We start from the raw sequence: 72,089 nt of genomic DNA on the forward strand, positions 1-72,089 counted from the left end.
CCCGTGATCGGGTCAAAATGTTACCTTAATATTTTGTCATACCTTTCTGTGGTGTATTCAATAAACGTTTTCACTTGCATTCAAGAAAAACACTATTTTGAGTGTGGCTGTTTTCCTTATCTACATATTGGACTATTGTCATTGCCAAGTAAGGCCTTTACCTGAGCTCTGTAGCACTGCCTGTCACCTGAGTAATACACTCCACAGACCTCATCACTCTCTGGGACATACTGTATCCTGTAATTACTTCATTGTTGCTCAACACCATGCAAAATATACATTCTGCCTGGTTGGGAAGTTTCCAGAAGAAGTGCTTGGTCTTGTGCAGATTTGTCAATGGCGCTCCTGGCTCTTCCCCTTGAGGAGGCTGCTTCCATGTAACATGAGGCTTGTCCATGTTCCTGACATGGGTCTCAGGCCTGACAGACTGAGCACAATACCGGCCCTCACTTGTTACACTGGATTCAGAATTTAATTCTAATGCTTTTGTTGTCTGGTAGAATTCAATTTCCTGACATTGATCATACAGCTCCCCCAACTCCTGTATTATATTCACCTTACAGCGGCTTCACCCACTATGACAGCGGCTCCACTGGGATACGGGAGCCAAAATGTGCTGTGGAGCTCACAAAATGCTCTGAAAATTGTCTGTGAGGGCCACATAATGACATGGCGGGGGACATGGTGGTGGCGGGCAAAGCCCAAAATGCAAACTGGCTTGTTTGATCTGGCATTCTAAAGTGATGGGGAATATGTATTCCGCTATCTGGTAAGTATTTGTCATGAGGGAGGGTCCTCCCAAATGTAGGAGTGAGAACTCTCCCAAACGTATGATACAGGTCCACCTGAGGGCCCTTACCAAACTCAGGTTCCATGGCATCGACAGGCGGTCTGCTAATTGTCAGCGAGGGCCACATAATGACATGGCGGTGGACATGATGGTTGTGGTTTGGGCATGTTTTATCTGGCATTGTAAAGTGATGATGAATATTTTTTCCACTTTATTGATAGCTATTTGGCATAAGGGAGGGTCCTCCCAAATATAGCATTGAGCGCCCTCACAAATGTTAAAGTAAAAAATAAAGTCAAAATGCTCCTTGTGAACATGTGTGAAAGGAGATATATATATATATATATATATTTATATTTATATATATATATTATATATATTATTTTGCCCTATAAATATATAATTATGACTGAAATAATGTTTCTTAGCATTTTTCCCTTTAAAAAAGATTTTTGGTTTGGTTTGGTAGGTCTTTTTTAAAATCTATAAAACCGGCGCAATAGTCTGACAACATTATTCCCAGATCCCATATGCAAGCCAGAAAGTCATGCCGGCATCATCTCCATGCTGGTCTTATTTAGTTTTCACTCTTTTCCATCCATTCCAGCTTTTTTCTCAGCCCCCAGACCTGTTTGTTGCCTTTTTGCTAAAAAATATTGCGACTTATGAAGGTGTTTTTCCATCACATTAATAAGTCGCCCCCAAAATGTTTCTTGTGTTTTGCAGATCAGTTATGGAGCCACCGATCGCTCATTATCTGACAGACGCCTCTATCCACATGTTTTTCGAACAGTCCAAAATCACCACATCCACAACATGGTAATCACCAAACTGCTGAAGCATTTTGGCTGGACCTGGGTTGGGATTTTAGTATCAGATGATGATAATGGAGAGAATGAACTGCAGATACTAACAAAACTCATGAGAGAACATGGGATCTGTGTGGCCTTCACCATAAAACTTAAAACGGCTATAGATTTGTATAATATTTTACCGATTTTTAAGCATCGAGAAGTCAGTATCATTATCATTTGTGGGACCTTCTCTTATGAGTTTGATATAATAGGGCGCTTAACTTTTCTGTTTATTGACAAAACTTTCATCTTTCCACCATTCTGGGTCTCCAGTTACTTCATTAGAGATGAAGACTTCCCATTATTGAACGGAAGTCTAGCAGTGGACATTTCATCACAAACTTTTCCTGGTGTGGAAGACATTGTGAAAAACTACACGAAAATTCACACTATAACCAAAAATAAAGAATTTTGGAAAATATTAGATTCTCTATTAGATAATGGAGATAAAGATTCCTTTGTTTCAGTTAAATGGACAGTGGACGATGATATTGATTCGATTGAGTTTATTGTGCCAAGTATAAGGAATTACCTCTCATCAGGGTTTTCTCCGAGATTATATTACGCAGTAGAAGTTCTGGCTAAAGCTCTACATGAAATGTTCTTATTTGTAAAAGACAAATATCAAGAAAATTCCACACCCGGATTTGTACAATACACACGGAAGTTACAGCGCTTCATCCAAATGACGAAGAATTCACCGGATACAGCGAAGCCTACATATTACTTTAATGAACACGGGGAAGCTGTACATTCATATAAGATAACAAACTGGAGATTTACTCATAATACTGGTCATAAGGTTGTACAAAATATTGAAGTAGGACATTTTACACCATGGGCGGTCAGTGGCCAAGAGCTTTACATGAGCACCCAGTCTATAACATGGAAACACGCAGAGGTGAGAAGCGTTATATTACAGATGTGATCATACACGGCCTCTGTCATTCCCCTAACCATCAATATGAATTCTGCATAATATATTTTACATACTGAATTCATCTACATAATTTTCTTACTTTGTAATTCATTACCTGTATTCCTGTTTTAGTCTGACAGAACAAATCCAAAATGAAAATCATAAACCCCAAATAAAACTGAAGATAAAGATAAAAGCAAGATGGAGACTGTAGGAGCCCAAGTGATGGGAATAGGGATAGAGAGTGGAGATGAGTGAATATGATCGGGTCCCTGCTTATTCTCAAGCTATGGCGCTATTAATGTACCTATTAAAATGTGGAAACAATAAGTGCCACCTATTAATGTGCAAAAAGGTGGGGTTTTATCCACAGCAGATTATGGTCAATGAGACAACAACTGCGGGAAAAACCCCGACCCAGGATGAAAAGGATTCAACCTGCAGTAGCCGGGATCAGAATCTATATGAATACAAGAAATACTGTCATGAGGGAAAAACCTGTGCTCCGATAGATTGCACCTAGTCACCAAATACCGGCAGTGTAATCGTGTCTGCATGTAATCTGAGGAGTATAACATATGTGGCACCATGATGTCACTGCCAGTAATGGTCACATACAGAGAAATCAATCAGATGACCGTATGAAGGGGGAGTAGTAAATATTGTGTCGCAGATTGATCCTCAGTCAATTTGTGGAATAGAAAATACCCTGTCGGTCCCTATGGGGCTAACAATGGCCTATTCCCCAGACTCTGCCCTGACAAGGGCAGTCCACAACTACCCCTGTGCTAAACATACCCTGCACTCTCCCTCAGGTGGTGTCCCAACGCGTTTCATTCATAATCATCAGGAGACTCGCTTGTAATAGGAGATAAAGTGCTAAGTGCTATAGAGACATGCGGTCCCTCCACTCTCTATGCCAGTCTGCAGAGAGTGAAAGGAAGGACAGGGCTGAATTAAAAAGGAGATAGTGCTCAGAAAAAACTCACCACTTTCTGTTAAGAAAGCCCTCGACATAACATGGTATAGTATAATCTCCTCTATGATGCAGGCAGGCACTTCAGGCTGATATAAGGCGCTTCCGGTCCATGGAACGCACACTGCGGTGGTTACCGGGCTTCTAACCCACATGAAAAAAACTCCTTCATGCTATGTGCCCAAGTAGCGTTTTAAACCGGACACTCAAAACCGGACTCCTTCCCAGAAACCGCGCCTTTTTTTTCCAGCGCGATTTTACCGCGATTATGTTCGCGTTTTTGCCACGATTTTCGCGTGCGAAATTCAAGCACTTTCCAAGTGATTTGAAGCATCGCTTGGAAAGTGATTGACAGGTTGGTCACACTCATCAAACATAGTGTTTGACAAGTGTGACCAGGTTTTTACTATTGAGGCCGGCTATGAGGCATCAATAGTAAAAGATAGAATGTTAAAAATGATAAAAAAAAAATCGGGGTATATTTACCTTCCGACGTCCCGCGCAGTCTCAGCGACGCTCCCGTTCCCAGTGATGCCTTGCATGACCTGTGATGACGTTGGTCTCGCGGTGCTGTAGTGATCTCACGAGACCGCTAGAGTAGCGCGAGACTACGTCATCATAGGTCCTTGCCGCAAGGCATTACTGGGAACACTGAGGCCCGGGGAGGCTGCGCGTGACGCCGGAAGGTAAATATACCCCGATTTTTTATTTTTTATTCTTTTTTTTACAGAGTTATTGTACCCAGGGCCTGGAGGACAGTCTCCTCTCCTCCACACCGTGGGTCCCATCCACACATGAGACGCTTAACTTTGCGCATGGTGGGCATAGCCACATGCGGGAAGTAACCGGTTCTCATGCATTCCTATGGGCGCAGAATCGCGGCAATTCTTTGTGATTCCGCAAAAAGAACGAGCATGCTGCAACTTTTTCCATGATGCGATTCCGCCACGGAAAAAGCACAGCATTAGCACCGCATGTGCGGGATGTCATAGGAATGCATGGGGTGCGTTCTGCACGAGTTTTTAAAACGTTTTCGCAACGTTTTTGCACTGAAAATCGAGGCAAAAACGCTTCAAAATCGCATCGTAGGCATACAGCCTCAATTTGTTCGATGCGCCCAGTGCTTGTGCATTGTGCTTCCGGTTCCTGGAGCTCACATCACATGATTTTCCAGGCCATTTAGTCCGAATTGTTATCACCCCTTCAATATGTAAAAGGCGCCACAGCGTTTGCATCATAGTCACGTGACCCGAACTTTCGGTCACTGGAACACAAACAGGGTGTATGCAAGTCAAATGGGGTGTTTAATAGTGTTGAGCGATCCCTTCCGATATTGGGAAATATTCGATCGGATTGGATCGGACCGATACCCAAAAAGTATCGGATATCGCCGATTCCGATACCGGAAACCAATGCAAGTCAATGGGACAGAAATATCGGAATTAAAATAAACCCTTACTTTCCTTGTAGGTTCATTCTACATGAAGGAAAACAACTAAGAATAATGTAGAATGTATTGGGGGAGGTGGAGGAGACATTAAAGGCATAGAGGTTTAGCCCAATCAAATGGAATAGCAGGAATTAATTTTTTTTAAGTCGTTCGGAGTTACAAAGATATTGACTATGTTAAAGGGGTTGTGTAGCAATAGAGGGAGACGTTCAGAAAAGGCATATGTTGGCGGAGTGTTGGAACGGAGTGCTTCATCTAGCTTGGAGGTTGACTGAGCCCCTGACCTGGAGGACACGGCACGGATGCAGGCACCTGTATGCACAACAGACTGTGAGTAAAGCTTTGGAACTACATGCCCTGGTGTCCTCCAGTTATTCCTGCGCCAACACACTCAGCACTGCTACATCTCTGTGCCTGGCACGGCACCATCTACGTCTCTTCACTACCTCTCCATCTACACTGCCCTGGGACTACAGCCCTACCTGTGGAGGGCCACAACATCATTGCTGCACCACACCATCTGTCCCAGATGATCTGTCTGCAGCGTCGGCTTAACATCTTCATTGCCAAACACCACCGGTGGTGTCACGAATCATTCAGTAATAAACTTTAATCATCATCCACACGTTCAACATTTCCCTTTTACAATGGATGCCGAGGGTCACGGACCGGGTCACAGCTACCGTGACATCTCCCATTGAAACCAATGGGCCCGGTACCGAGTACCCCACCAGCCCTGGCGGGCGATCCAAGTTGGCAGAAATACATAACAGAACAGGCTGTCCAGGCTTTTCACATAATCTCAGTGCATATCTGGGCTGCAGAATGCTGACAAAAAGTAATTTACCTTCTGTGGCTAGTCTGCACGGTTTCCAAGATATCATCTCTTGCTTCTAAGATAAACGTCCAGGGGGGTGTTCTGGCATTGAAATGAGAACTTGTCATTTCCTCCTCCCTCAATAGTTTCAATTTCCATAGATCACTGTTCAGCGTATGTTTGGGGGAGGAGCGGCTGGGTGATCTGCTCGCAGCCAGTCACAGCCATGCCAGTAGTTAACATGCCTAACATGCATAACAGGATGTGCCCACACTTCTTAGGATTCCTGATTGGCTGAATCAAATCAAACTGGCTCATAGCATTATGGGAACTTCCGATTCCGGTATTTGATATGCAAAAACTATCGGAACCCAGTATTGGAATTCTGATACCATGAATATCGGCCGATACCCGATATTTGCAGTATCGGAATGCTCAACACTAGTCTAATATATAAAGCTCAATTTGTGTGTGTATGTATGTGTGTGTATGTATGTGTGTATGTATGTGTGTGTATGTATGTGTGTGTGTATGTGTGTATGTATGTGTGTATGTCCGGGATAGACATCCGCACCGTCGCAGCTACAGCCACAAAATTTGGCACAGTCACACATCTGGACCCTGAGAGTGTCCTTAGCTATGTTGTGAGGCGAAATTTTAACCCCGCGTGTTCCAATTCACCAAACAATTTTGCCCCTATCTACATAATGGGGAAAAAGTGTGTGCGCATCAAGCCCCGCCCTTCATTATGATGTCACAATGGTTGTCATGGCGACACTGATTCATCATAGGTTGCAATGGGGTTGTTTATGTCATAACGGTTGCCATGATGATGATGATGTCATAATGGGTATATGGGCACGGGACTATGGGATGGAGGATGTGTGATGAGTATATGGGCATTGGACTAAGGGATGGAGGGTATGTATGATGGGTATTTGGGCACGGGACTATGGGATGGCGGATATGTATGATGGGTATATGGGCACGGGACTATGGGATGGAGGATATGTATGATGGGTATATGGGCACGGGACTATGGGATGGAGGATATGTATGATGGGTATATGGGCATGGGACTATGGGATGGAGGATATGTATTATGGGTATATGGGCACGGGACTATGGGATGGAGGATATGTATGATGGGTATATGGGCACGGGACTATGGGATGGAGGATATGTATGATGGGTATATGGGCACGGGACTATGGGATGGAGGATATGTATGATGGGTATATGGGCACGGGACTATGGGATGGAGGATATGTATTATGGGTATATGGGCATGGGACTATGGGATGGAGGATATGTATTATGGGTATATGGGCACGGGACTATGGGATGGAGGATATGTATGATGGGTATATGGGCATGGGACTATGGGATGGAGGATATGTATGATGGGTATATGGGCATGGGACTATGGGATGGAGGATATGTATTATGGGTATATGGGCACGGGACTATGGGATGGAGGATATGTATGATGGGTATATGGGCACGGGACTATGGGATGGAGGATATGTATGATGGGTATATGGGCATGGGACTATGGGATGGAGGATATGTATGATGGGTATATGGGCATGGGACTATGGGATGGAGGATATGTATGATGGGTATATGGGCACGGGACTATGGGATGGAGGATATGTATGATGGGTGTATGGGCACGGGACTATGGGATGGAGGATATGTATGATGGGTATATGGGCACGGGACTATGGGATGGAGGATATGTATGATGGGTATATGGGCACGGGACTATGGGATGGAGGATATGTATGATGGGTATATGGGCATGGGACTATGGGATGGAGGATATGTATGATGGGTATATGGGCATGGGACTATGGGATGGAGGATATGTATTATGGGTATATGGGCACGGGACTATGGGATGGAGGATATGTATGATGGGTATATGGGCATGGGACTATGGGATGGAGGATATGTATGATGGGTATATGGGCACGGGACTATGGGATGGAGGATATGTATGATGGGTATATGGGCATGGGACTATGGGATGGAGGATATGTATGATGGGTATATGGGCATGGGACTATGCGATGGAGGATATGTATTATGGGTATATGGGCACTGGACTATGGGATGGAGGATATGTATGATGGGTATATGGGCACGGGACTATGGGATGGAGGATAATTATAATTTGTTATAACTAACCACTGTTAGTTACAAAGCCCGGGCAGCGCCGGGCTCTTCAGCTAGTGTTTAATAAAAACATATCCTATTTAACCCCTTTACCCCCATGGTGGTTTGCACAATCATGACCAGGCCAATTTTTACATTTCTGACCACTGTCCCTTTATGAGGTAATAACTGTGGAACGCTTCCATGGATCCCGGTGATTATGACATTATTTTCTTGTGACATTTCTGTACTTCATGCTAGTGGCAAAATTTAATTCATATAATTTGCGTTTATTTGTGAAAAAATGGAAATTTGGCGAAAATTTTGCAATTTTCCAATTTTGAATTTTTATGCCCTTAAATCACAGAGATACGGCACACAAAAAACTTAATAAGTAACATTTCCCACATGTTTACTTTACATCAGCACAATTTGGGAACCACATTTTATTTTTGTTAGGAAGTTATAAAGGTTAAAAGTTGACCAGCGATTTCTCAGTTTTACAACACCATTTTATTTTTAGGGATCACATCACATTTGAAGTCACTGAGGGGTCTATATGATAAAAAATACCCAAAAGTGACACAATTCTAAAAACTGCACCCCTCAAGGTGCTCAAAGCCATATTCAAGAAGTTTATGAACCCTTCAGGTGCTTCACGGGAATTTTTTGAATGTTTAAAAAAAACGAACATTTAACTTTTTTCACAAAACAATTACTTCAGGTCCAATTTTTTTATTTTATCAAGGATAACAGGAGAAATTGGACCCCAAAAGTTATTGTGAAATTTGTCCTGAGTACGCTGATACCCCATATGTGGGAGAAAACTACTGTATGGGCACACGTCAGGGTTTGGAAGCGAAGTAATGATGTTTTGGAATGCAGATTGATGGAATGGTCTGTGGGTGTCATGTTGCCTTTGGAGAGCCCCTGATGTGCCTAAACTCTGGAAACCCCCCAAAAGTGACCCCTTTTTGGAAACTAGACTGCCCATGGAACTTATCTAGAAGTGTGGTGAGCACTTTGAACCCCCAAGTGCTTCACAGAAGTTTTTAACGCCCGGGCATGAAAATAGAAAAATCATATTTTTTCCACAAACATGATCTTTTAGTCCCCATTTTTTTTATTTTCCCAAAGGTAACAGGAGAAATTGGACACTAAAACTTGCTGTCCAATTTGTCCTGAGTATGCTGATACCCCATATGTGGGAGAAAACTACTGTATGGGCACACATCGATGCATGGAAGGGAAGTAGTGATGTTTTGGCATGCAGACTTTGATGGAATGGTCTGCGGTGTCATGTTGCATTTGGAGAGCCTCTGATGTGCCTAAACTGTTGAACCCCCCACAAGTGACCCATTTTGGAAACTAGACCCTCATCAGGCACTGAGTAAGCCGCCTCCCTGCAGGCCGGCCCCCGAAAGCCCCCACGGCCATCTTGGATCCAGGGGTCTGCAGGGATGGAGACTCTTGAAGCAGCGCAGCACATTGCACTGCTCCAGCGGTCTCAGGGAAGCACACAGGGAGCCCCCTCCCTGCCGATGTGTAAGGGGCTGACATTGCTATGGACAGCAGAGACACGCTGCCCCTTTAAGAGACAGCACCCCCTTGGCTGATGCGATGGTACATTCTATTCTACCCTTCAAAAGACTGCTTTGTTTTGCTCTTCCAGCTATGGAGAGGGGAGGGGCTGTTTTGCCAGTGAGTGTTTGGAGCTGGGAGTCTGCAGGAGACTGACGTGAGGAGAAAAACGTGCAGCTTGTAACTGACTGAACTTGTGGATTGTGTATACCCTTCTGGGGATAACGAAGATGGTTTTCTTGTGATACTGTGAGGAGCCATGAAGATCTACAAGGAAGGAATTCAGAAGATGGAGTTCACCATTTCTAGGAACAGGCTTGGAATCTTCACACAAGGACAGGACCACACTGCACAGAGCTGCCAGGGAGGACATCGCATCATCTTGCAGAGAACTGTAGGGGGCCCCCAGGAAGGAACTGAGACACCAACTTTACCGTGAGTGTTAACCCCATGTGAGCACATGTTTAGGGCTTAGGATAGACTGAAATAGTCAGAGCACGGTAGCCATGTGGCCGAAATAGCAGCGGCGAGTCAGGCTATAGTTAGAGTAGCAGAATACTGTACTTTATTGTATTGTTTTGCCTTTTGAAAGAATACACTGATCTGTCATAGTTGGTGCACTGTGTCATTTGTACAGTCCAGCTAGAGAATATCACTATTGTAAATTGTTTTATGTCATTGCATACCCCTGTTTACACTTTCCTAACACTACATTCCTTGCCTGTAAATAAATTAACCCATTGTTCTTTGCACCTCATCTTGTGTACCGTAGTCTCCCTGCATTGTGGTGGTCCCCCGGCCATCACTTCAGATGTTTTCCTAATCCCCAGTACACTGCGATCATGTAGCCGGGGGGTAAAAACAATGGTCTCTCTCAAGGCTATTAAAATCTGTTCTCACTCACCTGATTTACCTCTCTGGTTGTGATTTTGCCGCAGGAGCCCACGCATTTTTTCCCAACGAATTAACCCTTTAATTTAACACCTAGACGTCCCAAATTTTACACACAAACCCTAATTTAATTATTAGTCAGGGACATTTAATAAAATGCATGAAATGAAATGGTTTACTGTATGTAACCATGTGTCATTTCATGTCGGGTTGGGGAATGATTTTATAGAAGCCGGCAATTGATTTTGCGGCTATTATGCTATGTAGAACTCTATGAAATATACTCTATGAAATATAAATAACCTCTATGAAACTATATAAATAATCTCTATATAATCTATATAAATAAAATCTATGAAACTCTATGTAAATAAACCCTATGTAATATAAATATATATAAATATATATATATGTGTCTCAAGGACATGTGTATGTATATATATATATATATATATATATATGTGTGTGTGTGTTTTCTATGTTTATATATCTATTGTTTCGGTTCTTTATTAAACCTGTCAGTATGATTTCACTGTATCGCGCACTGAATTGCCGGCTTTTCTAAAGGACACCGGGTGCGTATTTCTCGCAATTCACACATCTGGTCCGTGTGCAATGCGTTGTTTTTGCGCACCCATAGACTTGCATTGGCGTACTATGGGCGTAGTACGCTGACAATCGCAGCATGCTGCGATTGGCACGGACCGTAAAGTACGGACAAGAAATATACGGCTGATGGGAGCTGCCCCATAGAGAATAATTTCCATGTGCAATGTGTGGTTTTACGCCTCTCACTCATCCATATTTCTCTCTAGTGTGACCCCGGCCTTAAAGGTAACATCCCGCTGTGATGGAGACGAGTGATGTGCTGTATATTCCATTTTGTCCTCTGGTTCCTCATCACTTATATGATTGCCAGAGGCAAAGGAGAAAAGGAGGACAATTGTCACCTGCGTTTGGAAGTCCTACTGCCCAGATGGCTGGTGCCAGTCGCGGTGGTGGCGCTTCTGCTGCAGCTCCCATATTCTTAGCCATGATATGAGATCTACTTCTACACTGCCCCGTCCAGTGCCATTGTCATGGTTTCTTTTATCATAGATTTTGTACAACATGATATTACATTTTCATAATCTTTTCACTCTCTATTATATGACCTTTGCCTACAACAGACGTAACAAGTTCTGCTAGTTAGGTAAAAAGACAATGTGGAGGCCGCCAAGGTGACTAGTAAAAATGTGTGAATAAATTGACGCGTGCAGTTAAATGTCTACATGTTTTTAGTTTTCAGCATTTTTTCTACTTTTTTAACTAAAATTCAATTAAATTTCCAAAAATATCTAAATAATAAAAATCCATCTCCTGCAACATTGCACAGTATTCATGCTGTGACACGCTCAGAAGTGAAATTCTAGAAAGCGCGCCTGCTCTGACTGACACATATTACAGATTTTATTGTTATGACTTGCATCCGCTTTCTAGTACAATAAGAATGAACAAAAACCCTGTGTAATAGTGAGTAAATGTAGCAGGACAGATACCAGCTCTCCCATCTTATTGATCGCTCACACTGAGTATGACACTGCTTCTGCTGGCTCCTCTCCTATCTCTCCCACCTATCATTTGAATTTCTGTTTTCTTTACAGAATACTACTCTCATTGCCTGCAGAGCTCCATACAACATGTTACTGTCTGGAGTTTTAGTCCAATAGTTTAGAGCTTTCTCTTCTGATATCTGTTGCTGAGCTCTGAGTGTTGCTGTTCTCTCACTACTCTAAATAATTGTAAAATGCCTGCTGCATTCCCTGCCTCAACTTTTATACTGCCTGTGATAGTCTGTCCTGATTGCCTGAGTTATACCATGTGATGAGGTAACTGCATGTTTGCACCTCAAGTCTTTTGACCCTTCTGTGATTAATGTAATCTTGTGCAATGTGTAAAATGGAGGCAGCATTTTTTTCGGGGGGTTTGAATGAATAAAATCACAAATCATTTGCACTGTCTGGGATCTGCGGATTTCTTAACATTCATCACAAATTTGATTTCTCAGGATCAATTCATTTGTCTCTACTCATGACAAATTAAAGAGGGATTATTGGCCGTGTTAAATGTAACCATCAATTCTTACCTGTATAACTAATATCCATGAAATAAACCCATGACTGCCTGCGCCTTGGGTAAAATGGCCGCAGCAGCCTTTTATTAAACATTGCCACAAACTTGGGGCGCTCACAGCCTTGGCACCCCGAACATTATATAACATAACCCAGCTGATAGGTCTGGTGCAGAGGCAGAACCCACAATCTTCCTAATCTTCATCGGTCGCACCGCACCGGCTCAGAGAATGAGGTATTAATGACACTAAATTAGTTCCCCTAACTTCACAGGACTTACGCCCCCAAATGGCCTTGGACTGTCATAGAAGCCACAATACCCTACTAGTGCCTTCCCACCAAATGCCATAACCACTGGACCAGCCTCTAACCTGGACCTATCCCCCGCCGATGTGACAGGAAGAAGGGTGGGTGGGCAGCAGGATCCAGGGTGCAAGAGAAGGCAGGAACCTTCCCCATCCCTTATATATCTCCCCATAACCCCGCCTCCAAAACTCCCTCCCACCAATCAGACTCCAGAACACCACCACAAATCCCTCCCCTCCTGATTGTCACACAAGTTAACCCCTTCACTCCCACCCTCTAAATTGTCCTGCGGCCTGTCCACCCTGCGACTCCTTCACTTGTCTCATTTATCAGCATTCAGTCCTTGTCCCTCCGGTAACGTTCTCATCTGTTTCTCAGGTCCCAGTATCCCGCTGCTCAGATCCCTGCTCACCTGGAAGCTGGAAAAAGGGGAAACCGACAATTCACACCTGCTGCTATGACTGCGTCCTGTGTCCAGAAGGCGAGATCTCCAATATAACCGGTATGTACAGTCTGAGGGGTGTAACCGGCATCCGGCACCTTCTTATAGAAGATGGACTCCGCATCGTCCTCATTCACACAGTGCAGAGCAGGACGTCACTCAGGGATCGGTGTGAGGGAATTCAGCCTCTGCACTGTCTGCACCGGTCACCGCCCAGTACTGTCTGCAGCGGTCACCACCCAGCACTGTCTGCAGCGGTCACCACCCAGCACTGTCTGCAGCGGTCACCACACAGCACTGTCTGCAGCGGTCACCACACAGCACTGTCTGCAGAGGTCACCACACAGCACTGTCTGCAGCGGCCACCACCCAGCACTGTCTGCAGCGGTCAACACCCAGCACTGTCTGCAGCGGTCACCGCCCAGCACTGTCTGCAGTGGTCACCGCCCAGCACTGTCTGCACCGGTCATCTCCCAGCACTGCATGCAGCAGTCACTGCCCAGCACTGTCTGCACCGGTCACCGCCCAGTACTGTCTGCAGCGGTCACCGCCCAGCACTGTCTGCAGCGGTCACCACACAGCACTGTCTGCACCGGTCATCTCCCAGCAGTGTCTGCAGCGGTCACCATCCAGCAGTGTCTGCAGCGGTCACTATTCACTGCCACCATCACTATCCAGCACTGTCTGCAGCGGTCACAGCCAAGCACTTTCTGCAGTGGTCACCGCCCAGCACTGTCTGCACCGGTCATCTCCCAGCACTGCATGCAGCAGTCACTGCCCAGCACTGTCTGCACCGGTCACCGCCCAGTACTGTCTGCAGCGGTCACCGCCCAGCACTGTCTGCAGCGGTCACCACACAGCACTGTCTGCACCGGTCATCTCCCAGCAGTGTCTGCAGCGGTCACCATCCAGCAGTGTCTGCAGCGGTCACTATTCACTGCCACCATCACTATCCAGCACTGTCTGCAGCGGTCACCGCCCAGCACTGTCTGCATCGGTCACCGCCCAGCACTGTCTGCATCGGTCACCGCCCAGCACTGTCTGCAGTGGTCACCGCCGCTGTTGTAGAAATCGCAGGAATATGGGATGTCGTCACAAACAGGAGGCAGATCAAGAGTTGACAAGTTTATTAACAAGACCACTATATGAGGTGCACATCACCAATACATTATAAAAGGGAAAAAGCTTTATTGACAACATGAATAAAAACATTTAAAAACAATCAAGCAACCCGCACAAACCCTGCTTCTACACCTTGTGCAGGTAATCATATATATATAGATATAAACCATATGTTATTAGATCAATATACAATATGGTCACATGTAAATAATTATATCTAGCCTCAATTAATCCTAAACAGTACTCAGAGAGGGGAGAACTACAAATCTGGCACACTCTGTGACAGAAGAAGTCCTCAAATGTATGTATAGAGTGTGAAATCCACAGGATAAATTAAATATGCGCATATTTAATGAGTGGGTACCACGTGACCGCTGAACCGGGAAGAGAGCAGCGCCGACAAACATGGAACAAGCAGGGGAGCTGCAGAAGAGACAAGCGCCAGGACCCGGTGAGTATGAACGGGGGGTTGGGAGGCATATTCACCAGTCCCTGCGCTCTGCTGTCTTGCGTCCTCTGCAGTGACATTCAGGTCAGAGAGCGCTATCGCTCTCTGCCTGCACAGTCACTGCAGAGCGCAACGCTGATGAGCAGGGGGCAGCGACGGAGGTGAGCATACAGGTTTTTTGTTTTTTTTGTAAGGGAGTCAGGGGCAGCAGCAACATGATGGGGCCACTTACTGTGCAGCATAACAGGGGCCACTCACTGTGCAGCATAACTGGGGCCACACACTGTGCAGTATAACTGGGGCCACAAACTGTGCAGTATACCAGGGGCCACTCACTGTGCAGTATAACAGGGGCCACTCACTGTGCACTATAACAGGGGCCACACACTGTGCAGCATAACTGGGGCCACTCACTGTGCAGTATAACAGGGGCCACTCACTGTGCAGTATAACAGGGGCCACTCACTGTGCAGTATAACAGGGGCCACTCACTGTGCAGTATAACTGGGGCCACTCACTGTGCAGTATAACAGGGGCCACTCACTGTGCAGTATAACAGGGGCCACTCACTGTGCAGCATAACTGGGGCCACTCACTGTGCAGTATAACTGGGGCCACTCACTGTGCAGTATAACAGGGGCCACTCACTGTGCAGTATAACAGGGGCCACTCACTGTGCAGTATAACTGGGGCCACTCACTGTGCAGCATAACAGGGGCCACTCACTGTGCAGTATAACAGGGGCCACTCACTGTGCAGTATAACAGGGGCCACTCACCGTGCAGTATAACAGGGGCCACTCACTGTGCAGTATAACAGGGGCCACTCACTGTGCAGTATAACTGGGGCCACTCACTGTGCAGCATAACAGGGGCCACTCACTGTGCAGTATAACAGGGGCCACTCACTGTGCAGTATAACAGGGGCCACTCACTGTGCAGCATAACAGGGGCCACTCACTGTGCAGCATAACAGGGGCCACTCACTGTGCAGTATAACAGGGGCCACTCACTGTGCAGCATAACTGGGGCCACTCACTGTGCAGCATAACAGGGGCCACTCACTGTGCAGCATAACAGGGGCCACTCACTGTGCAGTATAACAGGGGCCACTCACTGTGCAGTATAACAGGGGCCACTCACTGTGCAGTATAACAGGGGCCACTCACTGTGCAGCATAACAGGGGCCACTCACTGTGCAGTATAACAGGGGCCACTCACTGTGCAGCATAACAGGGGCCACTCACTGTGCAGTATAACAGGGGCCACTCACTGTGCAGCATAACTGGGGCCACTCACTGTGCAGCATAACAGGGGCCACTCACTGTGCAGCATAATAGGGGCCACTCACTGTGCAGCATAACTGGGGCCACTCACTGTGCAGCATAACTGGGGCCACTCACTGTGCAGCATAATCTGGGGCCACTCACTGTGCAGCATAATCTGGGGCCACTCACTGTGCAGCATAATCTGGGGCCACTCACTGTGCAGCATAATCTGGGGCCACATACTGTTCAGATAACTGGGGCCACTCACTGTGCAGATAACTGGGGCCACTCACTGTGCAGATAACTGGGGCCACTCACTGTGCAGATAGCTGGGGCCACTCACTGTGCAGATAACTGGGGCCACTCACTGTGCAGTATAACAGGGGCCACTCACTGTGCAGATAACAGGGGCCACTCACTGTGCAGCATAACTGGGGCCACTCACTGTGCAGATAACTGGGGCCATTCACTGTGCAGATAACTGGGGCCACTCAATGTGCAGATAACTGGGGCCACTCACTGTGCAGATAACTGGGGCCACTCACTGTGCAGCATAACTGGGGCCACTCACTGTGCAGATAACAGGGGCCACTCACTGTGCAGATAACTGGGGCCACTCACTGTGCAGTATAACAGGGGCCACTCACTGTGCAGATAACAGGGGCCACTCACTATGCAGATAACTGGGGCCACTCACTGTGCAGCATAACTGGGGCCACTCACTGTGCAGATAACAGGGGCCACTCACTGTGCAGATAACTGGGGCCACTCACTGTGCAGCATAGTCTGGGGCCACATACTGTGCAGCATAACAGGGGCCACTCACTGTGCAGATAACTGGGGCCACTCACTGTGCAGCATAGTCTGGGGCCACATACTGTGCAGCATAACAGGGGCCACTCACTGTGCAGCATAATCTGGGGCCACATACTGTGCATCATAACTGGGGCAACATACTGTGTAGATAACTGAGGCCACTCACTGTGCACCCTCGGCTTATACACGAGTCAATAAGTTTTCCCAGTTTTTTGCTGCAAAATTAGGGGGGTCGACTTATACTCGAGTATATACGGTATATATATATATATATATATATAAATACATGTATATACTGTGCTAAAGGATGGAAATGAATGAATCTGTAATCCAGCAGTGTAATCTGATCCAGGGGGCTCGGATTTAAGAGGACTAGGAGGTACATTTTACTACTATGAAGTACTATGGGCTTTACATTATACTTTATGGATGACTATGGAGGTGCACTTGATTATACTACATGGATGACTATGAACTGTGCAGTATATTACATAGAGGACTATGGGGGTGCATTATACTTCTTTTATGGATCCACATGACTTCCATGTAAGCCCCTGATGAGTATAATGGTTTATTTTCTTTTATACATTACAGAACAATGACAGTATGGGGGATAAGTATATAACAGGATGGGGTACCAGATAGTTTGGCATCGGGGGGCACCATTTGAAAGTTCGCAACGGGGCCCATAACTTTGTAGTTACGCCACTGGGTATCAGAGTACTCAGGACAAATTGCACAATAACTTTTGCAGTCCAATTTCTCCTGTTACCCTTGGTAAAATAAAAAAAATTGGACCTGAAATAATTTTTTTGTGAAAAAAAGTTAATATGTTCCAGGTTCCATGGAATCCAGAGTTATTACCTCATAAAGTGACTGTGGTCAGAATTGTTAAAATTGGCCTGGGCATTAACATGGAAACCACCCTTGGGGGTAAAAGTGTCAAGTAATTTTTAGAGTGCTGCTCCCTATTTGTGGTCTTTATACAGTGGGTACGGAAAGTATTCAGACCCCTTTATATTTTTCTCTCTTTGTTTCATTGCAGCCATTTGGTAAATTCAAAAAAGTTCATTTTTTTCTCATTAATGTACACTCTACACCCCATCTTGACTGAAAAAAACTGAAATGTATAAATTTTTACAAATGTATTAAAAAATAAAAATTGAAATATCCCATGGTCATAAGTATTCAGTCCCTTTGGTCAGACACTCATATTTAAGTCTCATGCTATCCATCTCCTTGTGATCCTCCTTGAGATGGTTCTACTCCTTCATTGGAGTTCAGATGTGTGTAATTACACTGATAGGACTTGATGTGTACAGGCGTACACCTGTCTATATAAGACCTCACAGCTCACAGTACATGTCACAGTTACAAGATGGCCACCGACGGGGAAGGACACATGTGAGGGAGCTCTGTCTAGCCAAGACCCCATCCGGCTCATCCAGCCACTTCCAACCCCTCCATACAACCGGGTTGCCCTGTTATCAACCCCCCATGGCCGGACCTCACCTGAGACGCGTATTGCCAGCCCTACCCACTCACTTGCTGCCTCGTGGACCCGCGGCCTGGGCTACCTCCCCCGCTGGGCCTTCCTTGCAAATAAGATACTGCCTGGTGCTGGGAGATGCACCTGACACCACCGGAGGGCTACTTCCTCTCCTCGCTGACCGCGCGGGACCCCCAAGAGATGGACTCATGATCCATGCCACGGCTGGTGCCTCCCTGTTCCACGGAGGACGAGGTGAAAGCTGCACCGCGGTGTAGTGCTGAGGGCCGCCATCATCTTCCTCCCGCGCTTCCCCATCTCCTCCGGCATCTCTTCACCTCTCCCCACTAACTGCGTGGGACCCCCGGGAGGCTGACCTGTGATTCAACCCCTGGCTGGTGCTTTCCTGACCCACGGCGGGCGAGGTGAGAACTGCGTTGCAGCGTGGTGCTGAGCGCTGCCGCCATCTTCCTCCTGCACCTCCTCATCTCCTCTGGCATCTCTCCACATATAGGGGCCTGGCTTGTGAGTGGAGATGGGCGCACTTATTCATAATAATCCAGATCACCCCCATTGAACGACTGGAGGTGTGACAGGGGCCCAGAGCTGCGGTGCTACAGGCCGACTAAAGCACATACACTGAACTGCGGAAGGACCTGGTTTACATACAAATTGGCTGCGGGGAATTGTGTGAGGGAGGGAGAATTACATCAGCACTGGGGGCATTCAACAGGCACAGTGAGTCACTCTGTAAAGAGTTCTTGTCCTGCACTCTTCACCCCCCCCTACCTTGCTGTTAGCAAATCATTGCTCTCAGATCCCACCAGTCCCCTCAGCCAAGGCTTATAGCCAACCTTTTGCTTTAACTGTGTGGACTGTGCTGCATAAGATCATCTGAGGCTCCGCGCTCACACTGGACAGCCTTCTTCACACACAGTGACTCTGGTTCCCAATAGCTGGCTAAAATCCCTTCAATTCAGAAAAGTGCCTCCCTTCCCCAGGCCTATATCGTTCTGTTGACATGAATGCCTAGACTGCCCTCTAGTGTCAAGCAAGGGGAGATGCCTGATTAAACCACAATTTCAAGAACCTATAGCTCTCTGTGTATAAATATGGGGAAATCTGGTGTGAAGACACAACGTTCCACATCTAAACCCTTAAAATCCATTACTCAAGCCGAAGTGGATACATTTTTGAAAAAGCAAACTGCTCTTCCAGACCCTACTAGATCCCCAAGCCATATGGATCATGGTATAGAAGAAGGCTCAGACTATGATCTTGAAAGCGACACCGACACAGGTGGAGAATCAAGAGACAATTTGGTAACACGTTCCTTCATTAAACGGATCTTGTCCAAAGCTCTTAAACCTATCGGAAAAGAACTCCCTGAAATCAAACATAATTTATCACTACAGAGTCACAGACTAGAATACATGGAACAAAGCCTATCAGCTATGTCACAACACACTAATAGCATCCTTGACAGCTTAAAGTCCACGAAAACAAACTGCATGACATCCATTCAACCCTGGAGGATCACGAGAACCGCAAGCGTAGAAACAACGTTCGAATTAAAGGTCTTCCAGAAACTGTGGCATTTGATGCTCTGGCCAAGGCGGTCAAGGAGATCTTTGGAAAACTACTGCTGGATGAAGACCCCACTGACATTGCACTTATACAAGTACACAGGTCTCTACATCCAAAGCAGGGTGAACCCCCAAGAGATGTCCTATGCCGTTTTCTAGACTTCCATACAAAAGAACTGATTATGCGTAGATCTCATGAGTCGGAGGAGATTGTCTATGATGGCTCACACCTGAAATTGTTTCAAGATCTCTCAACCACTACTCTCAAGAAGCGATGGCTTTTTAAACCATTCACAGATGCCCTGATTCATAAAGGCTACCGATTCCGCTAGCTATTCCCTTTTGGGATCTCTATTTCCGCAGGTGAAAAAAGGCTTCAGGCCAGGTCATCCGCCGATATTAGAAATGCTTGCAAATCTCTAGATATCATCCTGGAAACCTATCCTGACCTAGAGATCTTCCACACGGCTTCTCTTCTCCTGCCCTTACAGCCCCATCCCCGTAGAATACCGCAGGCTCTCCCAAGGCACAGAGACCGAAGAGGAAGTCAACAAAGATACCATTATCAAAGGGGGACACAGAAGCAACATGAAAATGTGACCTGTCTTCACCCAGGCACAAAAATTCTTCCCTCTTTTGCATTATTCCTGGCGATGCTGTTGTTATTGTATTTCTATTCCCATGACATTATGAGTGTTGCTTTACCGTAACCTTTCCTTTTAACACCCACTCATCCCCTCCCCTACCCTTTTCACATCCCCTAACCACATCTTACCACAGAATACATGCCCATCAAGGCTATAGGTGCTGCAGTTCGTCTCCCTTGTTTGCCGACAAATATGTTTGAAAGGTTGTTTGACCAAATCTTTAGTAGTTTGCTAAGAATTGTTTCAAAGATGAAACTTATGTTGTTTCTCTTTAACTCCCCCTTTCTGTCTCTCTACCCCTCTACACCCCCCATTCTTTTTCCTCCATACCTGACTAATTTGGACGTCATGGAACAACTGAAGCAACAGTGGACACCTATCCAACAGACTTCCACCAACTCCCCCCTTCATACTCATGGATACTCGTGATAAGGTATTTTCCTTTGCCATATTCAATGCACATGGCCTTAATTCACAAGTTACTCTGCTGCAGCCAGGATCATATTCCTCGCCAATCGTTACACCGATGCCTCTACCTTGTGCCAGTCATTACACTGGCTACCCATCCACTCCAGAATCCAGAACAAACTTATTACCCTCACCCACAAAGCACTTCATGGCTCAGCACCACCCTACATCTCCTCCCTTGTTTCAGTATACCACCCTACCCACGCCCTCCGTTCTGCTGATGACCTGAGGATAGCATCCTCAATAATCAGAACCTCCCACTCCCATCTCCAAGACTTTACACGTGCTGCGCCAATTCTTTGGAATGCACTTCCCAGGTCAATACGATTAGTCCCCAATCCCCACAATTTTAAGCGTGCCCTGAAAACGCATTTATTCAGACTGGCCTACCACCTCAACACATTAACCTAACTATCCCTGGGTGACACAGTAAAAAGTTTTACCATAACCAAGTTCCCCGCATCATGTTCCCTCAAGCTTTATGCATCCATTAGCCCTGTGTGTCTGTACTGTTGCACACTTAACATTATGGCTGGTGCATACAATCAGGGCAACTGTTACCACCCACCTTTCGTGTCTACCTCTTTCCTCATAAACTGTAAGCTTGCGAGCAGGGCCCTCATTCCTCGTGTTATTTGTTATAATCTATGTGATTATTGTTATGCTGTAATGTCTATTGTCTGTACAAATCCCCTCTGAAATGTAAAGTGCTGCGGAATATGTCAGCGCTATAGAAATAAATTTTATTATTATTATTATTACTACTAGACGACACACTCTGGCCCATCTCAAAAAACAAAAAGCGGATGTTCTCCTAGTGCAAGAAACTCACTTTAAATCCAGATAAAATCCACAATTTTGAACGCGCTCACTATGACACATAGTTCCACGCTACCACCACTCAAGCAGGCTCGAGGGGTGTCTCGGTGGTGATAGCAAAAGGTCTACCCTTTCAGATGCAAAAAATATTATCTGACCCTATGGGGAGATTTCTGCTGGTCAAGGGCCTATTGGCAGGGAACTTAGTTACGATTTGCAGCCTATACGCCCCCAACAAGAAACTTCTGAAATGGTTGTTAGCGATGCTGAAAAAAATAGAACATTTTAAAGAAGGTCTCCTTATTATATAGGAGGTGACCTAAATGTTGCGCTTGAACCGTGAATAGACACAATGAAAAAGAAGAGCGCAATTTCCGTTAGAGATCTTAGCAGAATAAAGCAACGTGTCCACTCCTCGCAAATGATTGACATTTGGAGATACTTGCACCCAAATGATTGAGATTTTACTTTCTATTCTCACCCCCACGGGTCCTATCATAGATTAGACTATATTTTTATTCCCAAAAAATATCTCTAGTGCAAAAAGGTCCAATATATTACCCAATGTTTCCTCTGATCACTCAATAGTAACTCTAGAAATGACTGACTAAATAAACCCTTTTCCCCTTGCAGATCTTGGCAACTTAACTAATCGGTTTTACATAACCCCCCAACGCGTGAACGTATAACCAAGACATTTAATTATTTTGACCAAAATAGCAATGGTGAGGTATCAGCCCTGCTCCTGTGGGAGGCCCACAAATTGGTTATCGGAGGAGAGCTGATTTCAATCTCCTCCTATTTACACAAACAGATAAACACGTTATATGCTGAAATAGCCATTCTTGAGACTCAACATAAAAAACAAACTATAACCCAAACACTAGCCCAATTTTCCAGAAAAAGCAACAGCACATGTCACACCAAATGAGAATCATGAGGTCAAAGGAACTGGCCAAGATGCTCATAGACAGAATTGTGGCAAGGCACAGATCTGGGTAAGGCTACAAAAGAATTTCTGCTGTACTCAAAGTTCCTAAGAGCACAGTGTCCTCCATAATCCTTAAATTGAAGACGTTTAGGGCCACCAGAACTCTTCCTAGACCTTCTTTGTGATCATGTGATATTTCAGTTTTTCTTTTTTAATAAATTTGCAAAAATGTCTACATTTCTGTTTTTTTCAGTGAAGATGGGATGCAGAGTGTACATTAATGAGAAACAAAAGACATTTTTTGAATTTGCCAAATGGCTGCAATGAAACAAAGAGTGAAAAATTTCAAGGGGTCTGAATTAGGGATGGGCGAATCTACTCGTTAGGACTCGTTACTCTGCGAGTAGTAGGGGACTCGCAGGAGTCGGTACTCTGCGAGTTTCCAAGCGATTACTCGCACAGTAACGAGTCCAATACAAATCAATGGCAATCCTAGTTTTTTCAGAGTTTAATTCAAGCAATCCTAGTTTCTTAGCGATTTTGTGTCCCCCTGCTGACACAAAATCGCTAAGAAACTAGATTGCTTGTATTAAACTCTGAAAAAAAAAAAAAAATAGGAGTCTTAGCGATTTTGTGTCCCCCTGCTGACTAGTGTTGAGCTTTCCGATTGGCTGCCGAAATGACGTCATCATGATGCGCTGTCTGTGCGCATCATGATGCGCCGTCAGTTCGGGCCTTCAGGGGGGGCTGTGCCGACTGTCCGGGGGTCTGTACCGGCCTGCCGGTGGTCTGTGCAGGCTCCGGTGGTCTGTGCCGGCCTGCCGGGGGGCTGTGCCGGCCTGCCGGTGGTCTATGCAGGCTCCGGTGGTCTGTGCCGGCCTGCCGGGGGGCTGTGCAGGTTCCGGGGGTCTGTGCAGGCATCGTCCGATGGGACTACAAGTCCCATCGGGCGATGCCTGCTACCATGACAGTGATTGACACATTAGCCAATGATGGGACAGTAGTAGTCCCATCATCCGGCTAATGTGTTGAATGTAAAAAAAAAAAAAAAATTACATGCTACATACATGCGACATACATACAACATGCATACTACATATATACTACATGCAACATACATACTACATACTACATGCATGCAACATACATACTACATATACTACATGTAACATACATACTACATATATACTACATACTACATACATGCAACATACATGCTACATACTACATGCATACTACATACATACTACATACATACAACATATATACTACATATATACTACATGCAACATACATACTACATATATACTACATGCAACATACATACTACATACATGCTACATGCATACTACATACATACACTACATGCATGCAACATGCATACTACATATATACTGCATATATACTACATGCATGCAACATACATATATACTACATACAATACATACATATAGACATACAGTACATATAACATAGAGTACACACTCACCGTCACTTGTCACTTTGATCCCCGAAGCCATGGTCACCTGAGGGTTAAATATCAAAATAAAAAAACACCAATATACTTACCCCGATCCGCAGAAGTCCACGAGGGTCCCACGTCCATCTTGCGTGGAGAACAGCAGCATCAGCTGATGCTACCGTTCTCTACCAGCTCCAGGAATACAATGACGGAAGGTAGGTATCCTTCCGCACTGTATTCCTCCACCACTGTAAAAAAAAAGTCCCTAGTCTCACTTTATGCCATTGCTGCATGGGAAATTCCCACGCAGCAATGGCATAAAGTGAGACTAGGGACTTTTTTTTTTTTTTTTAAAGTGGTATACAGTGAATACAGTGCGGAAGGATACCTACCTTCCATCATTGTACTCCTGGAGCTGGTAGAGAACGGTAGCATCAGCTGATGCTGCTGTTCTCCACGCAAGATGGACGTGGGACCCTCGTGGACTTCTGCGGATCGGGGTAAGTATATTGGTGTTTTTTTATATTGATATTTAACCCTCAGGTTACAATGGCTTCTGGGATCAAAGTGACAAGTGATGGTAAGTATGTACTCTATGTTATATGTACTGTATGTCTATATGTATGTATTGTATGTAGTATATATGTATGTTGTATGCATGTAGTATATATGCAGTATATATGTAGTATGCATCTTGCATGCATGTGGTATGTATGTAGTATGTATGTAGCATGTAGTATATATGTATGTTGTATGCATGTAGTATGTAGCATGTATGTTGCATGTATGTAGCATGTAGTATATATGTAGTATGTATGTTACATGTAGTATATATAGTATACATGTAGTATGTATGTAGTATGCATATAGTATGTAGTATGTATGTAGTATGTAGTGTGTATGTATGCAGCATGTAGTATATATAGTATATATGTAGTATATATGTTGTATGTATGTAGCATGTATGTAGTATGTTGCATGTATGTAGCATGTAGAGTGTATGTATGTTACATGTAGTATATGTAGTATATATGTTGTATGTAGTATGCATGTAGTATGCAGCATGTATGTAGTATGTATGTTGCATGTATGTAGCATGTAGTATATATGTAGTATGTATGTTACATGTAGTATATGTAGTATATACAGTATGTAGTATGCATGTTGCATGCATGTAGTATATATGTTGTATGTTGCATGCATGTAGTATGTATGTAGTATGTAGCATGTATGTAGTATGTATGTTGCATGTAGTATATATGTAGTATGTATGTTGCATGTAGTATATATGTAGTATGCATGTTGTATGTATGTAGCATGTAATTTTTTTTTTTTTTTACATTCAACACATTAGCCGGATGATGGGACTACTACTGTCCCATCATTGGCTAATGTGTCAATCACTGTCATGGTAGCAGGCATCGCCCGATGGGACTTGTAGTCCCATTGGACGATGCCTGCACAGACCACCGGAGCCTGCACAGACCACCGGAGCCTGCACAGCCCCCCGGCAGGCCGGCACAGCCCCCCGGCAGGCCGGTACAGACCACCGGAGCCTGCACAGCACCCCGGCAGGCCGGCACAGACCACCGGAGACTGCACAGCCCCCCGGCAGGCCGGCACAGCCCCCCGGCAGGCCGGCACAGACCACCGGAGCCTGCACAGACCACCGGAGCCTGCACAGCCCCCCGGCAGGCCGGCACAGACCACCGGAGCCTGCACAGCCCCCCGGCAGGCCGGCACAGACCACCGGAGCCTGCACAGCCCCCCGGCAGGCCGGCACAGACCACCGGAGCCTGCATAGACCACCGGCAGGCCGGCACAGCCCCCCGGCAGGCCGGCACAGACCACCGGAGCCTGCACAGACCACCGGCAGGCCGGTACAGACCCCCGGACAGTCGGCACAGCCCCCTTGAAGGCCCGAACTGACGGCGCATCATGATGCGCACAGACAGCGCATCATGATGACGTCATTTCGGCAGCCAATCGGAAAGCTCAACACTAGTCAGCAGGGGGACACAAAATCGCTAAGACTCCTATTTTTTTTTTTTTTTCAGAGTTTAATACAAGCAATTCTAGTTTCTTAGCGATTTTGTGTCAGCAGGGGGACACAAAATCGCTAAGAAACTAGAATTGCTTGTAGTAATATCTCTCTCTCTCTCTCCCCAGCACAGGAATCGCTGCAATACTCGCATCCCCATTCATTAACATTGGACTCGCTAGACTCGCAACGAGTAGTGAGTTTCCGTCTCGGACTCGTTACAGTCCAGCGATTCCGAGTATTTCAGGATTCGCCCATCCCTAGTCTGAATACTTTGCGTACCCACTTTATATTTGGCAAGTATACAGATTGTTTGCCGGGAGGCCTGTGCACCCACCTATTTGGAAAGTGTTCGGCTCCATTTTTTCTAAATAGATAAATAGATAGATAATAGATAGATAGCTATTCTTCCCACAATAAAAGTAACACTTCGTGAAATTTTCCTACAGACAGCGAGAGCTGCATGAAATGCCAAAATGACAAATGGCCAAATGAGAAGAGAGACCAATGTGTGCCTAAAGTGGTGGAATTCAACTCTTACCAGAATGACACAATGGCTTCTGTATTCTCCTGTATCTCGGTCTTCGGATGCCTTGTGACCGGCTTCACATTTGGGATATTTATTTCCTACCGGGACACTCCCATTGTGAGAGCCAATAACCGGAACCTGAGTTACCTCCTCCTGGTCTCCATCTTTCTCAGCTTTCTCTCTGTGTTTTTGTTCCTTGGTCGTCCCAATGATGTAACTTGTAGATTACGTGAAACCAGTTTTGGATTTTTCTTCTCAGTAGCCGTCTCTTCACTTCTCGCCAAGACTGTCATCGTTTGTGTTGCTTTTAAGTCCACCAAGCCTGGAAGCACTTGGAGAAAATGGCTGAATGTGAAACTGCCCTATACCATAGTGTTGTTGTGTTCTTCCCTTCAGGTTGTAATCTGTGTTTTCTGGTTGTCTATTTCTCCCCCATTCCAAGATCTGGACTCTGAGTCTCATCCTGGGATTCTCCTCATTCAGTGTAATGAAGGCTCAGATATCTGGTTCTACTCCATGTTTGGTTATCTGGGGCTCCTGGCAGCTGTGAACTTTGTCCTGGCTTTCTTGGTGAGGACATTACCGGACAGTTTCAATGAGGCCAAGTACATCACCTTCAGCATGCTGGTGTTCCTCAGTGTCTGGATTTCCATGATCCCCGCTTATCTGAGCACCAGAGGGAAGACCATAGTGGCTGTGGAGATATTTGCGGTGATGGCTTCCAGTGCTGGACTTTTAGGTTGTGTGTTTTTCCCTAAATGCTTTATTATTTTGTTTAAATCTGGAATGAATAAAAAAACGGAGCTGCTCGGAAAAAGAAAGGAATGACTGCAAACTATTAGTAACCACTGATAATGACTAATTCTGTACATTAGACCCATAGAAACCATTATAAAGTAAGATGCAAGATTCTCTATCAACCTATATATGAAAGAAACATTTACACATTTCTTATCCCATTATCTCCAGTAATTGATGCATTTATCAGGACGTCCCATATTTGTATTAGAGTTTGGGAAATGTAGAAATGTCTCAGTGGTTTTAGTAAATTATCTGCTTCCTCCTTGAAGAGAATCTTTTACCAGTTTCTCCATGTTAAACTTGTGCGATGCAATTTTTCCTGTTACTCTTATGAAAATGCAATATTTTGTGCTAAAAACATATTTCTGAGGAAAATTTGATATTTTTTTTATTTTTACGTCTCAACGTTATAAACTTCTAAGAAGCACCAGAGGTTTCAATGTGATCATCAAACATCTAGTTCAGTTTCCAGAGAGGTCTAGTTTCCAAAAGCGTGTTGCTTGTGGGGATTTTCACTGATTAGTCACATCAGAGGCTCCCCAAATGCAGAATGGCATCTGCCAATTGTTCCAGAAAATTTTACATTCAAAAAGTTAAATAGCGCTCCTTCCCTTCCAAGCTCTGCCGTGCGCCCAAACAGTGGTTTTCTCCCTCATATGGGGTACCGGCATGCTCAGAAGAAATTACACAACAAATTTTAAGGTCCATTTTTTTCCTGTTACTCTTGTCAAAATAAATAAAATTGGATCTGAAATTATATTTTTTTAAAATTTTTTTTTCCACATTCCAAAAATTCCTGTGAAGCACCTGAAGGGTTAAATAAACTTTTTGAATGTGGTTTTGAGCACCTTGATGGGTGCAGTTTTTAGAATGGTGTAACCTTTGAGTATCTTCTATCATGTAGACCCCTCAAAGTAACTTCTAAATGTGAAGCGTTCCCTGAAAAAAACTGGTGTAATAAAAATTATAAATCTTTGGCCAAATTTTAACATTTATAACTTCATAACAAAAAAATTGCTTCCAAAATTATGCTGATGTAAAGTAGATATATGGGAAATGTTACTTAATAAGTATTTTGTGTGACATATCTCTGATTTAAGGAACTGAAATTTCAAAGTTTGAAAACTGCAAAATTTCCATTTTTTTCACAAATAAACGCAAGTCATATCAAAGAAATTTAACCACTAATATGAAGTCATAAAAAAAAGTCTCAGAATCACCGGGATCCACTGCCGCTTTTCAGAGTTATCTCATAAGTAGTGTTGAGCGATACCACCCGATATTGAAAAATATCGGATCGGATTGGATCGGCCGATCTAAAAAAATATCCGGTATCGCCAAATCCGATCCCGGAAGTCCCATTCAAGTCAATGGAACAGAAATATCGGAATTGAAAAAAACCCTTTCTTTCCTTGTAGGTTAATTCTACATGAAGAAAAACAACTAATAATAATGTAGAATGTATTGTGGGAGGTGGAGGAGACATTAAAGCCATAGAGGTTTAGACCAATCAAATGGAATAACCGGAATATTTTTTTTATTTTAAAGATGTTTGGAGTTACAAAGATATTGACTATGTTAACCTCTTTTATATTTTTTCAGATATGTATGTTTCACTACTTCTATGCTCTTCACCTTCTTTTTCACTTCTCCCACACTTTCTCCTTCATCATCCTCAGCAGCATCTTTTTCATCAACTTCTTCTTCACCTTATTCATCGTCTTCTTCTTCTTCACCTTCTTCCTATTATTCTTTTTTTTACATTCTTCATATTCTTCTTATTTAACTATTCTTCTTCTTCATATTCTACTTCTTCATCTTCTTCATATTCTTCTTCTTCATCATATTCTTATTTGTGTCAGGCATTCCTGTAGTTGTTAACTATAAAAGTTTGAAGATTACACCTTCCGTTCTGCCTGTCACAAAAGATTTACAACAGGATTTGTCCGCTTTCTGTTTGACCTGCAGCAGCAGGCATTTTCCAGGGGCATCATGAGGAGGAATGGACTCACCCCAAACAGTGATTAGTCTTCTGCTTATAATTTAGACAGTATCATTTGCTCTTAATTTTAGTCTTATGCTTAATGTTCTTCTGCTTTTGGTTTTTCAGCTTCTTGGTCTTCTGTCTCTTGTTGTTCTGCATCTTGGTGGTTGTCTTCATGTTCTTTGTCCTCTTGGTCATCTTCTTGAGGGTCATATTTTTGTTCTTCTTCGGTGTGGTCTTCAGGGTCATTGACTTCTGGGTCATCGTCAGGGAGATCCAGAGTGAGAATCAAAAAACAATTCCACAAGCTTGAACTTGGAAAAGTAGCAGAAGGTACAAGAAGGCCGAGGAACTGCTGAGAACCAGCTGACGGTACTGGAACCCAAATGGGTAACAGAAGGAACAATAGCAAATGGAACTAGCGAGGACCAGCTGACGGTGCTGGAACTCGGAGGGGCAGCAGAAGGAACAAGAGCCAATGGCACAACCGTGGACCAGCTGACGGTGCTGGAACACGGTTACTAAGCAGGAAGTACCTGTGCTACAAAGCACTACCAAGGACCAGCAGATGTTGCTGGAACTCGGATACCGAGAAGGAGGCACCTAGGCCAAAGGCTCTGCCAAGAAACAGCTGACGGTGCTGGAACCCGGATGGGTAGCAGAAGCTGCAAGAGCAAATGAAACTAACGAGGACCAACTGATGGTGCTGGATCCCGGAGGGGCAGCAGAAGGAACAAGAGCCAAAGGCACAACCGTGGACCCGCTGACGGTGCTGGAACACGGTTACTAAGCAGGAGGTACCTGTGCTCCAAAGCACTATCAAGGACCAGCAGATGTTGCTGGAACTCGGATACCAAGAAGGAGGCACCTAGGCCAAAGGCGCTGCCGAGAACCAGCTGACGGTGCTGGAACCCGGATGGGTAACAGAAGCTGCAAGAGCAAATGAAACTAGCGAGGACCAGCTGACGGTGCTGGAACCCGAAGGGGCAGCAGAAGGAACAAGAGCCAATGGCACAACCGTCGACCAGCTGACGGTGCTGGAACGCGGTTACTAAGCAGGAGGTACCCGTGCTACAAAGCACTACCAAGGACAAGCACACGTTGCTGGAACTCAGATACCGAGAAGGAGGCACCTAGGCCAAAGGCTCTGCCGAGAACCAGCTGACGGTGCGGAAACCGTATGGATAGCACAAGTTACCCATAATCAACAAAGTTGCAAGTCTGCGAGCAGAACGGAGTTACCGAAACCCACAGTCCAACAGGGGGTGCTTGTCCTATTGGCACTACAGAACCAGCCTTTATTGCCAGAACCCGCGGCCCACATATGAAGCACTGAAACTGCAGGCACCATAGACTCGGCTGACCCAACCGCCACACGACAGGACAATGTATTGGTGGCAAAGTGACATTGACACTACCCGGAAACAGCAGGTGTGCTGGAACCAGGCTGGGCAGGAGGGAGTGCCCATGCCAAAGACACTTCCGAGAACCAGCTGACGGTGCTGGAACCTGGATGGGTAGCAGAAGCTGCAAAAGTCAATAGAACTACAGAGAACCAGCTGACGGTGCTGAAACCCAGAATGGCAGCAGAAGGAACAAGAGCCAATGGCACAACCGTGGACCAGCTGACGGTGCTGGAACACGGCTAATAAGCAAGAGGTACCTGTGCTCCAAAGCACTACCAAGGACCAGCAGACATTGCTGGAACTCGGATACTAAGAAGGAGGCACCTAGGCCAAAGGCACTGTCGAGAACCAGCTGACGGTGCTGGAACCCGGATGGGTAGCAGAAGCTGCAAGAGCAAATGAAACTAGCGAGGACCAGCTGACGGTGCTGGAACCCGGAGGGGCAGCAGAAGGAACAATAGCCAAAGGCACAACCGGGGACCAGCTGACGGTGCTGGAACATGGTTACTAAGCAGGAGGTACCTGTGCTACAAAGCACTACCAAGGACAAGCAGACGTTGCTGGAACTCGGATACCGAGAAGGAGGCACTTAGGCCAAAGGCTCTGCCGAGAACCGGATGACGGTGCTGGAACCCGTATGGGTAGCACAAGGTACCCATAATCAACAAAGTTGCAAGGCCGCGAGCAGGACGCAGTTACCGAAACCCACAATCCAACAGGGGGTGCTTGTCCTATTGGCACTACGGAACCAGCCTTTATTACCAGAACCCGCAGCCCACATAGGAAGCACCGAAACTGCAGGCGCCATAGACTCGGCTAACCCGACCGCAACACGACAGGACAACATATTGGTGGCAATGTGACGTTGACACTACCCGGAAAAAGCAGGTGCGCTGGAACCAGGCTGGGCAGGAGGGATTACCCGTGCCAAAGATACTTCTGAGCAGCAACTGGCATTGTTAAAGCCCATGTTCAATCATGGAGCAGGCTGAGGCCTACTTGGAGCAAGTTTTAGATCGGTTGTACACTACTACTGATTGTAACCGTGCTCCACTTAGGCCTCTGGCTCTACTGTCTCTAGTATTTCCCCTGGTGTTGTGAGTTCATATTCCCCTTCACGGTCGATGTCTGATGAACTCCCTCTTCTGGTGAAGGAAGGTAGTGAGGCTGATTACCAAACACCTGATCTGGTAGATGATGACTGGGTAACAGGAAATTCTGACTGGATAAAAGGCAGCCGACGCCCTTCTGAGTCGCTGGTGATTTCTCTGCTGGATTCTTGGAGACCAGTCTGATTCCTGCTTCCCAAAGATAAGTTTTTGCTCTGCTATTGAACTTATTAGTTTTGTTTTGTTTACCTTGTTTTTTGGAGTTCAGCCATCCCCGGTCGGGGGTGTGCTGAGTTCCATTTTTGTCTCTGATCAGTTTGTCTCTTTGCTCTGTCTTCAGAATTTACCTGAGTGTTGATATAGTCTTTTTGAAGTCCTAGCGACTTCAGGGCATTTTTTCCTATCAGACGGTTGGGACATTTTTTGGTAGGGTTTCTCACAGATTGCAGACAGCAGCTTTTCTTTCCTGTCCTTTTTAGCTAGCTTGGGCCCCATCATTTGTTCAACCTATCTTTCTATCTGTGTTGGTGTTTTCATCTTGCTTCACCGTCATTATATGTTGGGGGCTGCCTATTGCTTTGGGGTCTGCTCTGGGGCAGTTTAGATTTCCCCTTTCTTTCTGTAGGCCTATTTAGTTCTCCGGCTGTGATCGAGGGGTCTAGGGCATCGTAGGAACCCCCCACGGCTACTGTTAGTTGTTGTGGATAGGATCAGGGGTCTGCAATCCGATAGCTTCCAACCTCTCCGGTTTTCTGGACTTAGCTTGTATTTTTGTTTTATCCACCTTCGGTGACTCATTCATAACAGAATCACCAGCCATACCACAAATCCTAGGGTACTCAATAGCAGGAGAGAATTGTAAAAAAAAAAAAAAAAAAAGTATATTTTTTCCTCTATGTCTCTGAGGCCGTAGGGGGAATTTTTTTTTCTTTCTCAATGGAGATGAAGCAATTGTCTGATCGTGTGGAGCAGCTCACTGCTGAAGTGCGGGGAATTTCAGCCTATCTTGCTCATTCAGATGCTGCTGATGTGTTTTCACATGCTCCTGATGATGTGTTTTCACATGCTCTTGATGTGTTTTTTGGGGATCGGTCTAAATTTTTGAAATTTAAGAATAATTGTAAATTATTTTTTGCCTTGAAGCCTAACTCGTCGGGGAGCTCCACGCAGCAGGTTAAAATTGTCATCTCTTTGCTGCGCGGCGATCCCCAGGATTGGGCGTTTTCTTTGAAACCTGATGATCCTATTCTGAATAATGTGAACGCATTTTTTCAAGCCTTGGGGTTGTTGTATGATGAACCTAATGCTATTGATCAGGCTGAAAAGGCCCTGTTGGCATTGAGCCAGGGTCGGGATTCTGCAGAGTTGTACTGTCAAAAATTCTGAAAGTGGGCGGTCCTTACTACCTGGAATGATGGTGCCTTGGCAGCTCTCTTTCAGAAGGGTTTGTCAGAAACCGTAAAAGATACTATGGTGGGATTTCCTGTTCCCTCCGGTCTTGACAATTCTATGTCATTAGCCATTCAGGTTGATCGGCGTTTGCGTGAACGCAAAACCGCACGAGAGGTGTTGCCACCTGTTGAACAAATGTCTGAACCTATGCAATGTGATAGAGTTTTGTCTAGCGCGCAACGTCAGGAGTTCAGAATGCGTAATAAGCTGTGTTTCTTCTGTGGTGATGCCTCGCATATATATTTCTGTCTGCCCTAAACAAGAGAAACGTTTTGCACACACATTTGCTGTGAGTGGTGTTCAACCTGTTTCTTCTGGCAATTACTCTGATCTGCTGCCTGTCCACATTTTCCGCTAAGGCTTTTGTGGATTTGGGAGCAGCTCTGAACCTGATGGACTTGGATTTTGCTAAACGTTGTGGATTTCCTATGACACCTCTGCGGACGCCTATCCCTTTGAGGGGTATTGATGCTACTCCTTTGGCGAAGAATAAACCTCAGTTTTGGACCCAGGTGGTAATGCGGGTTGCCCCAGACCATCAAGAGAATTGCAGATTTTTGGTGTTGCATAATTTGCATGATACCATTGTTCTGGGGTTTCCCTGGTTGCAAATCCATAATCCAGTTTTGGATTGGAAATATGTGTCTGTGGTGAGTTGGGGTTGTCGGTGTGCCCTTAGTGATGCTCCTGTTTTCTCCACCTCTCCCCAGTCGCATGATGTTCCTGACTATTTGGCTGATTATTATGATGTATTTAGTGAGAATGAGTCTGCGTCTTTGCCTCCTCATAGGAGTTATGACTGTGCAATTGAGCTGAGCCCTGGGTGTAAATTTCCCAAGGGTCGACTTTTCAATTTATCGGTACCCGAACACGAGGCTATGCGATCCTATATTAAGGAGTCGTTGGAGAAGGGTCATATTAGACCATCCTCTTCACCCTTAGGTGCTGGATTTTTTTCGTGGCTAAGAAAGATGGGTCATTAAGGCCTTGTATTCACTATCGTTCCCTCAACAAAATTACTGTTAAATATCAGTATCCGTTACCCCTGATTTCTGATCTATTCTCCAGAGTTAAAAGTGCCTGCTGGTTTACAAAGCTTGACCTCAGGGGGCGTATAATCTTATTCGCATTAAGCATGGGGATGAATGGAAGACGGCGTTTAATACTCCGGAGGGACATTTTGAGTACCTGGTGATGCCTTTTGGGCTCACTAACGCCCCTTCTGTCTTCCAGTGCTTCATGAATGATATTTTACAAGACTTGGTGGATAAATTTTTGATCATCTATCTGGATGATATTTTGATCTTTTCCAAGGATTGGGACTCTCATGTGTAACATGTTCGGACTGTGTTCCGGATTTTGAGGGAGAATTCCCTGTATGTCAAGGGATCGAAATGCCTTTTTGGTGTACAGAGGATTTCATTTTTGGGATTTATTTTGTCTCCGTCAACTATTGAAATGGACCCAGCCAAGGTACAGGCCATTTATGATTGGGTTTAGCCCACTTCTTTGAAGGCCCTCCAGAAATTTTTGGGTTTTGCTAATTTTTATCGTAAATTTATCGCTAATTTTTCTGGTATTGCCAAACCATTGACTGATTTGACTAAGAAGGGTGCTGATGTGCTGAATTGGTCTCAGGAGGCTGTTTTTTCCTTTCAGGAGCTGAAGCGAAGGTTCACTTCTGCTCCAGTTTTGCGGCAACCTGATGTCTCACTCCCGTTTCAGGTAGAGGTGGACGCTTCTGAGATTGGTGCAGGAGCTGTTTTGTCCCAAAAAGATCCTGTAACATCTAAAATGAATCCCTGTGCTTTCTTTTCCCGAAACTTCTCCCCATCCGAACGTAACTATGATGTGGGGAATCGGGAACTGTTAGCCATGAAATGGGCATTTGAGGAGTGGAGACATTGGTTGGAGGAGCTAAACATCAAGTCGTGGTCCTCACTGACCACAAGAATTTGATTTACCTGGAGTCGGCCAAACGCTTGAACCCTAGACAGGCTAGGTGGGCCTTGTTTTTTACACGTTTTGATTTTGTGGTCTCTTTTCTTCCTGGCACTAAGAATGTCAAGGCTGACGCTCTCTCTAGGAGCTTCTTTGCTGATTCTCCTGTGGTGACCAAGCCTGCTACCATATTAGGCGAAGGGGTAGTTCTTTCTGCCATCTCGCCCGATTTGAGACGTGCTCTGGAAGAGTTCCCGGAGGACAAACCTGAGCGTTGTCCCAGTGGAAAGTTGTATGTTCCTGACCAGTGGAAGAAGAGAGTGATGTCTGAAGTTCATTGCTCTGCATTGGCTGGTGATCCAGGTATTTTTGGTACTAGAGATCTGGTGAGTCAGGCTTTTTGGTGGCCCGCCTTGTCTTGTGATGTCAGGAATTTTGTGCAGTCCTGTGGGACTTGCTCCCGGTCTAAACCTTGTTCTCGCTCTATTGGGTTGTTGATGCCTTTGCTGGTTCCCAGGAGGCCATGGACCCATATTTCAATGGATTTCATCTCTGACATGCCTGTCTCTCAGAGAATGACTGTTATTTGGGTGATTTGTGATAGGTTCTCTAAGATGGTTCATCTTTTACCACTCCTTAAGTTGCCATCTTCCTCTGAGTTGGTGCCCCTGTTTTTGCAACAGGTGGTTCGCTTGCACGGGATTCCTGAGAACATTGTATCTGACAGAGGAGTTCAGCTTGTGTCTAGATTTTGGAGGACTTTCTGTTCCAAGCTGGGAATTCAGTTGTCCTTCTCCTCTGCTTTTCACCCTCAGACCAATGGGCAGACTGAGAGAACAAACCAGACCTTGGAGTCGTATTTGAAATGTTTTATTTCTGCTGATCAGGATGATTGGGTTTCATTTTTGCCCTTGTCCGAATTTGCTTTAAATAATAGAGCTAGTTCTGCCACTTTGATGTCACCTTTTTTTTGTAACTTTGGGTTTCATCCTCGATTTTCTTCAGGGCAGGTGGAGCCTTCTGCCTGCCCAGGTGTTGACACTGTGGTGGAGAGAATGCACCAGATCTGGGACCAAGTGGTGGATAAGTTATCTCTCTCCCAGGAAAAGGCCCAGCGGTTTTCCAACTGACATAGGACCATTGGTCCCCAGTTTAAGGTTGGTGATATGGTTTGGTTATCATCAAAAAATATCGCTATGAAGGTGGCTTCTCCTAAGTTTAAGCCTATATTTATTGGACCTTACAAGATTTTGGAGATTATTAATCCGGTCTCTTTTCGTTTGGCTCTTCCTGTTACATTTAAAATCCATAATTTGTTTCATAAGTCCTTGTTGAAGAGGTTTGTTGAACCAGTTGTTCCTGGGGTGGCACCTCCGGACCCTGTATTGGTTGAAGGTAACATGGAATATGAGGTAGAGAAGATACTGGATTCCCGTCTGGCTTGACGGAGACTCCAGTATTTGGTTAAGTGGAAGGGTTATGGTCAGGAGGATAATTCCTGGGTCTCTGCCTCTGATATTCATGCCAAAAGATTGGTGCGTGCCTTTCATCGGGCTCACCCTGATCGCCCTGGTGGCGTGGTTGAGGGTTCGGTGACCCCTCCTCAAGGGGGAGGTACTGTTGTGAGTTTATTTTCCCCTTCCCCGTAGAGGTCTAATGAACTCCCTCTTCTGGTGAAGGAGGATAGTGAGGCTGATTGCCAGGCACCTGGGCAGGATGATGATGACTGGGTGACGGGAGTTACTGACTGCATATAAGGCAGCCGATGCCCTTCTGCCTTGCTGGTGATCTCTCTGAGGGATTCTAGGAGAACAGTCTGATTCCTGCTCCTCAAAAGCTAAGTTTTCTGCTCTACTTTTTGCATTTGTGTTTTGGTTTTGTTTTGCATTGTTTTCCTTCATTTCTGCCATTCCCTGCTGGGGTGAGCTGAATTCCTGTTTGCTCTGTCTTCAGAAAATACCTGAGTGCTGATATAATCTTTTTGAGGCCTAGCGTCTTCAGGGCTTTTTTCCCTATCAGCTGTTGGCTCTTGTTTTGATAGGGTTTTGGCGGATTACAGACAGCAGCTTTTCTATCCTGTCCTATCTAGTTAGCTTGGGCCCCATCATTTGCTCAGCCTATCTTTCTATCTGTGTGAGTGTTTTTTCATCTTGCTTCACCGTCATTATATGTTCGGGGCTGCCTATTGCTTTGGGGTCTGCTCTGGGGCAGTTTAGATTTCCCTTTCTGTCTTTAGGCTATGTAGTTCTCCGGCTGTGATCGAGGGGTCTAGGGCACCGTAGGAACTCCCCACGGCTACTGCTAGTTGTTATTGATAGGTTCAGGGGTCTGCAATCCGATAGCTGCCAACTTCTCTGGTTTTCTGAACTTAGCTAGTATTTCTGGTTTTGCCTCCTATGGTGACTCATTCATAACAGGGCCCTCACTAACTAGATAGGACAGGAAAGAAAAGCAACTGTCTGCAATCACGCAAAAACCCTGCCAAAAATAATGTCCAACACGTCTGATAGAAAAGGCCCTGAAGTCACTAGACTTCAAAATCACTATATCAGCACTCAGGTATATTCTGAAAACAGAGCAAAGAGATCAACTGATCAGAGACAAAAATGGAGTTCAGTCAGTCCCAACAAGGGCTGGCTGAACACAAACACTAAGTAAACCAGACAAAATCTCATGGAACAATAGCAGAGCAAAAACTTAGATTTAGTAGACAGGACTAAACTGGAGGCCAGAGCTCAGAGCAGAAAGGGGATCACTAGCAACCCAGCAGGGCATCAGCGGCCTTATATCCACTCAGAGATTCCGGATGTCCAATCACACTCCACCTGTTCAGATGACAGATTTTTCCCATCCAAATCAATTTCACTACCTCTATTCACCAGCAGAGGGAGTTCATCGGACATCAAAGATGAAGGAGAAAATGAGCTCATAACACACATCCATCTGGCCGACTTTGTGTTCATTGGTTTATAGGTGGTAACTGCCTTTTATCTGTATTTGCATGCAATAGTGTAGTTATTAGGCTTCACATTCATACTACTTGTTTAGTTAGCAATAGGCAGTTGCTTCATGTACTATTTATCTAAGGTGTCATTTGCAATCAAGTTTTTGTTTCTTGCATCTTCATTGCTGGAATAGGCTAGGGAGTGTTGCCTTGTCTGGGTGAGATGGTACATAGCTCTATTATGGGCTTACTTGTTGTTCATGTCTGTTTAGGCTTTTAATGTTTTTATATTTGGAGTGTTTATGTATAGAGTTGAGCGAAACGGGTCGAAAAATTTCAAAAGTCGCCGACTTTTAGCAAAGTCGGGTTTCATGAAACGAAACCCGACCCTAGGATGAGGTCGGCCACGAGGTCGGCGACTTACGCGCCAAAGTCGCGTTTCAAAAGTTTGTTTTGCGCTCTTTTTCAGCCAATCAGGATCCACGGACACTGTGGGCAACGTGATGACATAGGCAGGGGTCACCACCATCTTTCAGAAGGGAATGCAAGTGATTGGCTTGCTTTGGTGGGCATCACAGGGGGTATAAAAGGGCGTGCACGCTGACCGCCATCTTACTTCTGCCGATCTCAGTATAGGGAGAGGTTGCTGCTGATTCTGTAGGGAGAGCGTTAGGCAGGGAAGAAGACAAAAAAACTACTTCTGCTGCTAGCGATTTGGCCTGCACAACACACCAGTCACTGTGTGTGCAGTGCAAGGGGAGGCTATATAGTGGTGTATCAGTGGTGTTGGTTGTTGGGCTGCCTTCTAAGGCTTCCTGACATTCCTGCATTGCTGTTTACCCACTGCTCCGCAAACTGCTTTTTTAAAAGCAATCCCAATTTTTTTTTTGTCCTGCTGAGAAGAAAAAAAAAACTGCTTCTGCTGCTAGCAATTTGGCCTGCACAACACACCAGTCACTGTGTGTGCAGTGCAAGGGGAGGCTATATTGTGGTGTATCATTGGTGTTGGTTGTTGGGCTGCCTTATAAGGCTTCCTGACAGGCTGGCATTGCTGTTTACCCACTGCTCTGCAAACTGCTTTTTTAAAAGCAATCCAATCTCCCTTATCCTCTAGTCACTTTGGTCACAGCTGTGCCATCGAGCCTGTCACATAGCACTCAGATATTCATTGGGCCTCACACAATCCAAAAGTGTCCAGTGTCCAAAAGTGTGTGCAGAGATTCAAAATCTCCCTTATCCTCTAGTCACTTTGGTCACAGCTGTGCCATCGAGCCTGTCACATAGCACTCAGATATTCATTGGGCCTCACACAATCCAAAAGTGTCCAGTGTCCAAAAGTGTGTGCAGAGATTCAAAATCTCCCTTATCCTCTAGTCACTTTGGTCACAGCTGTGCAATCGAGCCTGTCACATAGCGCTCAGATATTCATTGGGCCTCACACAATCCAAAAGTGTCCAGTGTCCAAAAGTTTGTGCAGAGATTCAAAATCTCCCTTATCCTCTAGTCATTTTGGTCACAGCTGTGCCATCGAGCCTGTCACATAGCGCTCAGATATTCATTGGGCCTCACACAATCCAAAAGTGTCCAGTGTCCAAAAGTGTGTGCAGAGATTCAAAATCTCCCTTATCCTCTAGTCACTTTGGTCACAGCTGTGCCATCGAGCCTGTCACATAGTGCTCAGATATTCATTGGGCCTCACACAATCCAAAAGTGTCCAGTGTCCAAAAGTGTGTGCAGAGATTCAAAATCTCCCTTATCCTCTAGTCACTTTGGTCACAGCTGTGCCATCGAGCCTGTCACATAGCGCTCAGATATTCATTGGGCCTCACACAATCCAAAAGTGTCCAGTGTCCAAAAGTGTGTGCAGAGATTCAAAATCTCCCTTATCCTCTAGTCACTTTGGTCACAGCTGTGCCATCGAGGCTGTCACATAGCGCTCAGATATTCATTGGGCCTCACACAATCCAAAAGTGTCCAGTGTCCAAAAGTGTGTGCAGAGATTCAAAATCTCCCTTATCCTCTAGTCACTTTGGTCACAGCTGTGCCATCGAGCCTGTCACATAGCGCTCAGATATTCATTGGGCCTCACACAATCCAAAAGTGTCCAGTGTCCAAAAGTGTGTGCAGAGATTCAAAATCTCCCTTATCCTCTAGTCACTTTGGTCGCAGCTGTGCCATCGAGCCTGTCACATAGCGCTCAGATATTCATTGGGCCTCACACAATCCAAAAGTGTCCAGTGTCCAAAAGTGTGTGCAGAGATTCAAAATCTCCCTTATCCTCTAGTCACTTTGGTCACAGCTGTGCCATCGAGCCTGTCACATAGCGCTCAGATATTCATTGGGCCTCACACAATCCAAAAGTGTCCAGTGTCCAAAAGTGTGTGCAGAGATTCAAAATCTCCCTTATCCTCTAGTCACTTTGGTCACAGCTGTGCCATCGAGCCTGTCACATAGCGCTCAGATATTCATTGGGCCTCACACAATCCAAAAGTGTCCAGTGTCCAAAAGTGTGTGCAGAGATTCAAAATCTCCCTTATCCTCTAGTCACTTTGGTCACAGCTGTGCCATCGAGCCTGTCACATAGCGCTCAGATATTCATTGGGCCTCACACAATCCAAAAGTGTCCAGTGTCCACAAGTGTGTGCAGAGATTCAAAATCTCCCTTATCCTCTAGTCACTTTGGTCACAGCTGTGCCATCGAGCCTGTGACATAGCGCTCAGATATCAGTGGGCCTCACACAATCCAAAAGTGTCCAGTGTCCACAAGTGTCTGCAGAAATTCAAAATCTCCCCTGTCCTATAGAGACCTTGTACCTTGTTTTACATTACTATATAGTTTGTTGGATTTTGTCTACATTTCTACCAAAAATGAGGAAGGCTGGTGGAAGAGGCCGTGGAATTGGGCGGGGGTTGGCAGCTGGTAATGATGGTGTTGGTGGTGGATCTGATGGTAGTGGCAAGAGCAAAATAGGACCGAATGCAGGAGGTGCTGACCCTGCGTCATCATCTGGCTACATAAGGCCTCGAACGCTTAGTTTTCTAGGAGTTGGCAAACCGCTTTTAAAGCCAGAGCATCAGGAAAAAGTTTTGTCTAACATTGCTGACTCAACCTCCAGCTCTATCACCTCCTCTTCTTCAGTTGTAAAAAGTAAAAGCACTGAGTCGTTATGGGAGGCTCATGTTCATGAACCACACCTTTCCTTGTGTCCTTCACCCCAGCCAAGATTGAAGGATGACGCAGGCCATACTACTGATTACTCCATTGAGCTGTTTTCACATACCATGCCTGGATTATCAAGTCAAATGGTGAATTACCCAGGCCAAGATGAATCTGACATGGAGTGCACTGATGCACAGCCGCTGATGGATGATTCTGCTGGTACATTCACTCAGAGCGCTACATTGTCCTTGCAGTGTACAGAGCCAGATTCTGACCCTGATGAGACTCAGGTGCCCCTTCCCGCACACTATACCACCATACACGGTGACACAGAGGAAGGTGCACATGACATAGAAGAGGAGGTGATGGATGACCCAGTTGTTGACCCAGATTGGCATCCATTGGGGGAAGAGGGTGCTGCTTCCAATAGCTCAGATGAGGAGCATCCACAGCAGACATCGACATCGCAACAGCTGTTATCTGGCAGGCCCGGAGCACTCCAAAGACAGGTTCCAAACATCAAAAGAGTTGCTGGACAGCTTGTCCAGAGGGTCAAAAGATCACAGCGTGCTAGGCCGCAAAATGTCTGCCAAAGTAGGAAGAGTGCAGTGTGGCACTTTTTTGAACAAAATCCTCATGATCAGGCCAAGGTTATCTGTAAGAAGTGCGCAAAGACCTTTAGCCGAGGGAAAAATCTGAAAAATTTGAATACCAGTTGCATGCTTAGACATTTAACCAGCATGCACTTGCAAGCGTGGACACAACACCAAACCTCAAGTGCCACATGTGCAACTGATAACAGCGAAGGTAGTCAGCAACGCTACATTGTTTCCCCCACTGTCAGCCCACCGGTTAGCACAGCAGCAAATGTTGAGGTGTCGTTGCAAGGCCACAGCAGTCAGGGAATCCCACTGTTATATCAACGAAAGACTGATTCTAGGCCATCAGAAAGAACACCAAATCCATCACCATCATCAACCCTCTCTCAGTCCGCCCTGTCCACCGCTACTTCCACCATATGCAGCTCTCAAGTCCAGCTCACCCTCCCAGACACTATGAGTAGGTCAAGAAAGTACTCAGTCTCTCATCCGCGTACACTGGGTTTGAACGCCTACATTGCCAAACTAATCTCGTTTGAGATGATGCCCTTTCGGTTGGTAGAAAGCACAGCTTTCAGCGAACTCATGGCCTATGCAGTACAACGCTATGACCTACCCAGTCGCCACTTCTTCTCTGGCAAAGCCATCCCAGCCCTCCACCATCATGTGAAAGACCGCATTGTCCATGCACTCAAGCAGTTAGTGAGCGGAAAGGTGCACCTCACAACTGATGCATGGTCCAGTCGGCATGGCCAGGGCCGTTACGTGTCCATCACTGCGCACTGGGTTAATGTGGTGGATGCAGGGTCCACAGGGGACAGCGGTGGTTGGACAGTGCTGCCTAGCCCACGGTATAGGAAACAGTTGGCAGTAGGCGTTCGACCCTCCTCCTCCTCCTCCAGAAGCGAAAGCTCGTCCACAGAGCGCAGTCGTACGAGCACTCCATTTGAAGCTGCCACTGTTGCACACGATGTGTCCCCCTATCGAGCAGCTAGTGGAAAGCGTCAGCAGGCTGTGTTGCAGTTGATGTGTTTGGGCAACAGACACACCGCCAAGTTGCTGGCCGAGTACTTGAAGCGACAAACTGAGTCATGGCTGGGCAGTGTACATCTTGAGGCAGGCAAGGTAGTTAGTGATAACGGCCGTAATTTTGTGGCAGCCATAGCCCTTTCAAAACTCAGCCATATACCTTGCTTGGCTCACACCTTGAACCTGGTGGTGCAGTGCTTCCTCAAAAATTATCCGGAGTTAACAGCCCTGCTCCAGAAGGTGCGAAGACTGTGCGCGCACATCCGCCGGTCGCCTGTACACTCCGTTCGTATGCAGAAGCTGCAGCGATTGCTCCACCTTCCCAACCACCGCCTCATTATCGACATTGCAACAAGGTGGAACTCCACCCTGCACATGGTGGAGCAGCTGTGCGAGCAGAGGCAGGCCATAATGCATTTGTGGGAGGATACACGGCCAGGCACTTTGAGAGTGACATGGAGTTGACAGGTGTGCAGTGGTCGAAGCTGAAAGACCTCTGTAAAGTCCTTCAGTGTTTTGAGGAATGCACATGGCTGGTAAGCGCAGACGACGCCATCCTAAGCATGAGCATCCCACTTATGCTTCTGCTCATGCAAACTTTGACGCACCTTAATGAGAAGGCGTCTGAAGCCAATGTTGATGAGGAGGAAGAGGAGGAGGGAATCCTTGATGACATTCAGCCATTGTCTGCTCAGGGACCTCTCCTGGACGAGGTGGAGGAAGAAGAGGAAGAGGAGGAGGATGATGGGGATGATTACTTAGGGGAGGAGGATGCATCTCGTGGGGCAAGTGAAAATGTTGGCGTGGCAAGGTCTGGTACAGGGTTTGTGCGTGACTGGAGGGATGTGGATTTGCCAGAAAATGCTCCTCCAACCAGCACTCGCAGTGCATCATTGACACCGGGAACATTGGCCCACATGTCAGATTATGCCTTGCAGATCCTAAAAAGGGACCCACGCATTGCCAAAATGATGAACGATGATGACTACTGGTTGGCCAGCATCCTGGATCCACGCTATAAAGGCAAATTACAAAACATCATGCCACAGGAGAACCTTGACCTAATATTGGCTAATAAACAAGCAACTCTGGTAAATCGGTTGCTTGAGGCATTCCCAGCAAACAGCAGCGGTGATGGTTCTCACACGAGCCGTACGGGCCGGGGGCAGCTTGGCAGAGGTGTTCGTGGTGCACACAGCAGAAGTGGCGTTGGAGACAAGGGTTTCATGACAATGTTGTGGACTGATTTTTCAAGTACCGCTCACACAACTGGTAATACTGCATCGATGGAAAGTGACAGGAGACAGCAGTTGTCAACTATGGTTACAAACTACTTTTCCTCCCATATCGATGTTCTCCCACACAGGTCATTCCCCTTTGACTATTGGGCCGCTAAACTGGACACCTGGCCTGAATTGGCACAATATGCCTTACAGGAGCTCGCTTGCCCAGCTGCAAGTGTGCTATCGGAAAGAGTCTTCAGTGCAGCTGGATCAATCCTGACAGAAAAAAGGACCCGTCTGTCAACCCAAAATGTGGATGATCAAAGCTTCATTAAAATGAACCACGCATGGGTTTCCAAGGATTTTGTCCCACCTTCCTCTGATGACACATAGGGTGACAGAAAAATGGCTTGCTTTGGTCCACCTCTTCCTGGGACTTGACCTATTTCACCTTTTGCATCAGCTGAATGTCCAACATCAACATATGCCACTTTCTAAAACTCCCTAACTGTGCTGCCTTCTCCCCCATGGCCGGGGTCACCACCTAGCGCACGACACCGTGCGAGTGCCGTTGCCCTGGACAGGTGGGTAGGCCGACTCTTGGGCGTGGGCACTGGTACAGGGTCCTTCATAGTGCAATCAAGTGTCTCTGACGGTGGTGGTGCACACCCGCCGTCAGACACACCGCCGTACTATGAGGGGCCCAGTGCCAGTACCGACGCCCACGAGTGGGCCCCCCTTGCTTGGGCAGGGCCCCAGCATTTGCAATCTTTACCTCTCCCTGCTCCTCCGCTGTGTAGTCTGGGCCGTCAAATCCATACTGTGCCTGACACCGTCTGAGCCTGCCTCCTGATGTATAGACATATATTTTGAATGTGTACGCTATCCATACATGTTATCCGGGGATACGGTACCCTTTCTAACCTTTGTGCAATCACGTGCAATCCATACTGGGCCTAACACCATCTGAGCCTGCCTCCTGAGACATATATTTTGAATGTGTACGCTATCCATACATGTCATCCGGGGAAACGGTACCCTTTCTAACCTTTGTGCAATCACGTGCAATCCATACTGGGCCTAACACCGTCTGAGCCTGCCTCCTGAGACATATATTTTGAATGTGTACGCTATCCATACATGTTATCCGGGGATACGGTACCCTTTCTAACCTTTGTGCAATCACGTGCAATCCATACTGGGCCTAACACCGTCTGAGCCTGCCTCCTGAGACATATATTTTGAATGTGTACGCTATCCATACATGTTATCCGGGGAAACGGTACCCTTTCTAACCTTTGTGCAATCACTTGCAATCCATACTGGGCCTAACACCGTCTGAGCCTGCCTCCTGAGACATATATTTTGAATGTGTACGCTATCCATACATGTTATCCGGGGAAACGGTACCCTTTCTAACCTTTGTGCAATCACGTGCAATCCATACTGGGCCTAACACCGTCTGAGCCTGCCTCCTGATGTATAGACATATATTTTGAATGTGTACGCTATCCATACATGTTATCCGGGGATACGGTACCCTTTCTCACCTTTGTGCAATCACGTGTAATCCATACTGGGAGTGAGAACGGCTGGCGAGCTGTTAAGCAAGCTACAGCACCTGTGGTTTTCACACGTAAGTTTTTCATTTTTTCAGGAATGACGGTTAGGCCTAATTCCGGAACTGCGGTTGACCTGCACTTACTGGGAAATCATTGTTCGCGGGTAATAATTGTAATCAGTGATCCCCATCACTAACTTTGTTCAGCGGGTTATCTGCACCTGTAAGCGACAAACGCTGGCATTTTCAGTGTAGCGCACATGCAGCCACGGACATGTAAGGGCATGACACACCAGTTATTGGCCAATCTCATGTGCCAGAGCCTCACGTGTCCCTCTAGTAAGCCGGACTCGGACCGCGGGGCATGACGGAGTCTCGTTCGTTAACGGAATTAAGCTTGCAATGTGTGCATCTGTTCTGTAGCTGGCATGGTTGAGGTTTCCCAGGTGGAGTCGAATTTAACCGTAGGCTCCACTCCTGGTGGTGCCCTTCTGGACATTCCTTTAAGGTTCAGCTTTGCAACCATACTGCCCACGTAAAACAAACACTTTGCCTTCATGAACGCTGTTTGGAGGGTCATGACTCGTGGGAATAACGCCGCCCAATCAGTTAACCTGCTAGAGAGATCCTTCGTTGCTCCCAATCATGACATCACACTCCCTAGGACGAAGGTAATGCCACTGTGGCGACCGTACTCCTGGGGGCGACACAAGTGCACTGATGCCCAGCCACTGCTCGATGAATCTGCTGGTACATCGACCCAGACCACTGCATTCCCCTCGCACGCTACATGACCTGAATATGACCCTGATGAAACTCAGGTTACCCTTCCCATATACAGTTCCATCTTACACGGTGACAAAGAGGAAGCTGCAGATGAAAGTGCAGGTTCGGCCCACCCGCCATCAGACACACCACCGTACTATCAGGGGCCCTGTGCCAGTGCCGTCGCCAACGAGTGGGCCCCCCCTGCTTGCCCAGGATCACAGCACTTGCAAAGTTGAAATACTGTGCAGTGAGATGGAAGATGGGGACGACGAGGAATCCAGACAAGTACAGGGATTCCCTAGCGAGGAGACTTATTTGATTGTTTTCAATGTTGGGACAGCAATTTTTGGGGAGCACTATACTCTGGAGAATGATAGATGGGGCCCACCATACACTGGAACATTCCAAAGGTGGACATCAGACACTGGAGCAGCATTTACAGGGCCCATTATACACTAGAGCATTAGAAATGGGGCCCATTATGTTTGGAGCATTATTTGGGCCCATAAGACAGTGGAGCTTCATCCATGGGGACCAACATATACTGTAGCATTATGTGGAGCTCATCATATACTGTTTCAAACATTATATGGGACCAATGATTCTGTATGGAGAAATAGATGGGCCTCGTCATGAGATGTAAAAAGTGAGGTATTTTTCATTGTACTATACCGCTATATGGTTTGCAGAGTCTGTGATGGCTACCTGAGTTGGGGAAAGCTATCATTCTTCTGAGGGTCTGGAACTAACAGGATTGAGCTTGTCGAGCAAGACATAGTATGGGTCAGTGATCCCAATAAAGCAGTGTCCCTGGAAGTCAGGACTGACAAGAAGTCAACGTGTGGAGCAGGAGCTCCTGGAAGTGATATTGACTGTACTTTGCGTGATTTATGCTGTGTAAGTAAACCGGAAGGACTGTTTGAGTGGAAAACCATTGCTGTGTGCCTTAATCCCCTGCCAAGTGAGTGTCCCCCAACACATTCAGTGAGAGCTATCTCACAGTTGGTGCTACACTGCAGGCATCAGTCCAGGAGGTACCTACAAGAGACGTTTGCTGTGGATCTGCGGATCCACGAACTCCAGGCAGCTTGTTGTGAATCGGCGAGTCCACGTACTCCGGATGACTTGCTGTGGATCGGCGGGTCGACGGAATCTGCATTGGGGAGCCTGGAAGAGTCTTGCAGAGCCATGCAGAGTGGTGTGGAGCCTTCAAGAGCCATGCAGAGAGGGGCAGAGCCTTGCGGAGCCATGCAGAGAGGGGAAGAACCTTGCGGAGCCATGCAGAGCAGTGCGGAGCTTAACTGTACAGAGCCATGCAGAACGGAGCAGCTGCAGGAGCAGCTACAGCGGCTTGTGATTAGCAGCCGGAGGTTCCAGGAGACCAAGTGGCTGCAGCAGGAGCTGTGGCAGCACCAGCAAGAGCTGGTGAGTTGTTGCAAGAGGACATTGGTGGACCTGGTCGTATAAACTCTTAAAGGGCCAGTGCAAGCCTAGAGAGAAATCAGTGTACTGGGCGAATTTGGGCCTGAGAATGCCATGGATAGTCCACGGGGTGTACCCCAAAGAGGCGTGTTGTTTCTAAAAGGGGTGGAGTCCCAAAAGGGGGCAGTGACCCAACCAGGGATGGTTCCCCAAAAGGGGGTGGAGTCCAAAAAGTGGCACAGTATCCCAAGGCAAAAGATGCAACAGTTGTGCCATTGGACTGTAGCAAGGTGCAGCAAGGTTCATGCTATGCAGGTCTACTTTAAAGTGTGGATTGCTCAGCCAATGAGGCATCATGACTGTGTCCCATGTGGCTGGATGGAGAACGTGTGTTGGGACTGATCGACCCGGGGAGTGGAGTGTCCTTGCTAAGATACCCTCCTCAACTCTCTATTTTGCCTGAGAAGAAAGTGGCATATATGAGTAAAGGACTTCTGATAGCTTGCCTCCACATTGTTGCAGCTAAAGTTTCCATGTACCACAAGGTGGGTGTAGTCCTGGACTTGCGGTATCCTATGGTAATAGGTCGGGACCTGAAAGTACTGTGGGACTGGTGGAAAGGGAGTAGTGTTTGCAGTTAATGTGTATGAGAGGTAATGAAGAAAATGCACCCCCTAGAGTTAACAGTCCTAAATTAGGCATGACCAAGGAAAATGGTGGGCGGGCCCAACTTAGAGACATGACGGTGGATACAAGACAAGACACTATGACCGTTAGAAGTGTTGTAGCTCGAGAGAAGGGGTCTGACACTAGGTTGGGTAACAGTGACCCCAATATGGGTTGTTTCTCTCTGAGAGTGGAGAGACAGTGCAGTGATGGGGATAAGAGTAAGGAGGGCAAGTCCTTCCGTCGCCAGAAACGTAAGGTTCGCAAAGTGGTTGAACAAGTTTAACCATTTGAAAATATGAATGTAACAAACCTGCTGGCATCGCTGCAAGGCCTTCCATCCCCCACTCATCAACTTACTCATTGCTACAGATCATGCTGTGATGCCGTCAGCTCCTTGCCTTGTCTCCTGTCTGCTATGTTCATGTTTCCTGACTGCGTGTATAGGGGGGCGACGCCTGAACTATCTGCTTCTTATGAAGACAGGGTGCACCTGGCTAATGTGTCCCTGACCAAATACCTAGAGCCCTCTACTATTTAGGGCTGCCCCACCCAGTGGAACATTGCCTGAGCAATGTTTAAACTCAGTTAGTGTTTTGCTGCTCAGGAAGCCAGGCCCTGTTCTGTGTTTCTCCTTCAATGGAGGCTACACTCCTATCTTTGTCTTGTGCCTGTCTGTCTTCCCTCCAGGAGGCAGAATATCCTGATCTCTGTGCCATAGCTCCTGACCTTGTCTTGCCTAGTACCTCCGTCCGCCCTTCAAGGGGGCAGAATATCCTGGTCCTTTAATCTTTGCCCCTGTACTTTGTCTGAACTCTGTCTTACCCTTGCTTCCTTGTCTTTGGCTTCTTTCCCTGCATCTCCCTGTCTGTGCTCTGCACCCTTGCAGCTCTGCCTGCTCTGCACCTTTGTGGCTCCACCTGCTCTGCACTCTTGCGGCTCCGCCTACTCCACACTCCTGCAGCTCCACCTGCTCCGCACTCCTGTGGCATTGTTCCCAACCTGCGCTGTCATACTCCACTCTCTCCTGTCAATACCCGTACCTTTTCCTCCTGTGTGAACAGGTCCAAACCTGTTCCATCATACTCCACCCTTCCTGCCTATATCGGTACCGGCACCCGCTGTGTGAACAGGTCTCTACCTGTTCCTTCATATAACACTCCTGCCTGCCCTGTGTCTCTCCTGTGCCAGCCTGCCCTGTGTCTCTCTTGTGCCCACTTGCCAGTGTCTCTGCCGTGCCTGCCTGCCCTGTGTCTCAAACCATGACTGCCTGCCCTACACTTGGGAGACTCTCTCTGGGTGCCCCACAACATACTGAAGCCCCCTGTGGTGGAAGAAGGGGAAATTTGATTTTTTTTTCAAAAAATCGTTTAAGTCCAGAAATCCTGAAAAATCTTCTAATTCCCAAGGACTCTTTCTGAAAACTGTACCTGGGCTCCTGGAAGTGTCTTCAGTACACCTACTGAACGGCTCCCCTGCCTGAAAGTCAGTCACAGCTCAGAAATTTTCTAAGTCCCAAAAAACAGTTTTTGCACCAAAATTAAATCTTCCACCCATGAACCACAAGCTTTACCCCCACTTGGGAGACTCTCTCTGGGTGCCCCAGAACATACTGAAGCCCCCTGTGGTGGAAGAATAGGAAATTTGAATTTTTTTCAAGTCCAGAAATCCTGAAAAATCTTCTAAGGTCCAAGGACTCTTTCTGAAAAGTGTACCCGGGCTCCTGGAAGTGTCTTTGGTACACCCCTCGTGCGGATCCCCTGCCTGGAAGTCAGTCACAGCTCAGAAATTTTCAAAGTCCACAAACTGTTTCTTTATAACTGGCTAACGGCTCATACATTTAGGTTCTAGACTACCATCTTTAGGGTTCCTCCAGAACTGGCTAATGTGTATATTTATAGGTGGGTCGTTAGCCAGTTAAAGACTCAAACAAAGTATGTTTATATCCTCCAGCATAGTTTACATGTTGATGAAGCAAATCAACTAACGAGCATGAAAACAGATGCTACAGTGACAGGAATGCATCCGCAAGTGTACGGTTTTATATATATTGTCTGCGCAAAGAAATATTGCGCTAGAAAAGTAAAGTTTACGGTTTTTACACAAAAAATACCCAGTAAGCGTAAAACCAGGCATGCTGCACTGATCGGGAGTGAATCTGCACACACGGTAAATACCACCGTGTAACGATTTCACACAAAAAAGGTGTTTTTCTATAACTGGCTAACAAGTATACATTTAGGTGGGTCGGTGATGCAAATCACCTAAGGAGCGTGAAAACGGATGCTGCAGTGATGGGACCGCGTCCGCATGTGTACGGTTATATAGATATTGACAGCGCAAAGAAATATTGATCTAAAAAAGTAAAATTTACACTTTTTATACCACAAATCACCTAGTAAGTGTAAAACCATGCACGCTGCACCAACCGGGAGTGTATCTGCACCCACAGTTATTACCACCGCGCGCCGATATCGCTCAAAAGAGGTGATCCTCTATAACTGGCTAACGGCACAAACATTTTCTTCGCTGTTAGCCAGTTTGAGACTCTCCTCTTTAGGGTTCCTCCAGAATGGGCTAATGGGTGTACTTATAGATGGGTTGTTAGTCAGTTATAGACTCAAACAAAGTTTCTTTATATCCTCCAGCATAGTTTATGTTTTGATGACATAAATCACCTAAGGTGCATGAAAATGGATGCTACAGTGACGATACTGCGTCCGCAAGTGTACGGTTATATATCTATATATACTAGCTGAAATGCCTGACGTTGCTTGCGCGTAGTAACCAACTGGGGTTAGTTATAGCAAATTATAATGATTATATTGCACATAAAAAACGTGCATCTAATCCTATCGTGTATGATACTGACTGTTGAGCCGTGTATCTAATCTTATTCTGTGTGATACTGTCTGCAGAGCCATGTATCTAATACTATTCTGTGTGATACTGTGTGCTGAGCTGCTTATCTAATCCTATCCTGCGTGATACTGACTGCTGGGCTGTGTATCTAATCCTATCCTGTATGATACTGTCTGCTGAGCCGTGTATCTATTCCTATCCTGTGTGATACTGACTGCTAAGCGGTGTATCTAACCCTATCCTGTGTGATACTGACTGCTGAGCCATGTGTCTAATCCTCTCCTGTGTGATACTGACTGCTGAGCCGTGTATCTAATCCTATCCTGTGTGATACTGACTGCTGAGCCGTGTATCTAATCCTCTCCTGTGTGATACTGGGCTCCTCCTGCAGTCTGTGTCAGAGGGTGGTCTGTGTTGGCACGGTAATAAATTGTGTTATTTCCAGCTTTACAGAAGTACGATAACACCATAGAAATGATAAGAATAATAGGACTCAGTTACCACAACTGTCTACAAAGAAAACTGTTGCTGACAGCAACCAATCACAGCTCACTTTTCATCTTTTAAACAGCTCTGGGACAGCGTGGCAAGTTTTGAGTGGTGACTTTTGTGTTTCGACTTTTATGTGGGGAGGTTGGTGTATGTGTGGTTAAATGTGTGCTGAGGGTGGTATATGTGTTGAAACACATGGTAGTGTGTGGCGCATTTTGTGTGTGTGTTCATATCCCCATGTGTGGTGAGTATCCCATGTCAGGGCTCCACCTTAGCAACTGTATGGTATATACTCTTTGGCGCCATCGCTCTCATTCTTTAAGTCCCCCTTGTTCACATCTGGCAGCTGTCAATTTGCTTCCAACACTTTTCCTTTCACTTTTTCTCCATTATGTAGATGGGGACAAAATTGTTTGGTGAATTGGAACGAGCGGGGTTAAAATTTCACCTCACAACATAGCCTATGATGCTCTTGAGGTCCAGACGTGTGACTTTGCAAAATTTTGTGGCTGTAGCTATGACGGTGCAGATGCCAATACATACCTACACTTTTTCTCCATTATGTAGATAGGGGCAAAATTGTTTGGTGAATTGGAATGCGCGGGGTTAAAGTTTCACCTCACAACATAGCCTATGATGCTCTCGAGGTCCAGACATGTGACTTTGCAAAATTTTGTGGCTGTAGCTGTGACGGTGCAGATGCCAATACATACCTAAACTTTTTCCCCATTATGTAGATAGGAGCAAAATCGTTTGGTGAATTGGAACGCGCAGGGTTAAAATTTCACCTCACAACTGACCGGGAGTCTATCCTCACGCACAGTTATTACCACCGCATGACGATTTCACACAAAAAAGTGTTTCTCTGTAACTGGCTAATGCTCATACATTTAGGTGGGTCGTAAGCCAGTTCTAGTCTCCCTTCTTTAGGGTTCCTCCAGAATTGACTAATGGGTGTACTTATAGGTGGGTCGTTAGCCAGTTATAGACCATGGTCGCTGTTCAGGCAGCCACAGAGGCTGTCTCCCGTGTGACCCCTGCAATCCCTGCCCCGACTTTGTCCCGCCTCCCATTGCCTGAAAAGTTCTCGGGCGATAGTGCTTCTTGTAGGGGTTTCATGAGCCAGTGTACCATACAGGTGGAGCTGCTGGCTGCACGATTCCCCTCCGAGTGGGCTAAAGTGGGATTTATTATTTCCCTTTTGTTGGGCAGGGCTCTGGAGTGGGCCACACCACTGTGGGAGCATGGTGATCACGTGGTGCAGAGTGCCTTGCAGTTCTTGAGCTCTCTGAAACAGGTCTTTCTGTGACCGCATGTCACCAATGACACCATGCTCCAGCTGCAGGCAATATCGCAGGGCTCATCTCTGGTCAGCCATTATGCCATCCAGTTCCGGACACAGGCTTCAGAACTGGAGTGGTCCGATAAAACCCTCATCCCGGTGTTTTCTAGAGAGGGCTGGCTGACCATGTAAAGGATGGCCTGGCCACCAGGGCGATTCCTGCCACACTGGAGGAGCTTATCACTATCTCCACCCGCATTGATCTTCATTTTTTGGAGCGAAGGTTGGAGCAGTTCCAGTGTAGGCAGAGGTTTAGGTTGGCAGTTTTGTTAAACCTCCGGAACCTCCCAATCAGGTGTCCAAGCTCCAAGAAGCCATGGAGGATTCTCATTTGGGATCCAGGTCCCGATCCGCGCGAGCACCTGTGGTCTGTCACATTTGCCAGCAGTCTGATCACCCTGCCAACAAGTGCCCACAGCAGCCAGGAAAACACTCGCGTCTAGTGGCCCTTGGAGGCGGTCTACTAGATACTGCGACATTTTCCTCCAATCTAGCCTTTGAGGGGACACTTGAGTTTGCCTCCTCCACTCTGGCAGTGGAGATTTGCGTGGATTCCAGGGCGGAGAGCAATTTTATGTTGTCTCCCTTCGCCCAACGGCACACAATTCCTCTGGTTCTACTACCTCAGCCAATCACCATTAGAGTGGTGAATGGAGCAACACTACCCTTTCAGATTTCTCACCAGACCACCATGCTGATACTCTCGCTGTCTCCAACCCATCCGGAGATGCTCTCCTTGTCATGCCCGAGGGTATTGACCAGGTCCTCTTGGGGTAACCTAGTTGTGTGATCACTCTTCCCATATAGAGTGGTCCTCAGGAAGAATTCTCGGGTGGAGTAAATCCTGTGAGGGTAGATGTCAGAGTGTTCAGGTTGCCTCCACTGAAGTCCCCGCAGATGTTTCCTCTCTCCCTAAATACTGTCGACAGCATGCAGACGTGTTCTCCAATAAGGCGGCGGAGACCCTTCCGCCTCACCACCCCTATGACTGTCCTATTGACCTCTTGCCTGGTGCAGAGCCTCCCTGGGGTCGAGTCTATCCCCTATCCTGGAGACAGAGGCCATGTCTCAGTATATCGGAGAATCTGGCAAGGGGATTAATTAGGAAGTCAGTGTAACCAATGGGGGAGGGATTCTTCTTCGTCCAGAAGAAAAACAGAACTGTGTCCCTGCATCGATTACAGGGGTCTTAATGCTATCACTGTTAAGAATAAGTATCCTCGGCCCCTGATATCAGAACTGTTCAATAGGGTATGGGGAGCGAGAGTGTTTACTAAACTTCTGCGGGGGGCTTACAACCTGATTCGCATCCGCTAGGGGATAAATGGAAGACGGCTTTTAATACCAGGGATGGGCACTATAATTACCTAGTGATGCCCTTTGGGCTCTGTAATGCCCCAGCCGTCTTCCAAGACTTTGTGAACGACATCTTCCGGGGTATGCTCACCACCTCAGTTGTAGTCTATCTGGATGATATTCTCATCTATTCTCCAGATATTGACTCTCACCGGAGAGATGTTGTTATGAGTGGCGGAAGACACTAAATAAAAAATAAATAAAGTGCCTTCGCCACTCGGGGTCCACCATGCGGTGGATGGAATAACCATTGCTAAAAGAGGCAGAGCACTAAGGCAGTAATGTGCACAGGGTTTTAGTTGTACCCAGTGGACTGAAGCAGACTGTTATATGCACAGAGATGCAAACAAAAGCATAAATAACGCTGAGTCCAAAAGGAGCCAATAGGATCCGGAGCAGGACCTGAGCACCTGACTCCTGAACTCCAATGGGAGCTCGTCCCGTGAGCATGCTCAGAAGATGGCACAAAGGACTTAGCCTCTGAAGATAAACGTGAGAATCTGGATTCCTGCATTGGCATGGTAGAAACCAGATTCCTAACATTACCCCCCTCCTAAGACCCCCCTCCCTGAGCCTTCTGAGCCACCGGCCTGTGCCTGATAGTGGCGTAGGTTTTAGGCTCACTAGGAAGCGAGCCTGGTGTCCTAGGAGATGACACAGTAACCCGGGACATTTGGAAGTCCTCAGCGGAGGCCAGGTCGCCAGGTTTCAAAAGGGACACCTGGGAGACAGCAGAAGCGGTAGTTACAGTAGGACGCCGCCGTGTGTCGACAGTGGTCGCTACACTCTGCCTAGGGAGGCTAAGCTGAGCACATGAGGTGCAGGCCTGAATGAACCTCTTGACATCCGGAGCCCTGTGCGGCCACCAATACGCACCAGCCAACCGTTTCGTGGTCTGCATATAGCCATGATGACTCTGCGCATTGGACATGTGTGCCCACGCGAGAATCTTAGGCCTCAAATGTGGAGGGACAAAGGTCTCATCAACTGGCATGGAATCCGACGATTGCGGAGCGCTGTCCTCCTGAGAGGCAGCATGTAACCGGTAACAACCGCAAACGGACTCCTGAGCCGGACGTGTATTAGCATAGGCACGAGACACCTCCTGGGCTCTGGGGGTAGAACCTCTGGTTCAGGCAGCTCCAGAGGCTCAAAAAATTCGGGATACGGAGTACCTCTCCGTTTAGAGTGTGCACGCTCCAAACCACGGTCTGGAAAACGGAGGTCAATCTGTGAGGAGATACAGTAGATATTAACTCCTCCTAGCTGATGGGAATCTCTCTCGTGGAGAGAGCATCCTTGACATTCTCCGCTAATCCTCTCCAGAATACCGGGATGAGAGCTTTGTCATACCACTCCAACTCGGACGCCAATGCCCGAAAACGGACGGCATATTGGCTAACCGAGAGGGATCCCTGGGACAGAGCGAGGAGCTGTAGAGAGGTTTCATGTGTAACCTGTGGACCGAGAAACACCTGCCTGATAGCTGTTAGCAGATGAGCTGCAGTCCGAATACCCGGGTTACCACGCTCCCATAGTGGCGTAGCCCATTCTAGAGCCTTGCCCGATAGTAGGGATATGATAAATGCCACCTTGGCCCATTCTGTGGGGAATTGCGCAGCCAGCAGCTCCAGATGAATTGAGCATTAGCTGATAAAACCCCTACAGGAGGCGCCATCACCGGAAAATTTTTCAGGCAACGAGAGGCGGGTAACTGTCGGTGAGAGGGTAGACATGGACATGCGCGCAACCGGATCAGTTAAAGCCTTGACAGCAGCATCAGTGGCCTGTGGAATGGAGAGAGCCCTCTCAAGAGTATCCAACCGGTTCTCAAGCTGCCGTATGCACTGTGTAAGTTGCTGCTGATCTGCCTTCTCTTAGCCAGACCCTGGCGCTAGTATTATGTTATGAGTGGCGGAAGACACTAAATAAAAAATAAAGTGCCTTCGCCACTCGGGGTCCACCGTGCGGTGAAAGGAATAGCCACTGCTAAAAGAGGCAGAGCACTAAGGCGGTAATGTGCACAGGGTTTTAGCTGCGCCCAGTGCACTGAAGCAGACTCTGTTATATGCACAGAGCTGCAGAAAAAAGCATAAATAACGCTGAGTCTGTACAGGGTCACAGACTTCCAGCGATGCATATATGGTATTAAAGGTCACAGAAGTAGCCTTAAAGACAAGGACTACTCCTTCTAGACCTACCGTAAAAATAGGATGCGGAACGTCGCAACTGCGAATGCCCGACAGGCTGCAACCGCAGTGCGGCGTGAACTGAGCCGCAGAGAAAGCACCGCTAAGCTGCAAGCGCGATGCGAGACACTAGCTGCTGGCAAAGATGAAGCTTGAGCGTGCTGATGCTGGCGCTAATACTGGCTGATGGCCAAACACTCACACAGACGTATTATCAGAGGGAAAGGGTTCTTAATAAGTCAGTCACCAGTCCAAGCATCCATCACCATACATACAGCAGCCGTATGAAAATGCTAGCACATGGCGGAATGGCCATGCACACTTTTTATAGCATACGGGACCTGCCAGAAATCTCCAGGCCTCCAAAAGGAGCCAATAGGATCCGGAGCAGGACCTGAGCACCTGACTCCTGAACTCCAATGGGAGCTCGTCCCGTGAGCATGCTCAGAAGATGGCACAAAGGACTTAGCCTCTGAAGATAAATGAGATAATCTGGATTCCTGCATAGGCATGGTAGAACCAGATTCCTAACAGATGTTTGCAAAGTTTTCAACATCCTACGGGCAAACTCCCTACATGCCTAGTTGGAGAAGTGAGTTTTTGAGCAGGAGTCCTTGCCTTTCCTGGGATATATCATCTCTGCCCAGGGATTGGCCATGGATCCTGCCAAGCTACAGGCGGTGATGGATTGGCAGTAGCCCCATTCTCTCAAAGCGGTGCAGCACTTTATGGTGTTCATAAATTATTACCGCCAATTCATCCCCCACTTCTCGACTTTGGTGGCCCCCTTGGTGGCCCTCAATAAGAAGGGTGAAAATCCCAAGTTGTGGTCAGAATCTGTTTCCAAGCCCTTCTCCTCCATTAAGTCCCATTTCGCTAGCGCTCCCATTCTACATCATCCCGATGTGGATAAGCCCTTCATTCTGGAGGTGGATGCCTCTTCCGTCGGTGCTGGAGCGGTCCTGTTCCAGAACGACAACCAAGGTCGGAATCACCCATGCTTCTTTTTCTCCAAGACCTTCACATCGGCGGAGAAGAATTATTCTATCGAGGACAGGGAGTTGCTAGCAATGAAGTTGGCCTTCTCGGAGTGGAGACACCTCCTGGAGGGGGCTTGCCACCCTTTCTAGGTGTTCACAGACCACAAGAACTTGGTATATTTGCAGAAAGCCCAGCGGCTAAATTCTTGCCAGGCCAGAGGGTCCCTGATCTTCTCCCGCTTCCATTTCACCCTACATTTTCTCTCCGGTGAGAACGTCCCTCCCCGGACTGTGGCTCTGCTCGCTCTTGAGTCGGTGCCCCCGGGCAAGACATTTGTCCCTGCCCATTTGCAACCAGACGTCCTCTCGTGGGTTCACGCATCCAGGGTGGGTGGACACTTTGGGACGAATCGGACCACTGAGCTACTGGTGATGACATATTGGTGGCCGCATATGGCCTGGGACGTTGGAGACTACATTCGGGCATGCGTCTCCTGCGCCCAGAACAGGCCTTCTCGGCAAAGGCCCGCTGGGTTACTTTACCCCCTGCGGGTGGCAGATAGTCCCTGGTAAATGGTCAGCATGGACTTTGTGGTGGGCCTGCCCAAATCCAGTAGTAGCACAGTCATCTGGGTTGTCACCGACTACTTTTCCAAAATGGTGCACCTGGTGCCACTCGCACGGCTACCTTCTGCAAGGGACCTAGTGACATTGTTCATCAAGCATGTCTTCTGATTGCATGGCATGCCAGACAAGATAGTCAGTGACAGGGGTCCCCAGTTTACATCTCGGTTTTGGAGAGAGCTCTTTAGTCTGCTCAGTATTGCACTAAATCTCTGCTCGGCCTATCATTCCGAGACAAACTGGTTGGTTGAGAGAGCCAACCAGACCCTGGTCACCTACCTACGATATTTTGCCTTGGCGAGACAGGATAACTGGACATCCTTGCTACTGTGTGCGGAATTCACTTTGAACAACTCTGTGGCCAATTCCACTGGTCAGACCCCATTCCTCCTTAGTTACGGCCAGCATCCATGCATCTCTGTCCCTATGCCTGTGTTGTACACTGATTCCACGGTGGCAGACTGGGCTGTGGAGGCTCGTGACATTTGGGACCAGACTCAGGATGCCATTTGGGCCTCTAAGGCGAGAATGAGGGCCTCTGCCGACACGCACAGGCACCCCACTCTGACTTTTGCTCCTGGCGACTGCACAGGGGGAATCTTGAGCCATGCTCTCTGCGGTCTCCCATTTCTCTGCAGCCGCAGAGATTCCTGCTCAGCAGGGTCATTGCTCCAGGCGTATTGCCCCGGCTGATTCTTGGAGTCTGGCTGCTCCTTCTGGCTCTTATGTAACTCCAAGCCTGAGTCAGCAGCAAGTAGACGCTTCTGGGACTTAGTTCTATCATTTGGGTACTGAGCATGCCCATGGGAAGACCTCTCATTGGAGCCGGAGGTCACATGTGCAGGTCCCACTCCTGCTCGAATTGGTCCACCACTGGGAAGGTCCCGGAAGGACGCCACTATAAAAGAGTTGCATGGCCGCTTGGCCATGTGCTAGTATAGACTGATATTTGTAGTTGTATGTATGAAGATGGATGCTTGTATCTGGTGACTGACTTATTATGAAACCCTTTCCTTGGATACGCATGTGTTAGAGTTATCTAAGTTAGAGTCAGCATCTAGCTGTGGCTTAGTCTCTACACCACAGTGCATCCAGTCTATGCAAGAGCTCGCGTCATTTGTGCCATTATCAGCTGCACCCTTTGGTGGTTAACACGGCACAGCAATCTATAGGCATCTCCTATTGGCACCGCAGTTGTGACACTGAACGCTGGTTGGTCTAGAGGGACTCTAACCTTGTGTCCTTGGGGCAGGGTCCTGTGACCTAAGCACTAGCGCACTCTCTGCGGTATCATGGCTCTGTGAGTTAAGAGTGCTCGCAACTGTACACACTGGGTCAGCGGCTACCTGCCGGTGTTCGCTTAGTACTCTGCCATTACCGAGCAGCAGTTTTCCATCTCTGCACGGTGGACCCCGGACTGCGAACGCACCTTATTGCATCTATATTATTTGGTGCATTCCACTAATCCATAACACCCAGTGAGCGTAAAACCAAGCATGCTGCAATGACCGGGAGCGTATCCGCACACATGGTTATTACCACCTCGCAATGATTTCGCACAAAAAAAGGTGTTTCTCTATAACTGGCTAATGACAATATATTTAGGTGGGTCGTTAGCCAGTTTGAGACTCCCTAATGGGTGTACTAATATGTGGCTTGTTAGCCAGTTATAGATGCAAACAAAATTTCTTTATATCCTCCAGCATAAAAGGAGATTGACGGCTTGAATAAACTGTTAAACATCCAATGATCTGCTTTATATGTGATTTAACCCATTAATTTGTCTCTCAGATGCTTATTCATTTTTGTTTTTGCACATGTATTTTCCATGATTGTGTGTGATTTTTTTTAATCTCTTATGTTTCTGGCAAAAATGCTTGTTACTCTGGTATTGTCAAACATTTGTGAACTTTCACCATGGCAGTTTTGTATTTTTTACATTTTGCAGATTTTTTGCTTCTGAAAAAGTGTTAAATCCTGCACATGCAGGTGTCAAACATGAGAATGCTTTTCATGTGAGAAGTTTTTTTTTTATTCTGAAAACTCAATATCAGATTGCCCCTGGGCATAAACTTTAAAAATGATTAATTGTATTTTTATTGAGTTGTTATACATGTGATTTAATTTATTTAATTTATTTTTGTTCATGAATGCTATACATCCATTTATCTGTTCTACATGCGATTTAACCCATTAATTTGCCTTCCAGGTGCTTTCTCACTTTATCTATTGTGTTTTTTATGATTGTGTGTTTTTTCATTAGTTAACTTATGTGTATATAATTGTGGCTGTACCAGTTTTATGTATCCTATGACTTTGCTGGTTTGTGACGTCATAGTGATATTGCTAGCGATATCGCTATGTGTGATACTTACCTCCGACCGGCTCCCCCGCTGTCTGTCGCTGATCACGCGAGAATGTCCTGGGCCGTTTCTCTCGGCCACTACCTGCTGGGCTTCTTGTGGTGCCAACGAGCGACGCATGGAGGCGGGCGGGAGGACATCAGGATCGCCAAGTCTGACAGGTAAGTAGCAACCCCGACCGCTGCTAAGTCGCTGGTGAGATCTGCCTGCTTGGCAGCTCACTAGCGACCACTTAGCGATGCACCAACGATCCATATCATTGTCGGGATCGCTGGTGCATCGCTAAGTGTAACGGTACCCTTAGAGTGCACACCGGGCACTCGAAATGCGTCAGGCAACTTGTTTTTAATATGGCTTAATGTGCCACAATAAAATATATATTTTTTTCTTTATTCCTGGCGTGCCGTCAATCCCCTTTTTTCCTGATTCCGCTATGGTAACTAGCTTGGACTTGCACCCTCCACATGTGAATTGGCTCATCTAATTTGGATTCATCTTGTGGCAGCTCCAAGTCCTCCCTCCATGCATCCTCCAGCATAGTTTACATTTTGATGATGCAAATCACCTAAGGAGCATGAAAACGGATGCTATGGTGATGGGACTGCATCCTTTAGTGTACGGTTTTATATATTGACTGCGCGAAAAATACTGCGCTAGAAAAGTAAAGTTTACGGTTTTTACACCGTAAATCACCCAGTGAGAGTTAAACCATGCTCGCTGCACGGACCGGCAGTGTATCTGCACGCACGGATATTACCACTGCGCGACGATATCGCTAAAAAAGTGTTTCTCTATAACTGGCTAACAGCACGTTCATTTACTTTGTCGTTAGCCAGTTCAAGACTCTCCTCTTTAGATTTCCTCCAGAACTGGCTAATGGGTATGTGTTATGCTTAATTAACTGAGGAAGATAGCAGCAAAGGCAACCAGATAACCAGAGAGGTTGGTAGCTAAACAGATTGCAGACCCCTAAACTGACGACACAACTAGAATTAGCCGTGGGACGTACATACAATGCCCTTGACGCCTCGGCACAGCAAAAGAATTAACTAAGCCTAAAGAGAAAAATTGGAAAGCTAAACTGCCCCTGAGTAGAACCCCAAAGGAATAGATAGCCCCCGAACATATATTGCCGGTAAGACAAGACAAAGCACAAAACAGAGGCAGAAAATAGAGTCAGCAAATGATGGGCCCAAACTGTCTATATAGAACAGGACAGGAAAGGATATTGTCTGAAATCATGCAAAAACTCTTATAAAAATCCAACACATCTGAGATGCAAAAATACTGAGGCCACATGACTTCTCCCCCACTAAATCAGAACTCTGGTGTGAACTGGTGCAAAACAAAGATACTGATAATACTGACAAAAGCTGTAACATATGGAACAGAGTCTTAGCACAGGTCCCAGCAGGGAACCAGGCTGACTCACACCAGCAAAGCCAAAATCAGAGAAAAGCAAAAATCGATCAAATGCAAAAAGATTCAAGAAGACAAATATATTATCTGAAAGATGCAGGATGGAGCATGAGGCAAGCAAACTTCCAAAATGATCAGGAAGAAACCAAATCACTGGCAACGACTGAAGGAAGGTTGCTCACTTAAATCTCCCCAGTCTGTAACACCTAACCTCCAATCATCATCCTCATATTTCTGACTGCCTGATGCTTTAAACCACTGTTGTTTCCATCTGTTAAGTGAAGCTTGCTTTTCTATTATATATAGAGTTTTGCGAAACTGGTCGGCCAAATTCAGAATCCGCCGACTTTCACTAAAGTCGGGTTTCGCCGATCGAAACCCGACCATAGCGTGAGGTCGGCCATGAGGTCGCCGACTTGAACACCAAAGTCGCATTTCAAATAATGCTTCCAGTGCCTTTTCTCTTCCAATCATCAAGGGCACACACTGAGGGCAACAGGATTACATCGGCAGCGGCCCTCACCATGTTAGAGGAGGGCATGCAAGTGATTGGCTGGCTTTGTGTGGCGTCACAATGCCTATAAAAGGCTGTGACCGCCGACCGCCATCTTACTTACTAGTTGAAAATATCAGCGCAGTCTGGTCCTTCTGGACGTGGGTAAACACCACTTGTCCGGATATTTTCAACTATTAAGATTATCTTGCGTTACAGCAGCATTCTGACCATTTGATTACTGGCGTTATCAGTGAATAACCCTCCTTCAAGCTACTTTCAAACAAACTAGCACGTAACTGATGAAGGTCTATAGTGACCGAAACGTTTTCTGGTACTACAATAAACTGCCTCACCAAGCATTAAGTTGAGTGCCAGGTTTTCATTTTCCATTTTTCCAGACCTTCCCCGTATAGAGCTTGTCCGCTTTTTAAACAGTATCGTATATCTGCTGATTGATTTCGGTCAAATCTATACAGAGACAGCGCGTGTATAAAAATAGATGGAGATTTACAATTTTCCATACAGACACCGTATAGAGTTGTCCAATTCTCAAACAGTATTGTACATCTGCCGTTCGCATTATGGTCACATCTATACAGAGTCAGCGTGTGTGTGTGTGACACTCCGTAAATATATATATGGACATTTCCATTTCTCTGTACACCGTACTGAGATGTTCGATTCTCAAACAGTATTGTATATCTGCTGTTCGCATTACAAATAGCAAGGGTAGTGAAATCTGGTATATATAACATGTGGGGCAAATAATTTTAATAGGAAATATATATGTGTAAATACCAGAAATTATGCCACCAACATGTATTACCTGCGGACTATAATAGACCAGTTGTACTATATAACATGACAAAAGGGGGGGAGGGAAAACAAATCCAAGGTACAACCAATGGTCATAATAAAATTGCTTTATTACTGGGGTCAGGCAAGGTACAAAACAACATGCTCTAGTGCCATAAGAATATAAAAACATAAACAGCCCATGGGGACACAGAGACTGCAGTTGCCACTGCTATGTATAACAATACAGGCATATTAAGTGCAGACAACAATCAAATGTGTGTGCACACATAAATTATAAATTACCTGGACAGAAATAACATCAGGCTAGTGCACTGAATGGCATGACATAATGAGTCCTAACAGCAATCCATAATGTATTCACGTAAGTCATAAATTACCTGGACAGAGTAACAAGGAACAGATGGCAAACTGGAGATCCCTGTGGCCGCCCCAACGCGTGTTTCGGAACACCTTCGTCAGGGGGCGCAACAAATAGCATAACAAGTGCTGTTTAAATAGCGAGCCGAGACCGGAAGTCATGGTGACGTCAGAACCGGAAGTCGTCATCCGTTACCATAGTTGCTTTATTGCCTTTATATATATTTTATGTATATCTAACATTTTTAATTATTTTTATTGTTTTAGTTTGATCCTGTCGTTTCACGGTTCTTCTGATGAATTTTTCGGTGTGGATGTGCATAGTCATGAAGGTTTTCTTCTCTACTGTTGATATGCTTCGAGTCTACATAGCTGCATGTTCATGGACACCCTATATGGCATTATCGATATATTTTTATATGTACCCTTTTGGCTCATTATTGTTATTATTTTTATTATTTTTTCTGTGCATTTGTGTCTATATGATATTGTAAGCATTATATGAGTAGTCCTTGTTGTTCTTTCTTATTGCACAGTATAGTTTATTCTATATATTTTTTGTTTCACATATATGTGCATGTGGACTAATGTATGAGTGTGTATGTGCTGTTCATGTGCGTGTATGTGTGTGTGGCACACATGAGTGTATGGGTGTACATATGTGCATATATGGGGCTATATATACTTTCCTTTGATCCATTTGGTATTGTATTATCCCTATGTGATTGATATAGTGGTGTATATAGTCATTTAGACACGTGTATATGTATTAGCCCTATTATTGTTGTCTGGAATAATAACAGTGATATCTCCCATTATGTCCTGTGATTCAGTATTGAGTTTATATAAATAGGCTATATTATTTGTTTTTTGTATGTACAGTTGCCATCATTGATTTATGAGATATATACATATTTGCCAGTATCCAATATGGTGGTGTCCTTGTTGGTGTAATTTTCTTTCCATATATGCGGCTCCCACTATATTTCCTGTGCTAACGTCAGGTTTATGGGCGTCCAGTCCTGCGGGGCCCCGCTGTTTCTGGGCGTCACATCTTCCTATCGTTGTGCCGGGGATAGCGTGGGTGTCTCCCTGCTATTAGTTTACATCGCCGTCTGGCTTTACAAGCCATACAGCGGTGCTATGCGCGTCACTATGGTAACGGATGACGACTTCCGGTTCTGACGTCACCATTACTTCCGGTCTCGGCTCGCTATTTAAACAGCGCTTGCTATGCTATTTGTTGCGCCCCCTGATGAAGGTGTTCCGAAACGCGCGTTGGGGCGGCCACAGGGATCTCCAGTTTGCCATCTGTTCCTTGTTACTCTGTCCAGGTAATTTATGACTTACGTGAATACATTATGGATTGCTGTTAGGACTCATTATGTCATGCCATTCAGTGCACTAGCCTGATGTTATTTCTGTCCAGGTAATTTATAATTTATGTGTGCACACACATTTGATTGTTGTCTGCACTTAATATGCCTGTATTGTTATACATAGCAGTGGCAACTGCAGTCTCTGTGTCCCCATGGGCTGTTTATGTTTTTATATTCTTATGGCACTAGAGCATGTTGTTTTGTACCTTGCCTGACCCCACTAATAAAGCAATTTTATTATGACCATTGGTTGTACCTTGGATTTGTTTTCCCTCCCCCCCTTTTGTTCGCATTACAGTCACATCTATACAAAGTCAGCGTGTGTGTGTGAGACACTCCATAAATACATATATGGAGATTGTTAATTTCACCAAAAACATATTCAGTTGTACACTATTGATACAGGACCGTATATCTACTTGTTGGATTACTGTCAAATACATACTGGCAGAGCGTCTGTGACTAACAAAATATATACGGAGATTTAATTGTTTTAATATACCTTACACAGCTGTACGCTCCTCAAACAGTACCATCGCTCTTCCTGTATTTTTGGTACATTTTCCCAAACATGAGAAAGTATGGTGGAAGAGGCCATGGGCAGGGGGCGCAGATGATACTGATGGTGGTGGTGCATCTGCTGGCAAAAGCACAATAGCAGCTAAGGCAGGAGGTGTTGAGCCTGCGTCATCGCCTGGCACAAGAAGGCCGTTAAGGTTCCCTTTTCTGGGAGTAGGTAAACCACTTTTAAAGCCGGAGCATCAGGAACAGGTTTTGGCTTTTTGGCTTACACTGCCGAAACAGCCTCCAGCTCTATTGCCTCCTCTTCTGAAGTTACAAAAACTGCAAGCACAGAGTCGTCAGTGCAGGCTTCTGGTCAGGAAGAACACTTTTCCTTGTGTCCTTCACCCACACCAAAAGTGAAGGATGCGGCAGCCCACACTTCGGATTACTCCATGGAGCTCTTTTCACATACCATGCCTTGGTTATCAAGTCAAATCCTGAATTCCCCAGTCCAAGATGAATCTGACATGGAGTGCACTGATGCACAGCCGCTGCTAGACGATTCTGCCTACACATTGACCCAGAGCACTACATTGCCCTCGCAGTCTACTGAGCCAGAATCTGACCCTGATGAAACCCAGGTGCCCCTTCCCGCATACTATACCACCTTACATGGTGCCACAGAGGAAGGTACAGAGGAAGGTGCAGATGAAATTGAAGAGGAGGTGATGGATGACCCAGTTCTTGACCCGGATTGGCATCCATTGGGGGAAGAGGGTGTCACTGGCATTAGTTCATATAAGGAGAAGGATCCGCAGCAGGCATTGACATCGCAGAAGCAGTTATCTGGCAGGCCCAAAGCTGTCCAAAAATGTGGACCAAAAACTAAAAGAGTTGCAGGACAGCTTCGCCAGACGGTCAACTTAGCACAGCGTGCAAGGCCAGAAAATATATACCATAGTAGGAAGAGTGCAGTGTGGCACTTCTTTGTCCAAAATCCTACTGATGAGGCAAAGCTTACCAGTAAGAAGTGCGGAAGGACCTTTAGCCGAGGTAAACTCAGAAATTTGAATACCAGTTGTATGCTTAGACATTTCACCAACATGCACTTGCGAGCGTGGACTGACTACAAAGCCTCAGGTAGCACATGTGCACCTGCTCCAACTGAACATAGCCATCAACGCTCCATCGCTTGCACCACTGTAAGACCACCACCAACATTAAGCACACCACCAGCACTATATGATGAGGTGTCGTCGCAAGGCCAAAGCACTCAGGGAATCACAATGGTTTTGCAGCAAAACACAGAATCTAGGCCATCACCACCAATACAATCACCAACCCCCTCTCACTCCATCCGGTCCACCGCTAATTCCCCATATGCAGCTCTCCACTCCAGTTCACCCTACCAGACACTCTGAGTAGGACAAGAAAGTACTCATCCTTTCATCCACGTACACTGTGTTTGAACACCTACATTGCCAAACTGATCTCATTAGAGATGATGCCCTACCGTTTGGTTGAAAGTGAAGCTTTCCGCGAGCTCATGGCCTATGCAGTCCCATTCTATGACCTACCCAGTCGGCACTTCATTTCTCAAACAGCCATCCCAGCCCTCCACCTGAATGTGAAAGATCGCATTGTCCATGCACTCAAGCAATCAGTGAGTGGAAAGTTGTACCTCACAACAAATGCATGGTCCAGTAGGCATGGCCAGGGCCGTTACGTGTTCATCACTGCACAGGGGGTTAATGTGGTGGATGCAGTCTCCACAGGGGACAGCGGCGGTGGAACAGTACTGTCTAGCCCACGGTATAGGAAACAGTTGGCTGTATTCGTTCGACCATCCTCCTCCATAAGCAAAAGCTCATCCACAGAGCGCAGTCACATGACCACTTCATCAGCAGCTGGCACTGCTGCACGCGAGGTGTCCCACTATTGAGCAGCTAGTGGTAAGCATCAGCAGGCTGTGTTAAAGATGATGTCTTTGGGCAACAACAGACACACCTCGGAGGTACTGGCAGACTACTTGCAGCGACAAACTGAGTCATGGCTGGGCAGACTACAACTTGAGGCAGGCAAAGTAGTCAGTGATAACGGCGGTAATTTTGTGGCAGCCATAGGCCTTGCAAAACTCACACACATACCTTGCCTGGCTCACACTTTGAACCTGGTGGTGCAATGCTTCCTAAATAATTATCCGGAGTTAACAGCCCTGCTCCATAAGGTGTGAAGACTGTGCTCGCACATCCGTCGCTCGCCCGTACACTCCAGTCGTATGCAGAAGCTGCAGCGATTGCTCCACCTCCCCAAGCACCGCCTAATCATAGACGTTGCAACAAGGTGGAACTCCACCCTGCACTTGGTTGAGAAGCTGTGCGAACAGAGGCAGGCTGTAATGCATTGGTGGGAGGATACACGGGCAGGCATTTTGAGGGAAGATATGGAATTGTCGGGTGTGCAGTGGTCAAAGCTGAAAGACCCCTGTAAAGTCCTTCAGTGTTTTGAGGAATGCGCACGGCAGGTAAGCGCAGACGATGCCATCATAAGCATGAGCATCCCACTTATGCGTCTGCTCATGCAAAGTTTGATGCACATTAAGGATCAGTCGTCTGCAGCGGAGGAAGAACAGGAGGAAGAGGAGGAGGAGGGAAGCCTTGATGACAGTCAGGCATTGTCTGGTCAGGGAACTGTCCTGGATGAGCTGGAGGAAGAAGAGGAGGATGAGGATGAGGGAGATGATTATTTTGGGGAGGAGGATGCTTCTCAGGGGCGAAGAGAAAATATTGGCGTACCAAGGTCAGGTACAGGGTTTGTGCGTGACTGTAGGGATGTGGATTTGCCAGAAAGTGGTCCTCCACCTAGCAGTGGCAGTGCATTATTGACACCTGGAACATTGGCCCATACTGTATGTGTGATTATGCCTTATGGATTCTAAAAAGGGACCCCCGCATTGCCAAAATGATGAACGATGACAACTACTGGTTGGCAAGCATCCTCGATCCGCGCTACAAAGGCAAATTATACAACATCATGCCACAGAAGAACCTTGAGATAATACTGGCTAACAAACAAGCAACTCAGGTAAACTGTTTGTTTGAGTCTTTCCCAGCACACAGAAGTGGTGCTGGCTCTCCCACAAGCCATAGTGGGCACAATGGAAGAGGTGTTCGTGGTGCACACAGCCAATGTAGCATTATAGACAGGTGTTTCATGACCATGTTGCGGACTGATTTCTCAAGTACCACTCACATGACTTGGTAATAGCTAGTGTTGAGCATTCCGATACCGCAAGTATCGGGTATCGGCCGATATAATAAATAATCTTTATATTTATATAGCGCTAACATATTCCGCAGCGCTTCACAGTTTGCACACATTATCATCACTGTCCCCGATGAGGCTCACAATCTAAATTCCCTATCAGTATGTCTTTAAAGTGTGGGAGGAAACTGGAGTACCCGGAGGAAACCCATGCAAACACGGGGAGAACATACAAACTCCTTGCAGATGTTGTCCTTGGTGGGATTCGAACCCAGGACCCCAGCAAGGCTGCAGCGCTAACCACTGAGCCACCGTGCACTTCCGATATTCACTGTATCGGAATTCCGATACTGAGTTCCGATACTTTTAGCATATTGAACACCGGAATCGGAAGTTCCCATAATGCTATGAGCCAGTTTGATTTGATTCAGCCAATGACAATCCTCAGAAGTGTGGGCACATCCTATTAGGCATGTAGGCATGTTAACTAATGGCATGGCTATGATTGGCTGCTGAAATTATGTCATGATGCACTATAAAAGCCGCCGCTGCCACCATTTTGGGTTCACTCTGCTGTGAATTCAGTTAGGGACAGGCTGCTGTTCAAGACTGTGAGGGACAGTTAGAGATAGCGATTTTCACAATCATAGTGTGCTTTACCCAGGCTACATAATCCACCACTGTAGCTTTCTTTTGCCTTGCAGCAGTGTTCACAGCTGTCTGCAAGGTCTGTGTGAGTAAAACACAAAACAAATATCCTGGAATAAAAAAGTAAAAAAATATATTGCAAAAATTGCATGAAGGTAGTAATAATAGTAATAATAAGGGTATTTAGTTAACATAATTTTGATCAAAATAATGTAGAAGCCATCCCGCCACGTCACGGCAACCCTTGTGGGACAGTCCTAACTCTTGTATTTAAAACCTTTCCACTTGTCAAGTGACGTAAATGTGAACAAGGACAGAGGGACTGAACCACCAGTAATTTGCCGTGACATGGCGGGAAGGCTTCTACATTATTTTGAACAAAATTATGTTAACTAAATACCCTTATTATTTCTATTATTACAACCTTCATGCAATTTTTGCAATATATTTTTTTACTTTTTTATTCCAGGATATTTGTTTTGTGTTTTGCTTTTGGTTTTCTCTGTGTAAAGGTCATGTGTTCATATGCAATTACATTTTGCATGCACATTAATTTACTTTTTCTGCTCAGACCCAGTTTCACAAGGTCTGTGTGAGTGCAGCTCACGCTGAGTAGTGTGTCCTGCTGTCACGTCTGGTTGTAGGCCGCTCAGCGTGTGTCACTGCCTCATACATATTTTTCTTTTTTTGCTGCTCATTTTTCATTCTCCTATTAGTGTGCACTGTGCATCCATCCATATCCATATACGTTGGATGCAAACACTATAGGAGTAGACAGCGGAGCCTCTCTGCAGCCTTTCAGTGCTAGTGCCCAGTATGCTGCACTGTTCACAGCTGTCTGAGAGGTCTCTGTGTGTGAGTGCAGCTCACGCTGAGTAGTTTGTCCTTCAGCTAAGTCTGGTTGTAGGCCGCTCAGCGTGCGTCACTGCCTCACACATATTTTTCTTTTATTGTAGCTCATTTTTTATTCTCCTATTAGTGTGTATCCATCCGTATCCATATACGGTGGTTGCAAACACTATAGGAGTAGACAACAGACCCTCTCTGCAGCCTTTCAGTGCTAGTGCCCACTTATCTGCACTGTTCACAGCTGTCTGAGAGGTCTCTGACTGTGTGTGAGTGCAGCTCACACTGTACAGTGTGTCCTGCAGCTACGTCTGTTTGTAGGCCGCTCAGCGTGCGTCACTGCATCACACATTTTTCTTTTATTGCAGCTCATTTTTTATTCTCCTATTAGTGTGCATCCATCCGTATCCATCTACATTGGTTGGTTGCAAACACTATATAGGAGTAGATAGAGGAGCCTTTTCTCTGGCTTGTGCCCTTCAGCTGCAGCCAGATTAGTATTACCCTATTTTTTGGAGCCTCATCTTTTGCATTGTACATTACCTTCCTGCATTGTAATAGCTCCAAAAAGTTTGTGATACTATTGCTTTCAAATCTTTGGTCAAATCCTTTTAGTTTTTAAAAAACAAAACAAAATAAACTTCACCAAACACTCCATTTGACAGTTGTGTAGGCCACATTAGCTCCTATTAAAGTGTAGTCCACACACACACTTCATAAAATTAGTGTTTCTTATACCTGTTACCAGCTGTTCAGGAATAAGCACACTAAGCCCCCCTTTGTACATTTCTACCTATCCTTATCAGTCTACCAAGATGAAGAAGGCAGGGAGTAAGGCACGTGGGCGTGGTGTTTCAGTAGGGAGAGGACATGGGGATTCTGCAGGGAGAGGACGTGGGGATTCTGCAGGGAGAGGATGTGAGGATTCTGTGCCTGCTGCGGGCACCAGTGAGCCAGCATCCCCCAGTTTTAGAAGGCAACAGTCCTTTATGCGCAGCTTTGTAGGACCTCACTGTACCCCACTGCTGTGGGAGGAACAAATTGAAGCCGTTGTTGGATGGATGGCAGCTAACGCATCGACTTCAATGACTTCCACGTCCTCTCAGGGCCAGAGTACTGAAGAGCAACCATCTGTCTCTTCATCACCTGCCAAAGTGCCCAG

The 72,089-nt window shown here is 46.3% G+C and overlaps 1 protein-coding gene across 1 annotated transcript; it reads left to right on the forward strand.

The window, feature by feature from the left end:
• The first annotated feature begins 1,606 nt into the window (after positions 1 to 1,606).
• LOC141096659 (vomeronasal type-2 receptor 26-like) lies at positions 1,607 to 27,750 on the forward strand. Its single transcript, XM_073583372.1, has 3 exons — positions 1,607 to 2,545; positions 13,234 to 13,357; positions 26,843 to 27,750. Exons 1-3 carry the CDS (start codon positions 1,607 to 1,609, stop codon positions 27,748 to 27,750), a joined length of 1,971 nt encoding a protein of 656 aa, XP_073439473.1.
• Positions 27,751 to 72,089: the final 44,339 nt, after the last annotated feature.

This window comes from Dendrobates tinctorius, unplaced genomic scaffold (genome assembly GCF_039654945.1).
Source record: "Dendrobates tinctorius isolate UK_male_01 unplaced genomic scaffold, ASM3965494v1 ptg000077l, whole genome shotgun sequence".
NCBI lineage: Eukaryota > Metazoa > Chordata > Amphibia > Anura > Dendrobatidae > Dendrobates > Dendrobates tinctorius.

Excerpts from the sequence above, each read along its gene's own strand:
- LOC141096659 (XM_073583372.1), top strand. The coding sequence starts at position 1,607 with ATGGTAATCACCAAACTGCTGAAGCATTTTGGCTGGACCTGGGTTGGG. Across the intron at positions 2,546-13,233 it reads TAACATGGAAACACGCAGAG|GTCCCAGTATCCCGCTGCTC; the intron begins GTGAGAAGCGTT and ends TCTGTTTCTCAG. Across the intron at positions 13,358-26,842 it reads CGAGATCTCCAATATAACCG|ACAGCGAGAGCTGCATGAAA; the intron begins GTATGTACAGTC and ends ATTTTCCTACAG.